Genomic DNA, 72,089 nt, shown 5'->3' with positions numbered 1-72,089 from the left:
TTATGATGAACGCAGCTTTTAAACCCAAACTGGTCCTGAAATGACCAAAATTTAGGTTTTAATCTGAATTTTGATATTAAAGGGTCTTTGGAATTATTTAACACGAAGTCGCGTGGTGATATGTAGGATGCATGAAATGGGGCATAGTTACAAAGAGCCGGTGCAAATCGCTGAATGTAAAGCGGGAGCATTCCACTGGTTTCCACGGTAACTGCTCCATTTTAAGAACTTAAAATGCTCTTTCAGCTTCGCATACATGAAAAATAAACGCATCTGCCCAAGGGAGGGCTGGCAAGAGGGGCAGGGGAGCAATTACCCCCTTTGGGTCACTGCCATAATACTGTATATCTTACTTGCAATTCCAAACACAACCACTAGGGTGTCTACAGCAACAGTGCCTTAAAGAAAGCATTTACTCATTAACTGTATCCTTTCTGTGTTTTTATTCCTCCCCTCTCTGTTAATGTGTTTTAGAGCAGACTGAATAGCGCACGTTGGGCATTGTTTTCTTCCAAATTAGCTTTGGAACACCTGAATGGCATCGCTCCTCCAGGGCCGATCCCCCGCAGCTGCCTACTATCCATGTATTGTTTAATATTAAATATTAATATAAAATAGCCCCATTCGGCCCCCATCTCGTTCCCTCAAACCAGTCGTTGGTCTCGTCTTAGATTCAGGAGCCGTATGTCTATCCCATGCATGTTTAATACCCTCACTGTATTACTCTCTACCACTTCTGCTGGGAGGCTGTTTCTCTCATCTACCACCCTCTCTGTAACCTAAAACTTCCTGACATTGCCTCTAAAATCTCCAACCCTCTAGTTTTAACATCTCACAATCATGTTGACCAGCTGAGGGTGTCAGGACCCTTTCTCAGGGCGTTAATTCCCTCCGCGTCACCGTCCATTTCTTCCGCTGTTAAACATTCACATTCGCCGTCCCCCCCTTCGATTTCCTGCGGAATGAACTCAATCAGTCTCACGAATGCCGTGAAAAATTACATTTCAGGGTTCAAAGACCCTCCATCCCTTGCCTGACAGATAAAGGAATGGGACGGCTAAGGAGGATAGGCCTGATAAGATAATACGCAGGCCATAGAGGAGACGGGGAGGAAAAACAGTACCCTTCTCTAAAGCCCAGCATGGGATGGGAATATTTTCTCTCTCCAGTAACCTTTTCCCAGTTAATTATTGCGGGTCCCGGCCTACAGTTCCAAGCCGGTGCTCCTCGAGAAATGGCAATTAATTTAAGACTAATAGGATTTTAAATTCAGAACAATCCCCGGAGATTGGGGGGGGGTGAATTCACTTAAATACAGCCAGCTGTGGGTGGGTAGACAGTTAAGGATTTGGCAGCGTAGATAAAGGATTTAAGAATGAAGGAAAGCTACTGATCTTAAATCCCTTTTAGTGGATTGGGATTGCTGTTAAAGACTCAATTTCCACTTCTTCGAAATCCACCGCCGTGATTCAAAAAAAAAAAAAAAATGGCTGATGGCGTTCTTAAAGACGCCCCCCCCGCTCCGATACTCGGCCCTCTTAACGATAAGTCATCGGGCTCATCTTTTTAAACGCCGGCTCTTTAAAAAAAACCAGCAGCGCCTTACAGAAATCAGATTCTTTGATCTAAAGAAAATTTAAAAAATTAAAAAATCGTTAAAATTGCGCCTTTGAAAACTTCTTCATTCACATTTTTTTTTTAAATGTAAAATATTTTTTGAAATATTAAATATATTTTTGAAAAGCCGACATTTGGCCCTCACAGTAATCTGCTTCAGTAGTAGTGTTCACACGGATCTAGTTTTGTTGATTTTGTTTTTTAGATATGTAGGAATATTTTTTAAAACTAAAAAAAAAAACAAACAAACAAAAAAAACCAACGTAGGGCCGGTGGAAGGTTCTAAATATGAAGTAGTTACCATAGCAACTAATGGAGAGCAGAGCTCACACAAAACTAATTCTGTTTTACGTATGTGGGAATATTGATTAAACTTAACAAATGTGGGGAAGGTTCTAAATGTGAAGTAGTTACCATGGCAACAAATAGAATGTTTCTGCTTATCACTCTGCAATTATTACTTTGCACCAGGATTTCTATAAATATGGCCGTTACAACAAATTGTAATATTCTATAAAATATGTTACTTAAATAAACCGTTTCCCTGCAACGGAAATGTAATATTATTAATATTATTGTTATTATTATTAATAATAATAATAGAAAGGGGTTGATATGGCATTATATATTCTACATATATATAGATATATTGTGGGTTTATTAATGCAATAAAGGAACTGTAAGTTGTATTAACATACGTGTGCTTTACATGTTCACATGTTCACCGTATGGAACTGATACAGTAAAAGGGTTAATAGTAACTGACTTTTGTCCCGTGGCAAACAGATAGAGATTAGGTCAAGTGGCTCCCATTAAGGATAACGATAGTACTCATCGTGGCTTTTCTATTAAAAATCATGTTTTTATTACCTATTAGAATACCTAACATAGAACCTGCCGGCAGATCGGCCCCTTTCGGCCCCCGTCTAGTCGCCCGTTTCTCCTGCTGTAAAGAATCAAACCTTAATCATTTGTTGGTCTCGTCTTAGATTCAGGAGCCGTATCCCTGTCCCATGCATGTTTAATCCCCTCGCTGTATTACCCTCTACCACTTCAGCTGGGAAGCTGTTCCACTTATCTACCACCCTCTCAGTAAAGTAAAACATTCCTCCATTCCACCTCAGCCTCTGATGCTCTGTTTTTTTGATTACGGCCTCTCGTTCTAACATTTCTCCTCCTTTGAAACTTGTTATTTATAAAACACTCATTTTCCTGCTTGTGATGTCTCTATAATGTTTGATGGTTTTTTTTTTGTTATGTTTATTTTTCTGAAAGCCCACAAATTATTTTGCTTGTTTTTTCTATATGATTGATAAAAATATTTGCCGTTATCTTTTTTTCTTCAAAGAAATCTATACCCTTCCACCATAAACACAGACCTCAGGGGACGGGATGACCCCGAAGCCAGTTCTCAGGAGTCTTCAAAGATGTTAAAAATTGTCTGTTTGGGATATAAGGAACTCACAGGGCGGCCGACACGAAACGACTAAACAAGGGACATCAAACTGTGTCCCACCTACATACCTCCCAACTGTCCCTATTTAGGAAGCACAGTCCAAATCTTGTTTTTCCTCCCCGATGCCCCTCTTTTCTAGGTGCTCAGAATGTTTGCTGGGTATGAGGGGATCGCAGGGTTCTACAGCCCTAAAAGCCCCGATAATGTGTAAAGAAACAGCAGGAAAAACTTTATAAATAAAACGGGGTAAATAATTTTTTTTCTTTCCTGTTACTCAATTCAGTCAATAGGTCCCAAAGCCTTTTTCTTAAATATTTAGGGGGTATTTTGGGGTAAAAAATGCTCTTTATGGCCTGACGGTATGTTCTGTATGATTGAAAGTCCCCAAAAGCATCAAGTACACCAAATGATGTTCCTGTGCGGTCCACACGTGGGAGTGTCGAGGAATTTTAATTGCCTCCAAACATGCATTTCTAATAGGATAATAATAATTAACCAACTGTAATTGCTGGAATTGACTGAAAACGACGCACTTGGAGTGTAAACTATCTGATTGATACACGATCCGCTTTACATGAGCAATTATAACCAGATTGGAGTCAACGTAATTATCCCTTCGCTTTCACCCAGAAGAAGTGTTACTATAAATATGACCACACACATATATACATACACATATACATATACACACACACACACACATACATACATACATACATACATACATACACATATACATATACACACACACATACATACATACATACATACATACATACACATATACATATACACACACACATACATACATACATACATACACATATATACATACACATATACATATACACACACACACACATACATACATACATACATACACATACATACATACATACACATATACATATACACACACACACACATACATACATACATACATACATACATACATATATACATATACACACACACACATACATACATACATACATACACATACATACATACATACACATATACATATACACACACATATACATAAACATAGGAGAGAGAACAAGAGGCCATAATCTAAATCTAGAAGATCGGAGGCTTAGATGTAACGGAAGGAAGTTTTACTTTACTGAGAGGGTGGTAGATAAGGGGAACAGCCCCCCAGCAGAGGTGGTAGAGGGTAATACAGTGAGGGTATTAACCAGGCATGGGATAGACATAGGGCTCCTGAATCTAAGACGAGACCAACGACCGATTAAGGTTTGAGTCTTTACAGCAGGAGAAACGGGCGACTAGACGGGGGCCGGATGGGCCGATCTGCAGCCAGATACTATGTTTCTATGTATGGCAGTATGAGCTGCCTCTGACATATGCGGAGCTAGCGGAGTAGCTGTCTGAGAGTCCTGGGAGTGGGAGTTCACACCAGCTGGGGTTTCGGATATTGTCCCTGCCTTTGCAGTAAGCACCGAACTCTATAAATAGTAAAGTATATAGAATCTCATAGTAAGGGAAACTGTTATCATGCGCCAGCTGTATCGCCGGTGACCCTCAGTGACAGTGTCAAGGAGCTGCGTCTCAGAAGGTTAATTTAAGGCATTTTGTTTCTGATAAGATTCTCTGCAGATCACGCAGGAAAACAAATTGCAGATGTCTTCTTAAGAGATCAGAAACAGCGCACACTGGATTTCTGACTATTTAAAGGTTTTCTGACGTCCTTAATGCGAACGCGCTAAGACCCCGATTTCCTGATTTATGAATAATAAGTAATATTTTTATAGCATGAATTATTGCATGTTAGTATTTTGTATTATATATTGTAAGCTCACAAGTGCAGGGCCCTCTCGTCCATCTATAACAATGTTACAATATGTTCATATGTGCTATATAAATCAATAAATAACAATAATAATAAAAATAATAATAATAATAAAAACAACAACAAGAATAATAAAAATAATAATAATATTTTAAATACCAATTAAAATAATAATAATAACAATAATAATTAAAATAATAATACGAATAATAATGTATTATTTAGCAGTAAAGTTGCCAATATATGGAATTGGCAATAACATTATTTTTATTATTATTATTTTAGTAATACTAATAATAAAAATAATGTTATTGCCAATTTCATATATTGGCAACCTTACTGCTAAAGTTCAATATTTTCACCGCCCCCTATTGTAACAGAAGCTGCTGGCGCTATTTTATATTTATATAAAAAAAAGATCACAATGCTTTAGTTACATAGTAATTTATGGTGAAAAAAGACACAAGTCCATCAGGTTCAACGCGGCTGCCGTACATAATATTATTGTGATGTTTTGTGTTAACATCCATTTGGAACGTTGAGAACTGGGAAATGATGAGAAGACAGATGGATCTGCTTAGAAGGAAAAACATTCGAGAACAAAAGCGCAAAGTACTTATAGAGTACGAGTTACATTGTACCTATAGGGAGAATTACTGGTGCAGATGCGGCTTGGAAAGTACTTGGTCTCCATGTTGTAAAAAAAAAATACCTGGCCCCTAAAGCAGCTTATCTTTTCAGCCCTCTTGGACAGCTGGACAATGACAAACAGCCACTTGCAGTAGTGAATACTGAATAATAGAAGAACAAAAGGAGGCAGGAGGGTATATTGGAGGTCAATGCGAAAGGCTCAAAAGATTTGAAAAGAGGGTAATGATGGATCAATTGGGAGAGTCATCAGGGAGCAATCAGGGAGGGCGTTAAATGAAGGAACAAAGTCAGGAGAGGTAATCAGAGGAAAATAACACATAAATAAACTGGGGACATTAAAAGGAATGGAAGTGAATGATACAAGGAAACAACATGGAAGTATCCAGAACTTATACAGGATCCAGAAATCCCAATCGAAAACAAAGGAGAGAGAACAACAACAAAAAAAACAACTCATCAAAGGTAAAATTGAGAAATTTGAAACTAAAGAGTAAAAAAAATAAAATTTAAAATGATCTAAAATGTCACTAGCAACAGAGGATATTGTGTATTATTTACACATTATAATTTCCTAATACGGATTCAAATATAAACCTTCAGTAAAGGATCCAGGAAAATGAAATGAAAATGAAAATTTAACATTAAACAATCCCAGTCTATTCAGTTGGCCAGAGAAAATATACATTTTAATTTGAAAACAAGTATAAAAAAATATAGTAATAATTGAGGTTCTCGTAGATCTGTAAATTTAAGCGGTTAAAGTTACAGCCCATATTCCGAACAGGTCAATTATGAATGGAATGCTCAAAATCCTGAGTTATTTTTCTTGGGTTTTGATTTACCAATTTCCCTCACGTACCAAATAAAAAAAACTGAAACCTTAAATTTTGAAGGATCTTTGTTGGATTGGGTTCTGTAGGAAAAAAGAAAAAAAAAAAAGAACTTGATACAAAGTCTCAACATGAGGTTCATCTTGAATGTGTGTTCCTGGCTTACAAGAATTTAAGTTTTCCCATTCACACATAAATGAGCAATGAGTCCTCCAGGGAATAATCAACTTTAATCCTGCAGAAAATACACAATTTGTTCACTAAGGGAGTAGCCAACTAGCATTTTCCAAGAAGCAGATGGTTTTGGCCAACCCTCGGGTTTAAAGGGCACTTTGCCATTAACATTTTAGGAAAACACATATATGTTTGTTTTTTTTGTTATAAATCCACGTTGGTTGGTTGCATTTATAAGTTTTAAGTCAATTTTTGACTATTTTGACCAGCTGCAGGTGCATCGATTTAATTTGATCCTTTTCAAATTACCGTAACTGGCAGGAAGGGTTCATAAATAAATGGTTTGAGCAAATACACTCTTTTTTTACATCATTATTTAGTTTAGAGTAATCTTCTTCAAGACCAGAATCTGCAGGTTTCAAACCAGGCCAACTATGATTAATAACGTCCAGTGACACACATCCATAGTCATGCCAGCTGCTGTGAACTACAATTCCCATCATGCTCTGCATTCAATGCAGCTACAATGAGTGTGGTTACTTACTAATACAGTTTTTAAAAACCCTAAAAGAGCAAAATGATTCATTCCAGTGAGCATCAGAGAGTGGAGTCCAGGCACTAGGCCCTTCAATCTAAGTGTCAATTTGTTATGTGTTTTATTTTTTGTAAAAATATAAATAAATCACATATAGAAAGTTGTATACATTGTGTCTCTTTTAGGCTTAATCTAGTGGGAATTTTAATTGGTGAAATGGGATTTATTTTGGCTATTTATTTATTGCCTCAGCTCAACTTAAAATACAGAATAAGACATATAAAATATATAAAATATGAATATTTTTCTAAATAATTAACTGTTTTTTTTCTCTACCAGTATTACAATATTTTTTTTATTATTTCTTTTATTTTGTAATATTTAACAAAAAAACAAAGACTCATTTATTTGTAAACAAAATAACAAAGTCACAAATGTGCAGACGTAAAAAAGTTGGCTAAATTTATTGGGGGGGGTGTTCTTTTTGGAGAGTTTTTCATGGATTTTATCTGCTGGGGTTTTCCCCGTGAACGGTTTTGATTTAGAAAGGGTTTGGGGATGCAGGTTAAGACTCGTTGACAAATGCAACACATTAAGAAAAGTGCGAGGATGCTCAAAGGCTTGATGGACTTGTCTGTTGCCGTCCCTTTCAGTTTTACTGTAGGATCTTCTGTTGTGGTTTTATGCTTTCAAACATATCCTGCGGTATTGAAAGGAGTTATTCACTAAGAGCTTTTCATATGCACATTTCGGGAATTCAAACACTTGCGCTTAACACTGAAACAACCGTGGTTCACTTTTATTACCCATTAAACAGCAGGACAAAAGAAAGAACAATTAAAACCCCGAAGAATTAGAGCATTGGAAGGTCAGGTGGGGAAATCTCTCTCTCCGCTTTTTTTCTGCCTTAGAAGTGCATTAAATCTACAAAACAGAGGAAAAGCCCATTATTTTTTTTTTTACGAAGTCAAATTAATTGCATAAAGAGTTAAAACAGCAGAACTTTACAAACATAAATTTTTTTAAAAAATATATTAAATTAGTAATACATTTGTGTATAAATTTACCAAGAAACCTTACATTTTTAGAGGCAAATATGCTGGTTGGAAATTATGTAAAAATGCCAAAATATGATACAAATATTGTCCACAGCAAATCAATCATTAGTTCTCCTTAATTTATTAATGATTTGTACATTTTAACAATTTTGCATTGGAAATAGAATCCGGAGGTTTTGTCAATTTTCTTTATTATTATTATTTTTTTGTTTTATGAAAAAAATGATATATTTTGTGTTTGTATTGTATTATGACATGAGCTACATCAATTTGGGGTACATTAGGTTTTATTTATAGAGCATCAGCAGGTTCCATAGAGTTATTACAACATAGGACAATAACAATAATAATAATAAAAAATAAAATTGACAATTTACAAAATGAACAATAGCATTAATACAGACAGTATTGGGACCGACGGAGAAATAAATGGGCTCTGCTGTTTTGCAGACATATACCTACCAAGCAATTTATGTCTTAACGTATACCACCCTATGGCTAATAAGCTTAAAAATACATTCCATGTGCTGGGCTGTACTGAAAAGGTAACATTAACCCGTTGTTAGTCTACACTCGAGGAATAATATCGAGAAATAACAAGCAAAATCTAAATGAATCACTCGAAATAACCACAGCCTTATTAATAATTAGAATACGGGAAAAATGTATATATTTTTATTTACTGTGGGTGGGAGCTTAGAATGGAGGAAATGTAAAATGGATGAGGATTGGAGGAGTAACAGCAAAAAATATGTTTTTTTGGTGGGTTTTACCATATCATACGCCAGTTTTACAATGTACGCGAAATACCTAATTTTCTGCTTTTAATAGTTCTTTTACTGGTAGAGGAATCAGAGGAAGGCAGACAATGTTAAACTACAGGAGTAAGTAAAGTCAAACGCCCCAAAATATAGCAAATTAATATATATTTGCCACAACAATATTAATAATTAGGGCAAGCCTTAAACAAGATAATTAAAGTATATTTTCTTAATAAAAACATTTTCATAATAAATATAAAGGTGGAGCTTTTGGGCCTAACTTGCTAAATATCAAATAGTTATGTTATATCATACTTTTAATGTCCTGTTTACCCACTGTACAGCGTTAAATTCCTATCTTACAATAAAATGTATTGATTTTAAAATGAGAGTATCCGCCATGCTGTTCCTTAAACACCAGGACGCAAGTACAACTAATACTGATAGATTTGGGCCTGCAATTTTTGGTTAAAAAGTAGACAGAATGGTAAAAATCGAAAAAAAACTGGATCCAGATGTTCTGACTCCACCTCCTTTTTTACCGCCATGGCCAATCAGCTTCGCAGAAAGAGGAGAAACAGCCCAATAAAGAAGAATGACAAGTAGCCAAGATGGCGGCCCTGGCTGATATCGGGATTTCCTTTGTGTATGGACTGGTTATTCAGGACTTCTAATGTCCGTCTACATTTATTAAGTATGAAAAACTTAAAAATATAAAATCCGGGAAAGCTACAAGGTCCCTTTAACCCTTCAAGTATCAAAAATTCATTTTTTTTACTCCGTTGGCATTTTAATGTACATTAATCCTCCTAGCGAAGAAAATTATTATTTTTTGCCTCTGATTAGCATCCACAATGCAAACAACTGACGTCTAATGGTTAAAAAAAAAAAAAAAGCCGCCATCCATCCAAGAAAAACGGAGGACTCAGCGATAGGGGGGGAACCTTTCGCAGCATGAAATTCATACCCCACTATTAACGTAAACCGTACTAAAACTGTTTCTTTATCTGGGTGTGTAAGGTAATTTCAAAACACTTAAATCCCTTTTCTTGTTGACTTTTCTTCCTCGGCTCAGCTCCTACCCAAATTTTTATGCTTTAGAAATTCCTAAAAGATTTGCTAAATCCTTTAATTTTTTGAGCAAAAACAAAGAACCAGCTGTAGAAAAAAATAAAAAAAAACCAAGATCTCTGGTACAATTCTTAGATTCAATAGATTGAGTTTTTCGTAGGTTTTTTTTCGAATGACGTCTACATATTTTTGCCAGAAAGGATATTTCAATGGCTCTATGCTAGAATGTAACGGTTCACTTACAAGCACACAAAAGAAAACCATGTTTACATTTTGCTTGTATTAGGTAATTGTGTATTACTAATTGGAATTTTATTTTAAACATTCCAATATACAGTTTCTACAGATTTTTTTCCCAAGACTCAAGGAGGTTCATCTATTAAAACCAAGGACGACTTAAGCGACTGATGTCTGTATGGACTAAAGTTAGGAGTCCACCTGAATGTCTTCTTTGGATGTTGGGTTACAAGTGGTCCTACCGTCCTGGTGAGTGACCCTCAACAAGAATGGCCATGATGGTCCTTCAAGCTTCTTATTAAATAGTTGAGATGAAAACTGGAATTCTGGGTTCTATCTTGGCTCTTAGGAAGTTGAATCCATAGTTCTATTACCACAATCGATGCCGCTAGTGATCCCTTATATGCCTTAAGCCTACCGAGACACAGAAAACACCAGATTATGATGAATGTCCCATGTGGACCATAGGACAAAGAAGGAAGAGATATCTGAGACAACATGGTCACTGATATCCCCAGTGAGCTCCACACCATTAGGCCAACGGGTCACGGGGAGCATGTTGTGGTAGACCCCTAGGTGACTCGGGGTTAATCTACAGCTGCACTTCCTGTGACCCCCGGTAATATCTCCGCTGCTTTTAGGAAAAGGAAATTTGTGTTCGGCTAATGGAGGCGAGCGGTCAGAGTCAGTTGTGGTATCCCTGTGGATGTGGTCGCTAAATCAAAGCAAGAGTGAAAATACATAAAAATAATATGGGATGAGTCAGTGAAGGAGAAAAAAAAATAGTATGACGGTGTTTATGGTTAGAGAAAGTTGTCCTTTGAGTCATTCACATGGCTCTAAACCTCTAAAAAGTAATTGACGCGACAGATGTGCCCTTCGTAACCTCAACAAATCCATGTGAGCTACTGTATGCCGTCCTAATAGATTGGATGAATTGATTGAATTGTGCAGGTGTATTGATCATAGTTTAAATAATGTCAAATTACTCATTTCTCATCATTACTTAGGATTCCTACGAGTCTTTAATCATATTTCCAAATTAAAGGGGACCTTTCGTGTTTTTAGTCTACATTTTTCCGCTCTTCGTCGATAATTATGAAGAATATATATGTATTAGACGGAGAAAAGTATCTTAACTGCCCGTTCTCGGGATCTGTATGATTACTGCTGCCTATTAAGTTATCTCTCTCTCGATTGTTAAGTTGCTGATCGTCATTGATTGGTTCAGACAACCTTCCCCCATTTGGAGAAGAAAGGAGAGAACTTCAGAACTGAAAATATTGATTAGGTAACGCCGGCTCTCGCACAAGGACTACTTTTCCATCGGCTCCAATGTCAATAAAGAGACAAGGCTAAACAATCATGCCCTTTGTGCCTTTTTGTTGGGTATTAATTAAAAAATGTATGATTTTGTGTTTTTGTTGTTGTCCACTTCTGTTCTGCTGCTCCACGCGATATAACCGTCTCATCCTTGTAGAAGGTGGATGACCAATCTGTATTTCTTCTAACCATCTCATGTTTAACCCCTTAAGGACAATGAGCGGTCCCTAAACCCATTGAAAACAAGGCATTTTGAGCCCGTACATGTATGGGCTTTGTCATTAAGGGGTTAATGAACGGACCTTGCTTTTGTCCAAAGCCACCCTGAAGATGTCCATCGATTTCCACCAACAGCCCGGAGATGTGGCTGATTTTTGGGGGTTCGTGGCACCTGTTTCTCCAGATCAAATAGTAAAATGGTACTTTAAGTGGTTAAACACTAATTGTAAGGAAATTTGCTATTTCTACTGTTTTAACAGGAAGAAATGAATTGTGCTATAAAAAAAAGCAAGTTCCGTATTGTCGTGCCACATGTCCGTAGCCGTGCCAAAACCAAAGTCATTTGCCACTTCCCAAATTAAAATGCAATTTGCTGGGGAAGAAAATGTTGTGATTTCAGAAAATCACTGACTCAGTTTGTACATTTTGTATAAATTCGGTCAAAGTTCTACTAACGTGAAACACGATTCAAACAATAGACCGGGAGAGGAAATAATAATAAAAAATTAAAAAATAGGCAACCGGGCTGGTTTTGCATTTATAGAAGGGACGCGGTCGGATAAATAAAATGAAGGAATAAAACAATGAATAAGGATGCACCTGTTTGATTGGTCTTCCCGCAAATGAATTTTCAGGAATCAAGGATAACGCAGGGTTCTCGGAACAACTGGAGGGAATTGAAATAAACCGGCAGCTGCCCGTTAATGGCATGTGTAAGCAGGAAGGATGGTGAGTAAGGTACCTTGTGAACTGGTACCGAAGACAACACGTGCGGGAAATATCACTCTAAAGGACCACAGCGCCTATAGAAACATATTACGATCGCATATATTATTTACTTAAAATATAACATAGAGGCATTCATTGCTGCTAGGGCAACAAAGCCTTTCCACGAATCCATGCTGTCTTCTTCTGTTGCATGTCTAAACACTATAATTTCAGCAGTCCACGTGAGGATATGAATGAAGAAGAAATATTAAAGAGTTAAAAAATTATTTGTAGGTTTTGGCATTGAAAAGCAAGAAGATTTATGTTTCTAATGGTATAATTAGTAGATAAAAAAAATAATTTTAATTAAAACACAATATGGGTTTAAATATATAAATATAAATTTTATATATACTATATATACACACACTATATATATGCACTATATATATATATATATATACTATACATATATATATATACACTATACATATATATTAAAAATATTATATATAAATACTGTATATATTAATATTTAATAAATTATAAAATTGAATAAAAATGTCTATTGCATTAAGAAGATAATATTATCATATTATAATAGCAAATTATAAAACAATTTGATTGTTTTATAAATAAAAAATAACACCCTTTTGCTGTTCCTTGCAGTTAGATAGACTTTCATGCCCCTAAAATAAATCTCTTATCGCGTTCATGTTACAATGATGCATTATATCACTTTTTCACCCCGTTGCATTTTTCACATACCTTTTATGCAATAAACAATAGGAATGTAAAACCTTTAGAATATCTAAATAATGTGATTTTATTACAACATATTTTTTGCATATTTTTTTTGGCATTGCAAGGAGCAAAATGCTGTAAACAAATTCTATAGTTATGATCTTATGTAAAGCTGCCAGCTGGGTAAAGGAGAAAACTCGGTGGATTATGATTTAATATTATTGTTAAATTATAAATTCTATAGAATTCTTCAGAATTCTACAATATGAAGAGGTCGTGGGCACTGGGAATGTTGCCCAACATAATAGCTGAAGAAGGCCCAGCGTGCAGGATAAAGGTCCCAGCTGTTTACTAATGAGAGCTTCTTATGATTAATGGGTAGAAAAATGGTAGTAATGGGCAAAATGGTAGAATGGATATGTATTCAAATTTCTATGTGTTTTTTATGCAATGGAATTGTTTTTATGAGGGTTGCTTTTATTGAAACAGATATCCAGGTGGCAGAGGAGGAGAGGGGTCATTGGGGTCTAGGGTTTAGGGTACATGTGATACCCAACGTTAATGGCGGATCGGTGCAACTTCATGAGACCCCCATCATGAACAATTTTAATGAATAAATACAAGAAGGCAGACAATTGCTCTCATATAACAGGACAACGCCAGATACAAAAGATACATTTAAATTAATAACATAAAAAGCACCTTCTTCAAGCCAAACGTAATATTTATAATTTATGTTTAATATTTTCTTTACTTCCTAGAGTCAAGGAAAATAATGCATATTAAGGCATTTTGTTAAGCATTTTTTTGTATAAAAATACAGAAAAAATTGCGACAATTGGTAAGAAACCTGCCATCTACAAGACATCAATAACTTTATTTTTCAAGAAAAACATGTTTGTTGTCAAAAATAAACGCAAACTAATAAACGTCTGAACTTGTTTCTTTCCCGCGTAGTAAAATCTTCAGCTGAATGTTTTTCATCTTCACACAAAGATTCTTACATTTTTTTTTCTCATGGAAAATCAGGATAAGCTACACAAATATAACAGTGTGGATGAAAAGTACAAAAAAAAATGCAAATACACGGTATTCATGGAAGTAATCAAATTTTCCACTGCAAAGCAGCCAAACTGTAAAAGAAAGACAATAAAAATGAAAAATGCCAGATAAAGAAAAATAATATTTTTTTATTAACAGAGAATAAAACCTGCATTCTGTTTAAAATTCTAGAGTGGATATTTACGGGTTTAGATACAGAAGCTGACAGCGGATAATGGTTTGCGGTGACTAATTCCCAGTACTTCCAGTTCCATTCTGGATATCTGATCTTTTATGTAAAATTAAACATACCATGGGTTTGTCGTTAAAACTATGGTAGCCAATGAATTGGTGGAGGCAAAGGGGTGTAGTTGAGTAGTAACTTCTCCCACTAGTAAACTTTTTGAATGACATATAGCCCACCCATTTTGCTCAGGTCCCACCCACTTTCTGTCCTAGCCCCACCCACATTTTTCGGGGTGTGTGTATTACCGTGCCATTTTATTTTTGGCCACTAGGAGGCTCCAGTTATCTTTGTGTGTATGGTTAGCTAGAAAATAAAAATGACAAGTTACTCCATGCATTATTTAAAATCTACCCTATTAAATTATGTATTTGAATATTTAATATGCAAGTATAATAAAAACTTAGAAAATAAAACAGCTTATAAAAAACACGCAATTCTAATGCAGTGTTTGCACTCTCTCTGGATAGATTGTAAGCTTGGGAGCCGAGCCCTCTTTACCTAATTTATCGGCTCGTCTTAGTCTTTCAGTTCAAGTTTGAATGTGTGGCCTGTAAAAGGCGCTCTGGAAATTGTTGGTGCCATATAAATAAAAGATAATAAAAAATAATAGTAACTAATAATAGAACACCTTGGAGCAGAAAGTACAGTAAAATTATGTTGAATCTGATAATCTGCTTTTAATTCAAATACATTATGTGGTCAAATATATACCTTTATCTGAAATATCACAAACTCTAAGAATGTCAGGGACACGGGCAAGAAACGCTTACACCTAAATGGACCTAGACCCACCAAATGAAAATATACAAAATCTGACACTTCATTATAGATCTGAAACATTGTAATTTTGTATCCTTTTAATGCTGTTAATCATTACAACTCTCAATTGTGTTAAAACTTCAATAATCACATAAAAGGGCGGGGTTAGCCAAAGACAGCCTTTAGTGGGTGGAGAATGGGTGGGAAGTGGGTATGGAATAAACACTTCCTCCCCTATCCTGGAGACCTAGGACTGCACGGCCTCACCCTGAGAGGCTAATGAAGCTAAATACTCACCCGAGTATGCTAATGAAGTCCTTTGCTCCATAGACTTTTATTAGTCAAAGAGTCCATCTGGGTGGTTAAGACGCAGTCCATCTGGGTGGTTAAGACGCAGTCACTATATTGTGTACCACCAGGTGGTTTAATAAGGACTTACAGAAAACACATAGAAACAGCTGTTAAAATTGTTATGTACAACAATATATTTAATTCTCACAGAAAAATATGGGTTTTTTTTTCTTCACAGGACTTCCCCTTTAATAGCGAGAGCTCTATAGCAGATCCATGAGATATATTGGGAAGAGACTTGATGAATTCTTAGCTATAATTATTAGAAGGGTTAAATAGTATCCACTGAAATGTTCATCAGGGTGTGTCGCGGTAATTAACAATTGCCCCCCAGGCCGCCCGAAATCTAATCTAAACGGCCGCCGGGTGCTGATGCCGCCGGCCGGCGCTACTTTAATACTTTTTTAAAAAATTTAATATGGCAAGCCGGATCGGCTATTAAATGAAAAAAAAAAATAGTATTAAAGCAGCGCCGGCCGGCGGCATCAGCACCCAGTGGCCGTATGCGATGGCCGCCCAGTGATGGGAGCAGCGTGAGGGGCGAAAGCTCCGCCCCCTCGCACTCACCTTTCACCCCTCACGCTGCTCCCATCACTATGCGGCCATCAGATTGTTGGAAATCGAATCTAAACGGCCGCTGGGTGCTGATGCTGCCGGCCGGCGCTACTTTAATACTTTATTTATTTATTTTTAATATGGCAAGCCGATCCGGCATATTAAATAAATTAAAAAAAAGGATTAAAGTAGTTCCAGCCGGTGGCATCAGCACCCAGCGGCCGTTTAGATCAGTTTTCCAGCAGTCTGATGGCCGCATAGTGATGGGAGCAGCGTGAGGGGTGAAAGGTGAGTGCGAGGGGGCGGAGCCACTTCACTTGACTTGCCCCCCAGGCCTTAGGCTGCCAGCCCTCCCCTGTGGGGGTCACAGCTGGTAGAAGTTGGAGGAACAAAGGGAAACATCTAGAAGATGGGTAAGTGGGGATGGGCAAGTGGTGATCACTTGGATATTGTAACCGATCAACCCCTTCTTCACATTCTGAACTTCATAAATTATCAGCTTTCGTCGACGAGGGGGAATCGGTTAACGTAGAATTTCTATGAGAAGATACACTTTAGATACTCGCGTTGAGTATATTGTGTCTGTGGTCCTGTGTCGGTCTATGAACATCCGTGAATTCACGGTTCCACCTTATTTGTCTTTGAAACAAATATTTATACTGCAGCAATCATGCATGTTATAAAAAAAACCTAAAGTGCCTCCTGTTTTGCTGACTGCGCTATTTCCTTTCCACCATGTTTTCCTTTACGACTTTTAAAAAAAAAAATTGGGGGGGGGGGTTTCTTCCCTTCTTATAACCACCAGGTTCCAAACTCTCATTACAAACACCCAGGCCAATAGATGCGTTCGTTGTCCTTGACCTCTCTGCCCAAAAATCAATCATCCTGTTGTGGTTTTCTTGTTATTTTGTTGCATTTGCAGTTTTCCTTTGGTAAGAAGGGGGGAAAAAAAATATCCATCTTTCTACAAAACATCAACCTAATTACATTTTTAAAGTAAACCGAGATATCTTGTTCCTTGTGAGTAGTCAGTGACTCATCTTTAATTAAATGACTCTGGCCCACATACTTGATGGCTGACTTACCAGCCAACGAGTCATAAAAAGTACAGCAAATGGAAGTATATAAAAAAAATATGAATTACATAATACTTCCAAAAGTCTCGAAGATTTCCTGTCCGCTCACGTCCCTCCAAATACACCACAAATGTTTGCCCTTCATTAGAATCCACATGGGCAGCTTTTCAGTCTTATTATATATTATATATATTATTATATATATATTATATTATGTATATATATTGTATTATATATATTTATACTTATATCAGTAAAATATTTTAGACATATTGCTTCAAGTAGATGAGATTCTATCAACTTTTTTTATACTGAAGGGTAACATTCCAAATGGAATTTTAAGTTGCCGGTAAGTTAATGATGAAGACCAGCAGATCCTTATGGCTTTTTAAGTTGGACGAGGCTGAGCAATGAGCAATGGATCCGGCCCCAGGGCCAACAATAAACACTAAAGTACCTTTGAAAGCAAGTAACCACATTACACAGGTATCTTAGATTAGAGGAAAGGGAAACATCAAATGATGACCAAAGAAGTCTACTGCCCCAGCCTACCATTGTTGAAGATTACTGATATAATGGACACAAGCCTTTTGGGTCTTAAAATAATATCTTATTGGCGCCTAAAATGTTTGGCCAGGCGCCTATGTTCTACTTCAAGTTGTCCATCCCTGGTGCCAGGACTCTTCTCTTATCTAGTGTCAAAGTCCTAAGATCATGGCAGCTGCAAAGGTGGACCTCATCTCCAGGCACTGTTACCCGTTGGGTCAGAATAGGTCAAAAATTGATAAGGTTTTTTCTACAAAAATATTGGTTTAAAAGCCAGCTTTGTTAGGAAAAAACAAATGCCTCCCAAATTTAAGAGCCACGGATCTGATCATATAGGGTTGCTTCGAAAAAGGACCTACACCTTGGGGGTAAAGAGACGGGAACCACCATAGGCATCTCATTCCCATCAAGCGAAATGTCTTGTGAAGCATAACTTGTTCAATCAACAATTCTCTTGTGTGAGCGCCAGCGTGTTTATCCCTCCCTATTAATATTTCATCTAATTATTCCCATTCTCCTCACTCCTTTCGTATCACATGGGGCATATCAAGAACTAATCCCTCTGTGGCCTCCAAGCCCTTTAAACCTCATTAAATGCCCTTACTGTAGCTTTAACTTGGAATGCAGCATGAATTCTCCTCATCACCTCTTAATGGAAGGTTAGAACGTTCTTGGTGATTGACAGTTTTCGCATACCTGTACCGTGCGTGCCGTACCTATTGACAATCCATACAAGCCGTCCGCATTCCACGGAGAAACACCCGTACGCCACATCCCGCCCCAAGGAATGGTTGAGGTTATAAAACATTTGCCCGAGCTGTTAACACGGGCTTCACGTCTATAAACCGAGCGTGTTGCTACAACCGTTCCGTCAGTTCAATTAATCGCGTTTCCAACTCAACGAGGATCAACCCATTATTTGTTTAGTAACTAAAAGCCAGAGGATAGTGTTGAATCTTCTGCGTCTCTCTAATCTATATGTGTCAGATCAGTTGATATATATACATATAACTCCGGTGCGTGCTGCAGCGACGGCCAGGTGTTAACATGTTGCTTCGAATTAAGGCATTAGACCAATGAAACATTTATGAAGGTTCTCGCTGCTACGCGGAATTGTTATTTTCTGTCGTTTTGGAAACTACGGAGCATCGGGTTACAAATCAAACCCATCCTGCGGATTTTTAATGACACCGGCGTGTTTGATGATCCCTTTTTTTTACGCATTCTTTCCTTGGAAGGGAAGCCGGCTTTCTTTTATCTGTAGGACGCTTTTGCCGACTCCCAACTGAAGTCCTACATCGGTCTTCAAACTTTCGAAAATTATGATTTCGTTTTCCTTCATGGACAATGGCCGGGAGGGTCCAATAAAAAGATCTGGACTGAAAAGTATTAGATTTAAAGTGTATGAGGTCACAGAAATATCCAATAAAATGTAAATATTACTCTACATTCTATATGTTAAAAGGAACCAACCATGTTGCAATTTATTAAGATCTCGGTTAAGCTCCATGGTGACACATTTCCATGAAAATAGTTTTTTTATATCATGCAATATATTTTAGCTATTATCAAATTAATGAATGGGTCTGTTGGGAAAACGATTTCTCCATGAATGGTTTCAAAGGGAACGCTCTGCGAGTACGACAGGAGAGTCGCGATTATGTTAAGTTTCTGAAAAGCTTCAGACTTTGCCATATCCTGTTTTTAAGCTGGAAATGGAACTTCAAGGATTTGTGTCTTAGTTTATGACATCATCATGTTCTATACCATTAAATATGTGGGAGGTGGAGTCGCGGGGGGGGGGTGGGGGTGTTTAAAAAAACATGCCCCCTCCAAAAGAGATCATTTAAATGAATTAAAATGAAAAAAGGCTGGGATATGGCTAAAGTAGTTATAAAACGGGCAGGTTGAGCGGGGCTACCATTACGATCAATCTGAAACTGAAGGGTAACTAAAAATTGGGTGTTCTAGACTACCTTATAGTAAACCAAAAAAAAAATACCATTAAAAACAAGGAAATTAGCAAAAACTGTGAATTCGGTGTATTCTATGCCTGATACATTGATCCACCGAAGCCTTCTCCTTTGACGATCAATAGCTGGCACTTCTGTAATGTCTACAGCCGGTCCAATAAAAGGTCACCCATTAAACGCGTATTTTAGAATGTGTTTTGGGTTTTGCTCTTTTCCACCTCTGGAGAAGCCTGGATTTGGACTTTAAATTCTAAAAGCTGATGTTACCATCTCAAAAGAAGTTAGGCACCTACAACCGGGCCTGCGCACCCCGCAGCGTTCTAGCAGAGGCTTTTACCAAAGATACAGAAGCCTAGCCCCCCTAAATGCTAAACGTTCCAGACGCAGAACCCGACGCATTCTGCTCGATGCTGAAAAGACTCCAAACTAAGTGTTTTCCTCTTTTTGATCACTTAGCTCCCTTTCTTTATTTTTAGTCCGCGCGGACAACGCCACTTGTAAAGTCTAACCGCGTCCCAACGCCGCAACAATGAGAGAACAAACAGCACATGCTCCATGGGGCGAGGATAATGCGCGTTAAGTGAACAAAAAATAAATAAACCATTATTGTACGTGGAACAAAAAAAAGGCAGAAGCGAGACCCGCGCTCACCAAACCCCGAGCGTTTACGCCGCTCATCATTCCTCGCAAAGAAATACAGCAGACTGTGAATTCGTAAGCTGGAGCGATTGTTTCTTTTTTTTCTAGAATTACGTCCATTGCGCTGTCTGATGTGTCAATCACCGGCGTTGGACAGGGTCCGCTGGGAATGGTGTTTTTCTAGAAGATCTCTGGTTGAGCGGATTTGACTAGACCAGCCGTACTCGCTGTTTACCGAGATCTGCGACTGATCTCGAGATATGTATATTCGCAGGAATTCGCTTCAGCGATTCTTTGAAACGTCCTTCACGCGCACGGACGCGGTGCCCTCCAGCGTACACAATCTATAGCCCAATATTTATATTGCGTGTTATGACAGCAGGCAGCTTCGAGAGGTCACACCGGCGTCCCTTAAAGAATGTTTTTGTGTTTATTTATATTTTTGATTTCGTTTCGTGCTCGTATGTTAATATGTAATTGTGACGCGGTTTCATACCCAGAGGTTACTGGCCCATAACACAAGCATGTCGCATGAAGCGGTTGACATCAGCCGGGGATAGCCATGTCATATGTTTGACATCATCCAACGCATCATCGAGTCTGTCTTGGGTTGGGTTACCCTAAGCCCTTTGGCTGTTGTTGCGCTACGGTGCTGGCTGGGGGTAAGAAGCGTTGAGGTATGGTTATGATCTAAAGGAAGGCTGCTTGTTATCCGATTTTCACATACAACGTGAAACATTCACTATCAATAATGTAACACAATGTAGCCTATGGGCTTCTACATTAAGGTGGTGACTGTGAAATTCCTAAAGAGCTGATTTTAGTATAAAACATATAATAAAAAATAATCAACCAAAATAATTCTAATAAATCTTATTTGATAAAAGGTATAATAAAGGCATTAGACTACTGAACCATTTTAAGCCATTAAGGGGAACGCGAGTCCAAAAGCAGCAGCATGTGTTATATATTCAATTTTAGGGCCTGCCAGCAGAAATTCAGGCTGCTTGGCATGTATGCTTTTCATGTAAGAAGATTTTGTATTTTATGGTTTGCTGAGAGGGTGGTAAGTAAATGGAACAGCCTCCCAGCAGAAGTGGTAGAGGGTAATACAGTGAGGGTATTAAACATGCATGGGATAGACATACGGCTCCTGAATCTAAGACGAGACCAACGACTGATTAAGGTTTCAGTATTTAACGGGCGACTAGACGGGGGTCAAATGGGGCCGATCTGCCGGCAGATTCTATGTATTATTTTAACTACTATATCTAATAGTTTAAGTTTTAGGGACTGCAGGGTAGGAGCTTCTTTCTTCTTTTAATTTTTAAAAATGGGGGCTTTCTCACTTGAGAGATTTGGTGGAAAGTATAAATTTCTGCCACGTAACTACTTGTGATGTCACATGCACGCAATCTGTTCCTCTATGATGTCAGCAGGTGGAAACCGCTCCCACTTCCACGTTCTCACTCCTCTTTCCATCCATGGAAGTTACTGCAGAAACTGGCGGTAACAATTTTCCAGACTTTCTCCCACCTCTAGACGTTTTTATCCACGTCAAGTTCAGACGAGTTCCTCCGGGATTCCCCTTTCACAGAAAACAAAGGATTACAGCCCACAAAAGAAAGACTGTCTCAGTACCACCTAGAACCTAGAAGGGGTACATCCCGGGCAAGGCCGGGCACAAGAACCCTAACACCCCTTTTTAGGAGACAAGAAATGAGTGAAGACTGGGTTATGAGTGGGAGTGGAGTGGGCGACCACTAAACGCCCTGTGTTACCGCTCCGAAAACATGGCGTCCGTGTCACATACCTAGCGCGTCCCGTGGTAAATCATTCACCATTTGCACAATTGGCCCCTTGTCACGGTTTTCTAGAAGGACTCCAGGGGGCCATTATCATTACAAAAACAACAACTACAATCACGTCCGGACTGGCCACCTGGCACATTGGGAAAATGCCCCGTATCACTTCACACGCCCGTGATCTTCCACTCGGCCTCTGCAGCCCAACCACGCTCTACGTGAGCCCCGCCATGCTTACGTCAGTCGCCTCGTTACCCCGGTCCAGCCCTGACTACAAATTAACCTCATCACGGAATTTATCAAAAATGTTGCATTCCAGACAAAATCCGCTTCACCTCGGACACCCCCTTTCCATTCGTCTCCCGGAGTAAAACCTGAGTAGCCGACCCAAACAAAAGAGAGAGAGAGAGAGAGAGAGAGAGAGAGAGAGAGAGAGAGCGTAGAAACGACTAGAATGAGTTTTATTAAAATCCTCTAAAAGCATTGAGTGGCTGGATACGCGCTTTATCCGCTAATGTCTTCAAAGCTGGTTGGTTAATCGTTCGATGGTTTCCTGTCATAACAAGCTTAGTATTAGATGCGAACCTGATAATTAAGTATAATTAACCATCGCTGACATCCCTACATAATACCTTAATATGTCGAAATGTGGACAGAATTAATTATACGTGTTAACGAATGTAATTGCTGTGGGGAGTCTCCTCTTCAATTAATTTTTTTATGATGTTTTATCGATGATCCCAAATAAAACCGTCAGGCATACTCGCCATCATTTATGATCCATTTTCCCGTTTTGTAACATTTTATTTTATTGCTCTCACCCCACAATCATAGTTCTGAGCTACACGGGGCAGTTTTTATATAAGAGGAAATGGTGGTGCCCAATTTATCGGAGGAGCCACTGGTTATAATAAATAAAAGGATTTGTTGGCTGCGGTTGGAGTTGGGAGCCCCTAACTGGTCGGCGACCAAAGAGGTTATTTCAATTGAACACAGGTTCGGATCAGTAAACGGGTTGGGAAGGAACCAGCGCGAGTTATTCTCAATATAATTGGCATCTCATGAGATGAGTCAATGGCTTTGCTTTCACTTTATCACAGTTCATCCCTCTTTTTTTAGAGGGGGTGGAGGGCAGCTGGGGCCACAATGTTCATTTTAACCCTTAGCGGAAAACAATCAGCGAGGTTTGCAGATATTGTCACAAGCACCAGAGCCGGCTCTGTAGGGTTGCCATCTCTCTCTTTGTTCGTCCTCCTATACCTCTCACGTTGCCACTATAACTACACATTCATTGGAGAGATTGACCCCTCGATTGTACAATGGATGCAAACCGTCTGACGCGTAGACTCCATGGAGGAAATTAGAAGCTTCTACCCTAAGTGGAGTAATTTCATGAGCAACAATAGCCCATTAAATGTCACTAGTGTTTGTCAAAAAGCTTTGTGAATTTTATGTGACCTTTGTCAAACCGTAAAACTGAAGTTGAAAACACCATTCGATGGACGCTTTTTTAATAGGCGTGCAGGGTTTTCATAATAATGTAATACATAGTAATGCATATATACACTATATGGAGTAAAGTATTGGGACACCTGAGCATTACACCAACAGGGACTTTGATGACATCACATTCTAAATCCATAGACATTAATTTGTAGTTGGTCCCCCCTTGCAGCTATAACAGCTTCCGCTCTTCTGGGAAGGCTTGAGATTTTGGGGAGTTTTTGTGGGATTTTTTGCCCGTTCATCCAGTAGAGCGTTTGTGAGCTCTGGCACTGATGGTGGACGAGACGCCCGGCTCGCAATCTCCGTTCCAGTTCAACCCTAGGCTGTTTGATGGGGTTGAGGTCAGGGCTCTGTGTGGCCGGCCAAGTTCTTCCACCCCAAACTCATCCCACCATGTCTTTATGGACCTTGCTTTGTGCGCTGGGACTCAGTCATGTTGGAATAGAAAAGGGTCTTCCCCAAACTGTCCCCAAAAAGTAGGAAGCAGAGAATCTCAGTCGGGCATTACTCTCCATCTCAGTCAGGCATTACTCTCCATCTCAGTCGGGCATTACTCTCCATCTCAGTCAGGCATTACTCTCCATCTCAGTCGGGCACTGCTCTCCATCTCAGTCAGGCATTACTCTCCATCTCAGTCGGGCATTACTCTCCATCTCAGTCAGGCATTACTCTCCATCTCAGTCGGGCACTGCTCTCCATCTCCTAAACATGTAGAACATGTAAGTGGCGCCGACCGGGTCCCCTCGAGCCTGCCTAGGATTTCAGCGCCAACGCACTGCTTTGAGCAGCATGACAACCTCACGTCTCTAAAAATACTTCACAGCTGAACCATAAACACTTTCATAACACACTTAGACATGAAATTACTCCCTAACCACATCAGAAAATCTAATGATAGTGTCCCATTCCTTCCTTTCTTCTATTGAACTAAGCAGACTTCTCGCAATGTGTCGTTTTTTTGCTGATGTCAGGCAAATCTCCGCTTGTCTACAAAAGCTACGAGAGTAAGTTTGTCCTGGGAACACAACAAATACGGAATACGGAACCTTCATGCCTGGAACCTTTCTGGGTTTGCCCTAAATCCCAAGGTTCTTACCCAAATTTCTGAATGAACGGGATAAATATCTGAGCATCCAAGCCTGAGATTTTCTTTCTCTGCTTTTTTGGATCCATCCAACAAAGACTCTGCCATAGAATATTTATGATAAGTTTATCAAACTTTCCTGTAGCTCTAATGGGAATTCTCCCCAACCCGTGAACCTCTAGCGCTCTTCTGCCCCTTCACATGCAACCTGGGAGCCTCCTGTAGCTCAGAACACTACAGCAATGATGTCACACGCAACATAATGTACAACATCATCGCCTAAGTACAGAGTTTGCGTATTGGTCACAAATCGCGCCCTTATTTTTCTGGTATGCTAACCACTGATGGTCCCATGTGGAAGCCCTGTATTGAAAGAATACTTAATGCAAGGGGTGTCATGGTTGACATCATCAGTGATGTCACCTCCACTTCGGTCCATGGTCCGTCTGGGAAAGGCAAAGCTGGATCATTGTGAAGAAACAGGCGTCAAGAGGGGTTACTTTTCTATCATGAAGGACTTCATTCTTTTAAAAAAAAAAAAAATTCGGAAAGAAAAATGGGGGAACCTGACATATTTTGGGATATTTTTTTTAAACAAACCCAATGTCTTAAAAAAAATGTTTGCGGATTGGTAACCACAGCATGTATCCTCGGCCACAATCGTATTTTTTGTTACTAAGTATCAGGGTTGAAGCGAAGGAACGCTGTCCGAACCGATGAGCGGAACACCCACAGGTGCTGACTCAGGCCTCCTGTGTGGGCAGTAAGCAGAGGGGTAAACGGTTAAAGCTCCCCACCAGCCGCGTGTAAAAAAAAAATACATACCCTAATTATAACCTAGAAGCAGACAACGCTCGGCAACCGGGGTAATTATACGTTCCGAGGAAATATTTCCCAAGGGTCTACCAGGTGCAATGCGTGTATCGTCCCTTAAACTGCAGGACTGAAAATGGCATTTTTTTATGGTTTTATTAAGTTTTACATCCAAAATGTGATTTTTTTCTTTTTAATCTGATGATGATGCCTCTAATTCGGGAATTCTTGCTTTTTTTTTTAACCAGACTGTAGATGCCAAAAGTGGGAACCTGAACCTGTCCATAGAGCCCTAGGGATGCTATTAAGTATTCTAACACAATTAGTGCAGGACGGGGGGGGGATAACTAAGCGGCCCCGGCACTTTAAGGCCAGCAGCCGCCTTATAACATGGCCACATATACAAGTTTTTATGTTCACGTAGTGTGCGGCACATTTTATTACTGTGGGGCCCTGGATAATCCTCTTTTTTTCCCCTTTATACCCTATTCCTGCCTCTACCCCTATATCAAATCGATGATCGTTTTTTGGGTGGTTGTAGACCAAAGTTTTAAAAATCTGCAAAAAAAATCACAAATATTTAGTTATTAAGGTGGGTTCCTATAATTGATTTAGTTTCAATAGGCATTGGAAATTAGATTTTCAGTTTCCATGGTAGCAGATCAATAACACTTGGGGAAAAATGGTTGATACTCTTCCATGGACCTGTCATGGGTGGTCAAGGGTGGCTAGACCAATGGGTCCTTATCTCCCGTCAAAATCCATGGGACTTTTCTTTAAAAATGATCTATGTCAGGGGTGTCCAACCTACGGCCCTCCAGCTGCTGCAGGACTATATCTCCCATACTCCTCAGCCAGGCGCCTTAGCTGAAAGAGCATTATGGGAGATGTAGTCCTGCAGCAGCTGGAGGGCCGCAGGTTGGACACCCCTGATCTATATGGAAGTTCGCGGGGAACCAGCGGAACGTGGAAAGGCTCTGGTTTTTTTTTTAACGTTAGGAATGTCTCGCAGTGAAAATAACCGTATGGGGTTTTCCAAGATAAACGTGGAAAGAGAGGGCAAGACAAAACTTGATGGGGAAAAAAAAAAATACCAAGGAGTGCGTCTCGCGTTCTACTCGATGGGCTGAGATCTTCTGAGGTCTCGGATGATCTGATCTGCTTCAAAATATGTAAATTAGATTAGCCGTATATGATAATTAGACGTTTAGTGGCCAATGAGAGATATCATATAAAACATGTATTATATTATTTAAAAAAAATCTAATTTCTGGCCCCAAAAAATGTTAGCACATGCAATTTTTTGAGTTTTTTTTATGAAAGCTGACATTAGTTTGGTCTTTTTTTTACAGTCCGATGTGGGCTATGCACAAAGTTAGGATAAAACAAGAAAGATTTGATAGCGTCCCTTTAAACAGCATTATTCTCCTTATCCTTAAGCCACGATTTTATGATATAATATAATATATATATATAATATAGTATAATATATGATATAATAAAATAATATAACATTATTCTCCTGAACCTTAAGCCGTGATTTTATGATATAATATAATATATATATATATAATACAATATATGATATAATATAATATAACATTATTCTCCTTATCCTTAAGCCATGATTTTATGATATAATATAATATATATATATATATATATATATATATAATATATGATATAATAAAATAATATAACATTATTTGCCTGAACCTTAAGCCGTGATTTTATGATATAATATAATATATATAATATAATATATGATATAATATAATATAACATTATTCTCCTTATCCTTAAGCCAGGATTTTATGATATATTATAATATATATATAATATAATATATGATATAATATAATATAACATTATTCTCCTTATCCTTAAGCCAGGATTTTATGATACCGTCCCTTTAAGGCATCGCTCTCCTTATCCTGATGCCATATGCTGCTTCTTTTATCTGTCTTACTTTCTTTGAAGAAACTCTTGTTTATACTTGAAGATTCTGTGATGTGATTAACGCCACCCATTTCCTCATTTTTTGGGGGAAAAAAAAGTAGTTTATCTAAACTTCTGGGACTTCTCTGTGATTTATTTCAGGGTTATACAGAAACCGCGGAAACAAACAAACAAAATAGGTAAATAAATAAGACAAGAAAAGACAAAATATAACAACCTATCAAACATATATATATATATATAAGGATACGGGTAAAAAAAAAAAATATATACCACAAGCCGGAAAGGTAAAATCACTGAGCAGTTCTTGTGCAAAAGAAGCCTTTGGTTTCCGTGGGAACTGCTCCATATTTCTGACTTTGCCCTGATTTTTTTTTTTTAACAAATAAAATAATTTAAATGTCTGCGCTCCATTAATTTTTAGGTGAATATGTTCCTTTAAGCAAAATAGGCACAGACCCTCTGCTGCCCCCTGCTTTTTATTTTTAACTCTTGTAGTGACAGAGCTGTCCATTGCAAGGCATTTAAAGAGAGGCTTGCGGATTGTAGCCAACGGACTTGTTATTATTTATGGATTTATATAGCGCCACCATATTCCGCAGTGTTGTACAATGGTTCATCATAGTTTTAGCACAGCTATAGATCTTAGGGACGTGTTCAACCGCTGCACTTAGTTAGAGGTCCCCTAACTCCTAGGTGCCCAGGGGTATAACACTATACAGTCTGGTAATAAACTATTATGTTCATAATAAGTTTTGGACCGCCCTTCAATGAGAAAGCATTATGAGAAAACATTAATAAAAATAAATAAATACATTTATCCTTAATATGGTTTCGACCTTTTTTAAAAAATGTCCTTATCTAAAAAAAACCCCCATAATTTATTTTTTAAAATAGAAAAAATTTAAAAATCAAAAACAAATTTTTTTGCAATAAAGTGTGCTCATGCGGAACCTGGTGAGAAGTCTCTGCACCTGCTGCAGAACCTCTTGGACTAAAGCTCTATTAACTTTTGCTGTTATGGCTCTCAGTTGATAATCCATAGGTGATCCACAGTGGATCCTGATATAATCTTCTTATAAAGTGACTTTTCACCCCCACCCTGCTGCTGCTGCTGCTTTCTGCCAGCTCTGGGGCAGACTGGAGGGGATCCTGTGCCCAGCGCAGACATGAGAGCAGCAGCTGCAGCGCCCAGCGCCTCCTCCCTGCCCCATCTCCGGCTAATGAATGAACCGAGTGTGGGACTCCCGGAGTACTAACTGGAGCCAGACCATGTCCCGCCCCAGGGATGGGGGTGTCTGTGTCTTGTAACACCATCCCTGACCTGCCCATTCCTCCTCCTCCCCTCCAGTAACCCCCCCTACCCACTCTCCTTGTTGCTCCATCCCGGGATTCCTCCAGCTGAGCTGACATTCGCAGTCTGACCCAGGCAGGAGGCGCACTGTTTGGGCACTCTGGGCACCGCTAGGACTGACACGCTGCCTGCACTGCGCTGCATCCCGGCTGCTGTCACCATCTAGAGGTCGCTGTGATGCCCTCTGCCACCTGCAGGTCGCCCTCCTAGAGATCTGTGACTTCTTCTCCCCTGCAGGTCCTTTGGGGACCACTGCAACCCAGCTGCCTGGCACCTCATCCCTTTAACTCTGACCTCATCTGCTCCCTTTTGCCTCGAAATCTGGATTATATATATCACCCAAAGGAGCAAGAGAGGCACCCCCTGCCATAGACACCTCTTTGCCCCCCAGGGGTGGTCAGTTCATCCTCACTGCAAGAACAATTTTTTTGGGATGTTTGATTTTAACAGGACAGTGAGGAAGAAGATAACCTAACCACTGAGGATCTACAAAAGCAACCTATTTTATTTCTCCTCTACTTTCTACTTTTTTGGGATTCCTCCCCAACACACCTTCCTCAGGATGACCCCAGAATACTTCTTGAGGTCTCTGTTGATGATGATATTAGCTGTGTTCTCTGCTAATGCCAGCAACTGGCTGTAAGTTGGAAACTTTTTTTTTTTTGTAAAATGTATATTTATTTGCTTTATTACTGAGTTATATTTAAAGGGAAATGCTTTCTGTATAAGTTGTTTCAGAAATCTTGTCCAGTATACACTGAATTAGTTGGACCACCATCACAGCTCTTTGGGTCACCCTAGAAGTTCTGGGCTGCAGCTTCTGCACAACCTGTTGCAGATCCGGGCTGTCAATCAGCTTTACGGTTTTTTGCAATAGTCTCAAAAAAGAGGGATTTACAATATATTTGTAATAAAGCTTTATAGGTATATATTTTTATATACTATATACCATATATAGTGAGAACACTTGATTCAAGGTAGACATCTCTGCTTTCCAATAAGGGGCCCAATTATATGTTAAATATAATGTAGGTATATATATATATATATATATATATATTATATTATGTATATTATATATATATATAATATTATGTATATTATATATATAATATTATGTATAATAATATATATATAATATTATGTATATTATATATAATATAATAATGTTGTATATGATTTATAAAAAAGATACATTGTTTCAAAGGGAGCAGGTCCCCCCAGATTTATAAAATGAGAATTTGGACAATTATTATGCCCTTCTCTAAAAAAAAATGATGCTTTATAATAATATCAGTAAGATGTTAAAGTTCTGATCTATGATAAAAGAGGATTATTGGCCCTAGCATGGATAATGGGCCTGCTAGTGCACACGTTACACAACCTGCTTGCATTTTCTATAAGTAATCCCATACACATCTCTACAATACAAGGCTTGGAGCAATTATTATACCCCCAACATTATATATAATACCCCCCGTGAATATAGGTATTGGGTGCTGGGATTTATAATCCTGGTGTGGATAATGGGCCTGCTAGTGCAGGGGACACACAACCTGCTTGCCTGTTCCTTGTGCAGTGTCCTGTAAGCAAAGGACACATCTCTACAATGCAAAGCATGGAGCAATTATTATACCCCCCAAAAATATATAATCCCCCCCATGAAAGGATGTTGGGTGCTGGGATTTGTAGTCCTGGTGTGGATAATGGGCCTCCTAGACCATGGGACACACAACCTGCTTGCCTGTTTCTTGTGCAGTGTCCTGTAAGCAAAGACACATCTCTACAATGCAAGGCATGGAGCTACCCCAGGCACTTAGGAAGTTGGAAGGCTGTTAGGATTATTTTTGTTGAAGTGTGGTATACTAAATCCGGCCACTCTGAAACTGATCCCATAAGGACAGCTAGAGGTCTGTTTGCAGATATAATCCCAGTTTCCTACACATATAATGCTGAAGTTACAATTTGCCTCCCTGCCCCGCACAACAGGTGACTCCTTACATACATGTAGTGCTAAACATGTCAATCCTTGCATTTTTATTTTATTTTTATTCTTCCTAAACCAAACCTTTTCATTTTTTATTTATTTATTTATTTATTTTTTTCACAAGCAAATAAATCTGTTTGCAAGTAACAAGTTAATTATTATGACTCATCGGAACATTGCTTTTAATTGTTATGACTAATTTAAACAGGGATTTTAATTCACATTTTAGTGACTAATTTAAGCGCTGATTTCGTCACCTGCTGAACATGAGATTATTGGTCTTTTTCTTTTTTGCTTCTGTAACCTGTGAAAAATGATTAAGGCCAATTAAAAAATGCACGTTTTTGTGATTAAAAAAAAAAATAATATTGAAATGTATTTCTAGATACTTAGCGATAGGTATGTTTTTTTTGTAGGGTGACATAAATAAATATTATATATATATATACATCAATATTTATTGTACAGCACTATATATTGCATTAGGTATGACAAATATATATATATATATATTGTGTAGGTATATAATTTAGGGGATCACAAAGGCTACATTTATCTATCTTTCTATCTATAAACACAAAATATTTTGACATTATACTACAGTTTATTGAGTTGCTACAGTTACAATATTAACACAAATCCATGTATATATATATATATATATATATATATATATATATATGGGTTAATATATATATATTATATATATTTATTGATATTTATATTTATTTAATAATATTATATGTAATTGATAATTTTGTCCATTGTAACTTTGTTTCAAAAGCAGATTGCTGATAAATAGTATGTGAGAGTAACACTAGCAGTTTGATCCAGAGGTGCGCAGGCATGGCAGGGTTAAATTATTAAATGATGGGGTAGCGTAGGGTTTTAGGCCAGCTATTTTCCATTTAGAGCCCTGTACATGTTACACGCCACATGTTGGCCCATGACAAGTGCAAACAGCAGTATGTGGGAATCTATTTTGTTTCGCCAGGTCATGGCTTTTACACGCAGCCCGGCCGAGCATGTCAAACATTGGCCTACAACATGTGGCGCCCATAGGCGCTCGTCGTCACTCTACAGGAAGGTTCAATGGTTTTATTGCATGGCGTGTTTTGCAACAAAATTACTTAAAAACCTGATTTTTTTTTTAGGGGGGGGGGGAGTTACCATGTCCTGGTAAAGGACCCCTAGTGGTAAAAACAGAGACCTCCCCCATGGAGATGAACCGGTGACAAAACAGACACTATCTATAGACTCTATATTTTTTTAATATTTTTTTTAATATTTTTTCTTTTCAAAACTTAACGTACGCCTCTGAAATCTCAATTGGAACTATTTGTAATATTTAGTAATTATTAAAAAAAACAATGTCATTACATCTCAAAAAAATGATAGATTATGAGATCAATAAATGGATTGAGAGATAATAGATAGCTGATAGATAAATAGATAGAAATGTACAAATATGTATGAATATGATGAATATTTTTGGGGGGTTATTTTTATTTATTTATAATATAGCAAAGAGTACTTTTTTAATATTTTTTTTTAAAAAAAAAAGATCAATTTATTTTTGAAAAAGTAAGAAAAAGAAAATTGTAGAGGAACGGGTTAAAGTAGTTGTTTTTTGAAGAAATCCCTGCATTCTATTAGTTACTGTTTATAGATTCAGGGGCTGGAACTGATTCACTTGATTCAGTCCCAAAAAGAATCCAGGATTACCTTCTATCCGCATTCTTCCTTTTTTTTTTATTCCAGAAAATGTCTTTCCAGGTAAACAGATTTACTATTTTTTGCGTGGGGATTTTTTTTTGCAGTGAGAAATATTTAGTCCATACAATCAAAGGGTCTGACAAACCTAGAACTAGACTAAGACGACCCAAAACGTTGGGTAAAGAGGACTCGGCTCACAAGAGCTTACAATCTAGAGGGAATGCTTCAAAAGCAACAAATAAATATACTGTAGCGGCATTGATCTCCATGCCTTCGAGTGTTTGCAGAAGGAGCTTGTTTCAGCTCCACTTATGGAGGGTGCAGCACTCCCGTTATTTGCATAAGTTGTATTAAACAAAGAGTAATTTTTATCAGACTTGGCCATAGAAACTCGGCCCCATTCGGCCCCCGTCTAGTCTGCCTGTTTCTCCTGCTGTAAAGACTCAAACCTTAATCAGTCGTTGGTCTCGTCTTAGATTCAGGAGCCGTATGTCTATCCCATGCATGTTTAAATCTCCTCACTGTATTAACCTTTACCACCTCTGCTGGACGACAGGAACAGGCCACCTTTTTATAGAGATTGCTGTATCACAGAAGCACCTTGATAAATATTACTATGCTGGTGAGATAACACGGAGGTATGGAGGCTTGCAGCAGCTCACAGTATCAGTCCAGCTCTGGTGTTGGAATTCCGGGTATCAGGAAGTGAGGTTCGGAGGTCCGACCAGCAGCTCCGACCCGGACTTGACGTGATTAACAATGAAGGAAGACCACGTTTTCACCCGATACCCGGTGAGGTTCAAAATCCACGCTGACAAGGTGATTAACACGCATCTCAACGGGTTCAATCATTAATTGCGTTAGAGATGTCCCCCTGAGGGCCGGGCCCCTGCCACTCGGGGTCACAGGGCCATTTCTCCGTATTTCTCTGATTAATGTGTAATCGGTTACTCTAGAGACTGAACGACGTGCGACGCTCCGTAAAAATATCCAATGGGTGTGCGGCCCCCACAGACTCGTTCGTTACAAAAAAACTGCACTCCCCCGGGACTCGAGGGGTTAAAAATGTTTGCTATTCCAGCTGCAGGATTAAAAACGGTAACTGATGCCGCTCTCACAGGCATACCTGCCAAACGCCCAAGAAGGGGGTCTTTGTAAGGGGGGTCAGAGCCAAGACCGGAGGGCTGTAGAACTCTGCGATTCCCTCATACAAAAAAACAGGGGCATCAGGGGAGGAAAAAGGGGTGCAGGGACTGGTCAAACTCAACTTTTCTGTAGCGCAACAGCACATTACAGGTTAAGAAGTGTTAACCCTTTTGGTGGCAGGGGGTGTTTTGGGGAATGGGGGCTGTCTGTTTGTTACTCGCACCTGTACTAATGAACAATGCATTAAAGTCTCCTCTGGCACGGGGGGGGTTAATGGCATAAGATGGAAAGTAAAGTTTAGTAAATAGATCTGGGTGTAACTGTGGCTGCAGGCTCACCGGCCTGTCCGTAGGGGAATATCCCCGCTCTCCCTTTTCGGGACATGGGTGGGCGGTCTTATTGATGACGGTGGGCGGTCCCACTGATGTCAAGGGGTGTTCCCAAAGCATTTTCGAAGGGGAAGTGGGCGGGGAGTGCAGCAACGCTGTTTCCATGACCCGGAGTTTCTCCATCGTTGCCCGGAGACCCAGAGAAGCGGCGCTTCACCAGGAGACTCCGGGTGACACCACTGTATGATCAATTCATATTCCAGTGTCATAATTTCACAGCCAGTGTTTATATATTTGTGGAAGCTTAATACTAACTGGTGGTATATATAAGCTGGCGCTGAGAGGGTGTTAGATAACAGAGGAACAGCCTCCCAGCTGAAGTGGTAGAGGGTGATACAGTGAGGGTATTAAACATGCATGGGACAGGCATACGGCTCCTGAATCTAAGACGAGACCAACAACTGATTAAGGTTTGAGTCTTTACAGCAGGAGAAACGGGCGACTAGACGGGGGCCGGATGGGGCCGATCTGCCAACGGATTCTGTGTACTTTATTCCTCCAATAACATCATTTTCTTTCATGTTTTCGGAGGATTGTTTGACCTGCCTGTATATCCTCTCTGATGTTCCGGTATTATTAAGTTTTATTATGTTTACTTATTACTGGTTTTCATCTTTTTATATATTTATTTTTATATTTTTTGGGATATTTTTAGCTGAGAGACTCGTTGGGTCACCATCACTACCGACCGCAGTCAGAATTTCATAACTTTAACAAGTTCTTGTAAATGAAGCGACATAATTACCAATCCCGCGGTGGTCCCGGACATTTAAACCTCTTGCAATCACATGTAATTAGGCTTTTAACGAGCGCTGATTAATTTTTTCCATTTTGCTGTCATCTACAGACAGCTTTATTAAGCCCTGAACGCGCAGTTTAAAGGATTTTTTTGAATTATTTTTTAAGGTAAAATAAGAAGTTTTCTGATCTCCGTTTGTGATAGGAGTGAAAAAGGGCCATTGGAACACAGGAGTGATGGGAGTCATAAAGGGCCATTGGAACACAGGAGTGATGGGAGTGATAAAGGGCCATTGGAACACAGCAGTGATGGGAGTGATAAAGGACCATTGGAACACAGGAGTGATGGGAGTGATAAAGGGCCATTGGAACACAGGAGTGATGGGAGTGATAAAGGGCCATTGGAACACAGGAGTGATGGGCGTGATAAAGGGCCATTGGAACACAGGAGTGATGGAAGTGATAAAGGGCCATTGGGACACAGGAGTGATGGGAGGGATAAAGAGCCATTGGAACACAGGAGTGATGGGAGTGATAAAGGGCCATTGGGACACAGGAGTGATGGGAGTGATAAAGGGCCATTGGAACACAGGAGTGATGGGAGTGATAAAGGGTCATTGGAACACAGGAGTGATGGGAGTGATAAAGGGCCATTGGAACACAGGAGTGATGGGAGGGATAAAGAGCCATTGGAAATGTGCGTCTCTTTCAAAAACACGGACAATTTTAAGTGACGCCAAACTTTTGGACGGGGTGTGTGTGTTTATATATATTTTTTTTAATATAAAAATTCACCGTTTTTAGACGTTCGCTATGTCTCTCTTTCCCCTCCCCCGCTCTCTTGTGCCTCTCATGTTAATACCTAACTAAGTATTTTCGGAACAAAATCATACGTGCTGAATAGCACTTTATTGCGCATTTAGTAGGATTAAGTAAAATTACTCCAGAAACTTTAATTTAGTAATCTAACCTTAAAAGTAATTTATTTGAATACCGATAGCTGTTAGTAACAAATAGTAATGAAACAGTAAATCTTAAATTCTTTGCCTTCGTGTAAAAAATAATCAACCAAAATAATTCTAATAAATCTTATTTGATAAAAGGTATAATAAAGGCATTAGACTACTGAACCATTTTAAGCCATTAAGGGGAACGCGAGTCCAAAAGCAGCAGCATGTGTTATATATTCAATTTTAGGGCCTGCCAGCAGAAATTCAGGCTGCTTGGCATGTATGCTTTTCATGTAAGAAGATTTTGTATTTTATGGTTTGCTGAGAGGGTGGTAGACAAATGGAACAGCCTCCCAGCAGAAGTGGTAGAGGGTAATACAGTGAGGGTATTAAACATGCATGGGATAGGCATACGGCTCCTGAATCTCAGACGAGACCAACGACTGATTAAGGTTTGAGTTTTTACAGCAGGAGAAATGGGCAGACTAAATGGGCCGTCGGGGGCCGACCTGCCTGCAGGTTCTATGTTTCTATGTAGTACTTTTGGTGCTTTTAACGCGTTCCCGTTTGATGCCGTGAAGGATTTCTCTCGTTCTGTAATGTATATCCGTGGCAGTTAAATCCGTAGCTGTTAATCTGCGATACCTGCCAGCCTGACACGGCCATACCGCTCAGCAATAAGATGCTGCATGATGGACGTCATGACAGATACTGTCGCCAGAATCTAAACAGGACAGACGGAGGTATTGACCGTGAGCTGAGCCGCATAGCTGGCAATCCTTTGGAGGTCACGGCAGCGATTGGGAGTTGAATGTCCCGATACTTACAAAGAGCCTCGTACTGTCGGTGTGTTGTTAGCACTGGAGCTCTAGCGCCCCCTGTACACCACATTCTGAATATACCCCCAGTATAAAAAATATATATCTGCATTCTACCATACTGCCCTAATCAGTCTCCTACTAACCCAAACCCACCCCGCTTTCTCTGTCTCCTGGGCATCAACCACCCACGACCCACCTCTCTCACATATCCCCAGTCTTCATGACCCCACCACAACCTACCACGACCCTACCATGACCTACCATGACCCTACCACAAGCTACCATAACCCTACCACGACCCTACCATGACCTACCACGACCCTACCATGACCTACCATGACCTACCACAACCTACCATGACCCTACCATGACCCTAGTTACCACGACCCTACCATGACCTACCACAACCTACCATGACCCTACCATGACCCTAGTTACCACAACCCTACCACGACCTACTACAACCCTACCATGACCTATCACGACCTACGTCACCTTGTGTTGTATGTATGTGTTTTGTACAAATTTGCGGCAGCTAAAATCTAAAAGGCTGCATCAGTTACTCAATACAGACGAGACATTTCATTTCCAGTGTTTTCAATTTGGGTTTTGGCTGAAGCCAATTCGATTCTCAACGCAGCTGTCCCGAACAGGAAATAAAATCAAGAATTATGGCTGTGGTTTTTAAGTAGGTAATAGAGAGAGTAAATGAAGTAATTGCCTCTTATTTGCTGTCAAAATCAGTTTAAACCAAAATATTACTTAAAAATGAGTATTTCTCCACTTCTAAATAGTTGTTCGTACCTATAACTTTCTTCCCAACTGAGAAGGTCTCGTGTACACGCTCATATACTGCTTGATTTATTGAGTATGTTATTATTATTATTACTCCTATTATTATTTTATTATTATTATGATTAGACATTCCGCAATTCATACCAGTGTCCAAAAATGAAGAGAGACCCCAACAAAATAAACGAAAACGAAGCAGAGAGCTCTGAATTTTTGTTTGCATTTCGTTGTTTTTTTTCCCAGTCTCACTCACACTTACTCAAGCTCTCTCTCACACACTCTCTCACACTCTCCCTCTCATTATCTCCCTACCTTCCCCGCTGACCACTTTCATGGCCAGCAGCTCCGTTTCTTCTATTGCATCTTCTTTTTCTCCTCTCTTCTTTCTTCATCCGCTTATCTGTGAGCCTGGCCTCCCTGGGCACTTTCGCAAAAGCCACCGGGGCGCACCCTCTCTCCCAATTGGAGGAACGGGGGAAGAGGCTTTCTCAGTAGCTCCGCCCTTTTGCAGAAGTACTCCAAGAGGCCAGAATAGTGAAGAAAAAGAAGCATTTCTCCACCCCTCTTTCTCCACGACTCTATCTCCATTACTCCATAGCACTGCACAGTGGGTAAGCAGGACATCACATTTCATTTGAGGTCATATTAAAAAAAAGGAAACTGTACATTTTCTTCATTTCCTTATTCAGGTTTGTTTTTACTTGCAGAACGATTAGAATGTGGGAGAGGATCTTTATATTACAAAGTACACTCCGTCTCTTCATTTATGGCTCTTCTGACTTTAATAATCACTTAACCTTTAGTCTTGTGGTTTATACGTAACCGAAGCGCTCAGCTGCAGAGCCCTTTTTGAATAGTTGGGGGGTAACTGCCGTGCGTGGAAACCATTGTGGTTTAGACGGCTATTATGCTTCTATAACATAAATTTTACAGTTACAATTAAAGAAGTCAATATCAGGTACAGATGTCAAATTTATGTCCGACGTTGCCTAATTTACTCATTGTAATGAAAAGACTATATAAACACTTTGGGTGTGTTTGGCTTCCGATACGTGGAGGGGGGGGGGGGTGTATGAATCGAACAATGGTGGTTTAATAATCTCAGATTCTACACAATTATATATTTTATTTCCTTGGGAAAAGTGATTTTCAAAAGGTAAATGGAGAGTTTACCATTTTTTTTCTTTATTTAGAGATTTATAGAAACATTTCTGTATTCGCATTAGAAATATCTGCCCCTCTTGAAATAATACAGCAATGACATCACAGGTGGCAGGATGTATGATGTCATACTCTTTCCACTATTTCTATAAGTTGTTTGTTGCCACATTCCGTCCACATAACACGCTAACCCCAAATGCCATGTTGTGCTCATTCAGTGGTCAAAACTCTTACCTGTATAGTCACCAAACGAGACCGGTGGTCGGTGCAACTGACCATTAAAAAAAAAAAAAATTGGGATGAAATATTAGCTTTATAACTTTTTAAACAACATTAAAGAACACAAAAAAATATAAGAATAAATTATCAGTTGGTATACCCGGTGAAACCTTAAATTACTTTAAGGTTTATATCCCTATATTCTTTTTTATGCTGGTTTTAACCCTGAAAGCGCCAGCCGCATTCCCTTGCAGTGTTACGCAATCCCAATTCCCTCGGAGCCTTAATTAACCTTGTAATGCCCCCGACCGGTCTCCCAAACAATATTTGGAAAGATCCTGGCTTTCAACAGCATTACAGTGGATACGATGTAGCGTTTCACAATGTGTCACCTGCCCCTGAGTGCGTAGTTGTTTGAATACCATAGCTTGACACAGCGCTGCGTCGAGTCTCGCTGTTCCAGTAGGGGGCTGGATTAGTGATTCATTTTCACATTTAATAAGGCATCAAATTTTCCATAGCTTACTGTAAACAAGTTGAAACCCGTAGAATATGTAGCTATACTGATAATTAACAGCATTTTTTTCTATACAGAAAGAAAATTAATGCCCTAAGGGGGACATACCCTGGAAAAGCAATAACATTTATGCGGAAAAATGTAAATTTTTTTTTGTAAACTGCTTGTATATCAATTAATATCAAATTTAAATTGCAACATGTATTTTTACAAATATTTCTTAATGTAAGATGGTGTAATATGCATATGAATAAATATGCATAAATATTCTCATTCTCAGTACCCAATCTGAGCTGGAAAATTGTTGTATGATGATGCAGCGTTTGGCTTTTGTCTGTCATTATAAACTACTTTTAAGTCAATATACACTGACACCCACATACTATTCCCGCCCCTGAGGAGCAAGTCTGCCACTAGGGGCGATAGAGAGTCCACCAAATATCTAAACCTATTGGGTTTGAGAACTATGGCTACTCACGGACCTACAAGCGTATGTGGTTTTGGATACTTTAACAAGTACACAATTAATAACAGAATTAGCAAGGCCGGGTTTGGGAACTAGAAACCGATGAGCTATCGCCATACCTGGGAACAGTCCAAATTTCTCGAAGAAGCTAATTACCAGGCTTCCGAATCATAGAAACATAGAATTCAAAAGCATATAAGAACCATTTGGCCCATTTAGTCTCCCAATTAGATCAATGTTTAATATACTGGTAGGGGAACGGTATTTAGCTCCACTCCCCACCTCGATTCCACTGATTACCTGCCCCTTTCAAAGTGATTCGGGGCAAACCCCAGTAATAGCTGCAGGTAGCCCAACTCCTTGATTTTGGCCATGCCACCTACTGCCTTCAATAAGGAGCACAAGAGGAACGATTCCTAGAGCCAGCCTTGGGTAGAAGTCCTTTTATTTATTATTATCATTGGAAGCCCTATAATTATTGGCAACACTATATTGTTTAATTTACAAGAGCTTATCTCACCCCCCCCCCACACACACACACACTCAACAATAGGTGGTCAGTAACCATGACATCAGCAACAACTTATTTAAGAAAAGAAAATTGAGGCGTTGTGTTAGAAATGGGTCTTAACCCAAACCAGAACCCCTTCTCGCTGTAGTCTGTCCTGGTCCCGATGACCTGGTGTTTACATGAAGACCATTTGCTTGTATGGACCCCAACTTCTCGCATTGTAGAACCTTTTGTGATGATGAACTGAACGGTTTGTATCGTGATGGGACTTGACTTGTTTTGGAAGTTCTGATTATATACTGGCCATTTCAGAAAAGCTAGCCCACTTTCCAGAAGAAGGATCACGTTATAATCCTATGGTTACCAAGGTTGTACAGACCAGATTACATTTTCAGCAATCAGAAGTCTCCTTCTTTCAACACAGTTTCACCATTCATTATAAGCCGGGCAGTAAACAAGCCGGTGGTGCTGAATGATACAATCAGGAACACATCAGCTGCTGCTACCAGGTTTATATTCGTGGAGTAGGTCAGCTGTCCGTATAGATAAATATCCCCTGACATTTATATACGGAGCCGTGGTCTTAGAGACAGAGGAGTCGGGAGAGGAATTACGCTACAGCTTACAAAATGTATAATATCAAATCATTCTGTCGTCCTTCTCATTCATGGAAGAACCTTTTTTAGAGATACATTCATTCTACTTTCAAAAAGACTCGGTGGTAGAACAAGACGCAAACTTTCAGCCAATCGGAACCTTCGGCTACCAAGCTGTTGGTGGGTTCCTAGCGGGTGCAAAAGATCATGGGTATTAAGCAAATGTGGTATTTGTCCCCTCTGTACCTAAAATGTTTCATTGTTGCAGACCCCTATGTTGCCCATCATGAACCCGCCATTTGCAAAAATTATTCTTAGACAAACAGAATTTTGGCAGGCAAATGTCAACCAGTCAGCGACCGTCGATATTTTCCTAATGTTCTGCTATTGTATCCAATTATCTTATATAACTTAACATTTTCTTTCATTACATTTTTAAATATCTTTAAAAAATGGTTTAAAAATAAATAAAAATATATTTAATTGGCGTTAAAAAGAAATGATTATTAAAAAAAATGGATTTATTCCCAGCCTAATAACCGATGCCTTCAACATGATTTATAAGTCCTTTTTCCCTCTAATGATATCAAGTTAGGTAAAAACGTAGAAGACTCCAAGGCAGTTAAAGATGGTTGAGCAATTTTTATTTATGATATCGTCTTCGTGTCACAAGCTGGACTGCTTTTTTTCCGTCGGTGTAACAGGAAGTTTGTGTTATGTAAAATGAATAATTAACATGGAAGTTGGGACGTGTTATCATTCTAAGAAGAGGCCTGTTTGGGGTAGCCCAAATAATCGCAAAATAACCAAGAATAGAAACACTTGCCGAGTCCAATAGTTAAATCCAATCATGTATTATGCTTTCTGGTTAGAAATTAGGATTTTGGAACTCCCCATTTCTTGTAGGATGAACTGTATGATTAGAACGTAATTAAGACTTGACCTGGGGTGGTCAGGGGCTGTTTCTATTGATGGATCAGCGGGGGGGGGGGGGGGGTTGGTAGTTATACTTTGAATTGCCCTGGGAGTTGATCAATCTAGATGCGGACTTAATGTAGCCTTTCAGCCCTGGAAAGAGAATTCCATTTGGAGATCCAGCAGAGGTCTCCTAGACATGATGGTCACTAAGCCTCCTCAGATAATGTTACTGCTTCACCTACTTCATCTCTATTGTATGCTGAGATAATAAAGTAGACCTCTATGGAATCTTTCTGACGTCGGCTTTATACATTTTTATGTGGATACTAAATAAATTCCCCCATTGATTCCATGAAAGGTTTCTCTAATGCAGAAAAATTCAAAGCATGGTCTTATATAATTGATGTATCAAAGAAGATGTGAGATCATGAGATACTATGTATTTTGGATGCAAGCTGTGTAGCCAACCTAGAGGTTGACTATCAGGTAGACTAGGTGGGTCGAAAGGTTCTTTTCTGCCATCAAATTCCATGTTTCTATGGTTACGGTTGTCACATTAAGATAACAGTATCATTGAGGGATCTGTAAAGTGTGAGATGGGAATCGTTTTTCACACATCAGTAGAAAGTCAAAGCAAAGTTGACCTATATGGACAAGTGCGAAGAAAGAGCCATTACCCCAAATCACTTAAGTTACATTTCACATTTTGTGAAAAAGCTTGTTGCTGACATAGATCGGTTCTAGTGGAAGAAGGTCACGACACATAAAGTGGTTGTTTCTACAAAGGAGCCACATGTTGAATATTAACTCAAGAAGCTTGATACATATAAAAGTGTCAAACTGTATCCTCCGTCTTACTTAAAGATGACAGGTCCCATTATAATAAATGAATAATCAAAAATAAAAGCTGTCTTAATATCGTGTTAACATGTTTAAAGTTATTTTATGGGGGAAAAAATATATATATATATTTTTTTTTTCTTTTCAAATGTTTGGTGGGTCATATGAGTGAATTCCAAAAATGTTACCCCTTGCTTATAACTTCTAAGCAAAACTTTAACCTGACATGCTTTGTGTCATGTTAGATCATACGTGTTGGAAGCAAAAATATATAGGTTTCAGAGGGTGATACAAAGAGGGGATTTAAGCCTGTGCGGGATAGACACGAAGCTCTGGCCAAACACCAAGGAAGGTCGGAGGTCTTAAAGCAGGTACAAAATGATCGGACCATATGGCTCAAAGGTCTCTTATAAGCATTCACATCCTATGTACGTAGAATACGCGGGGATACGGGCCTGATATATCCCCAAATTAAACATTTTCTTTAAACCCATTTGGAGTAACATTATCTCTTAAAACCTGCGCCTAACGCAGACCCCCAAATTAATTATAACGGTGTCCATCGCTCAAACTAGGAGAATCCTTTTATCAAAATCCTATAGAAAACCAGAGAATAGACAAAAAAAAATAGAACAACGCGTGAAAAATGCACGGAACTCTATCCTCTTTCCCACGGAATGCCAACGAAGACCAAATTGTATTGGATATTTTTTAATAAACATCAAACTGTCTAATAGTCTCTGGAAAAGAGAAGACACTGAGGCTGTCGAATAAACGTATTCACAAAAATATAGAATTTAAATGTGAGCGCAAGTCTTTTGGCTGCAATGTAACTTTTTTTCCGGAATCTTAAGCGGTATTAAGTTCTGTTCGGGGAGTCCGTATTCGGTCTGCACGTAGCAGCTGGTAACTTTATCAATAATCTCGTGGCATAGAATCTCCTGACCCACGGCTAGAGTCTAGAAGGAGGTAACTTGATCAATAAGATGAGTTGGTTGGAACGTCCATTTCTGGATTGTGTAGCAGGTGGTAAATCAATAATCTGGTGTCAGAATCAGGAAACGCCTGTAATCTAAAGTGTTATACTGGAAGACAAATACGGTTTCGCGTTGGTAGGAAAGGACGTTGGAATAGTTGAGACCTTTAAATCTTCTTGTGGGCATTTCTGAAATGTATAAAACACTTTCCGTGAACCCGATACCATGGAGTCGGAAACATTCGTCGGTGGAGGTTGTGTTCTGTGCGAGCAGCGCTGGCTACGTGGGTTTGTTACTAATGAGACTATAAGTATTCCAGAAGCTTAGCACATATTTTATAGTTCAGCTTTTCCAGCAAAAAAAAAAAATGAGTTATGGGAATATATAGAATGTTAAGTTTTTACTGGTGGGCAGGGCTGCTCCAGGTACTGCTTGGGTTCGATCCACGAAGCATAATAACGTTAATCGTTCCTCCCTTCAGTCCTTTATATTCCTAGCTAGAGCGAGATTTCATTTTTAGCCCCGTTGCTGTATTAAACATAACTAAATGTCGCATTAGAAACATTGTTCTTGGTTCTAATGAAGGTCCAAGCCCTTTAAAGAACTTTTTTTTTATTCGTATTTTTTTTTCAGGGAACACTTAATTGGCATGTGGCACAAAAGTAGGCGCTGATAGACTTCCTAAAGGTTTCTATGATTAAACCTTCAAAAGAAAGACCTTCGAGTGGACTTTGTAGGTGTGATCGGTGACTGGTGAACCCTTGTTAGTCTGTAGCCACAGATGCTGGTTTAACGCAGAATGCCGGGGCTTCCTTACAAGCCGTGATACGGGTCCTCCTGGCCATGAATGTGTTATGTTTTGGACCTTAACATGTCACATTGTAACATGTCATTGTGCACGTTTATTTAGGAATTATTATTAATTATTATATTATATTAGGATTTTATTACTTAATTTATTCGAATTAGGCACTCACTAATCAGCGTACCTGGAGCCCCCCTTGTGGCACACTAATGTCAATTGGCGGTCCCTCCAATATTTCGGAGGGTCCTGCTGATGTCCCCGCAGTGACCCCGAGACCCGGAGAAGCGGCGACATGGCGATCTCCTGCACTCTTGGGCTGTATCTCTTAAAGCGCCCTTGGCAGAGAAGTATTACTGTAGGATGCTGTCCTGGGCCTGACCCCGGGAGGTGACCCCAGCTGCCCCAGAACCTTGGCAGCTGCCAATCCGTCTACTGATCTCTAGGATATAGTGTCATATCCAGGGGCTTCATCCGTCTTCTACAGGGTAAATGGGGCGGTTGGGGTGATCAGGGATCTCCCTTGGAAGTGACCCATTGAGCAGGGGTCCACTAGAAAGCCTGACCACCGCGTAGGGCTGCCTGTCTCCGGTTTTGTGGCAAAGTGACTGAAGCCCCCCCAGACCTGCCCCCAGTATATGCTGGTGGTCCTCAGTTAAAGAGGACATATAACTACCATACCCGCTCTCACACCCAGCTCCGCAAACCAGCCCTTTTGAATACTGACTCTGAAATGCTGTTTGCTCACAAAGCCAGAACACGGAAAAACAAAAACTTGTTCAGGTTGAAAAGGTTTTCCCAGCGCTGCCTCTCCTGCTCTGTTCATTTCAATTTGTCACAATTAAAACATTTTAAACAATAAGGATAATTTACCAGAGTCCAGAAAATGTCACACGGAGACAGTGAATACACCTCCATTAATCAACGCTGTATGTGCCAATAGATACTGACGTTCGGCAATTAAAATAATCGTACGGAAAAGATCCAACGTTATTACAGATTTGGTAAAAGGCCAGAAAATTGTCCCTCTCCTCCTACTATAAATAATGTGCTTATTGCTATAAATGTGAAGTTAGGGTGTGTTTCCTTCTCAAATCATTGAGCCTAAGGTTTGATAAGTCAATAAAACCATGTGTTCATATATATATGTGTGTGTGTATATATATATATATATATATATATATATATATTTATATATATATATTGGGGAATATCCTGTATATCAATAAAGTAAATCCATACGGTGACCATGGAATCCCACCACACATGGCCCTGTTGACATACTATAAATTATCTACGCATGGTGATACAGGTTTAACCCCGCCAACCCAGAAGAAGAAGAATGAACGTTAAGGTAGAAGAATGAACGTTAAAGTAGAAGAATGAACGTGCTCTTGATTGAATCTGTAAAAGGTTCCGGTATCAAAAACCCCTAAATCTAGATACCCCACGGTACAAGGCCAGGAGGTGGAAAAGGTTCTGTAGGTGGAGAGCGCTGCTACAGTTCTTCGAATCGGGAATCTTGGGTGGAAGTTGTCGGAAAGGAGATGTTTGTCAGAGGTTAGAACATAGAAAAAAAAAACAAGTGAGCAGTGTGGCAGCTGGAAGTTGGCACTCGCAGCTATTCTCTGCTTACTTTGGCTGACTCCGGAGACCTCTGGCTTTTCCTAGTAGTACTTGGATACCGCGGTAATCGGGATTTCTGACAAGATAGATTCCGAGCATGGAATGCGCATCTCTTCTCTATCGGCCAAAATAAAAAAAAAAAAAAAGTTTCAGGGTTGTAAGCATGAGGGTGTATCGTGGCCTTAGCTTCCTGCATGATATGTCAGAATGAAGACGATGGATCGCTGGGAGAGAGACAGATGGATTAGGAGGCTGCCAAGATTACATTTACGGGAGGGGGAAAGTTTCCAGCTTGGAAGAAAAGTTGGATTGTCAGCTTCATTGACTGTGTGTGCAGGTTCCTGAAACCAGAGCGCCCTCTGATTCAAAAACCCTCGGTCGTTTTGGGTTACGTGTGTCCGATTTCTTTGCGCGTCGACGTAGAAACAAGGAGGCCATTTTCGTGGTCAACCCCATGTAGATGCATCAAGTGATATCGCCAAAACATTCTGCAAATCAAACGGAACGTTCTAAAATTGTTTTAAATAACCTAGCAGAGCCTACGGCATGAACAAAACCAAATTCACATTTCACTGAACCAAATTACCCCCCCATTTTTTCACAGCGCCCCCCCAAAACATCTTCTGGGAGAACAGAGGCCATAGTCTAGGTATCCTTCTGAAAAGTCTCTGGTTGCCAACAATGTTGTGTCGATAATAGTCTCTACCGCTGTATTGCGTTACGGTTGATGGTATTTCATTGACACCCACTGTACAGCGCTACGGAATTTGATGGCGCTATATAAACAATAACTAATCATTATCTACATTCCCCCGTACAGGTACTTGGCAAAGCTGTCTTCTGTTGGAAGCATTTCAGAAGAAGAGACGTGCGAGAAGCTAAAAGGGTTAATCCAGCGCCAGGTGCAAATGTGCAAAAGGAACCTGGAGGTGATGGACTCGGTGCGCCGGGGGGCCCAGCTGGCGATAGAAGAATGCCAGTATCAGTTTAGGAACCGCCGCTGGAACTGCTCCACCCTGGACACGCTTCCAGTGTTTGGAAAAGTGGTGACACAAGGTAAGAAACAAAGTGTCAATTCTAACAAGTATTTAAAAAAGAAAACTGTATTTTTTATGCCATTATAAGAGATTGTTTTGAGGGGGTTTTATTGGTTTTGGGTAAAAACATTATTATCTGTTTGGGTTCTAGAGCGGCGCCTCTAGAAGGTTTGTATGTTTCATGATGACAAAAAAACAGAACGATCTACTTAATTTTCATCCGTCTGCAAAGTTACCTATTTTATATAAAAACATTCCTTTACATTTTGAGAAATCTGGGTTTTTGGCATTTACTATATATACAGTATATACAGTAAATATATATATATATATATATATATATATACATACATATACATATCATGATTATAATATATATCAGTTTAAGCAAATATCTAGAATGGAAATTAAACTTTATAATGCTGGAAAGTATTATTTTTTATGTGCATGTTAGCATTTTGAATGAAATGTACAATTTCATGGCAGATCGGCCCCATCCGGCCCCCGTCTGGTCTCCCGTTTCTCCTGCTGTAAAGACTCAAACCTTAATCAGTCGTTGGTCTCGTCTTAGACTCAGGAGCCGTATGTCTATCCCGCGCATGTTTAAATTATATATATATATATATATATATACTGTATATTCTTTAAATGACAGCCTTTTAAAGCAAAGGCAATCATTTGTCTTTGGTTATAAAAATGTCCATTTTTAATATTTGGTGTTATTATAACACTCCTTCTCTAATGCAATAAATATGATTTTCAGTAAAGGAACTTTCTTCCAATTTTCCCGATGCGCCCCGTAAATTATTAATAGAAACCAGGCACCCAACCTGATAATAAAACCTAAAAATGTAAGCTATTTAGACTTATGAGCTTAATGGCCCAGGGTCAATAATGTAAATATTCCAATTTCGTGATAGGCAAAGCTTCGGGAATCCAGGCAAAATCCCAATTTCTTTCACATTGAAACGATCAAGTATTTTATTTGTAGGCATGCGAGGTGTGTGGAAAATCACCGGTGCGCCCATTACGGATAAAATGCAGCAATTATAGGAAAACTGTGAATATGAATATTTCTATGGATAGCAGAATGTTGCAATATTGTCTGAGCTAAGTGTATGAATAAAGGGAACTTCATTCATATACCTTTCAAAAGTTTGGGGTCACTTAGAAATGGCCTTGTTTTTGAAAGAAAAGCACATTTTGTCCATTAAAATAGCATGAAATGGATCAGAAATCCAGCACAGACGGGGTTAATGTTGTAAATGACTATTGTAGCTGGAAACTGATTTTTTATGGAATCTCTTCCTATGCGTACAGAGGCCCTTTATCACTCCCATCACTCCTGTGTTCCAATGGCCCTTTATCACTCCCATCACTCCTGGGTTCCAATGGCCCTTTATCACTCCCATCACTCCTGGGTTCCAATGGCCCTTTATCACTCCCATCACTCCTGGGTTCCAATGGCCCTTTATCACTCCCATCACTCCTGGGTTCCAATGGCCCTTTATCACTCCCATCACTCCTGTGTCCCAATGGCCCTTTATCACTCCCATCACTCCTGTGTTCCAACGGCCCTTTATCACTCCCATCACTCCTGTGTCCCAATGGCCCTTTATCACTCCCATCACTCCTGTGTTCCAATGGCCCTTTATCACTCCCATCACTCCTGTGTCCCAATGGCCCTTTATCACTCCCATCACTCCTGTGTTCCAACGGCTCTTTATCACTCCCATCACTCCTGTGTTCCAATGGCCCTTTATCACTCCCATCACTCCTGGGTTCCAATGGCCCTTTATCACTCCCATCACTCCTGGGTTCCAATGGCCCTTTATCACTCCCATCACTCCTGGGTTCCAATGGCCCTTTATCACTCCCATCACTCCTGGGTTCCAATGGCCCTTTATCACTCCCATCACTCCTGTGTCCCAATGGCCCTTTATCACTCCCATCACTCCTGTGTTCCAACGGCCCTTTATCACTCCCATCACTCCTGTGTCCCAATGGCCCTTTATCACTCCCATCACTCCTGTGTTCCAATGGCCCTTTATCACTCCCATCACTCCTGTGTCCCAATGGCCCTTTATCACTCCCATCACTCCTGTGTTCCAACGGCTCTTTATCACTCCCATCACTCCTGTGTTCCAATGGCCCTTTATCACTCCCATCACTCCTGTGTTCCAATTGACTTTTGTCACTGCATAACTTTCTAATGTTAAACACCTGTCCTTCACAGTAGTCTTAATGTAACTACGGCCAATCAGCTGCCATTAAAGGGGAGAGGTCAGTTAGAGGGGTGGAGCAATCAAATATCTTTTTTGATATAATTTTAATGAAAATATCTGCCCTAACTGCCGTAACCGGCTACCCTACCTAGAGCAGCTGTCGCCTTGACTGCTAGCATGATGTATGGCGGTGCACACGTGTGTGTTACTGCGCGCCATCGCACATTCCACTCTCAAGATACGTGTTACGGCGCAGACTTTATTCCTGTAAATATTTGGTTTCATTAATGCAGTTGTTAACTTTTTCAGTTTAGTTAATTGCGTTTTACATGGAAACTGTTTACTTAGGAATCTTATTTGGATACAGAAAGACGCATTTTCTACAGGAAATAAAATATATTTCCACGCTACCGTAACTGCATTCTTTTAGAGTTTAGGGCTTAGATTTGGGGTGTTTACAGACAATATTGTTTTAATTATTGAACGTACCTGGGAACTTCGGGATGACCCGGAGTCTCTGGGTGAAAAGCTTCTTTATCGGGGAGCCGGGATAAGCATTTTAAGTCCCTGGGCTCGACAACGTCACTTAAGCCACGCCCACTCTTATTGGGGCTAGCCAAGCCCCTCCCAATCATAGCGACACCCACAGAAGAGGGGGGGAATCGGGCAGCAAACCCAGTATTTAGTCTACATGCCCCGGTATGCTAATCCCACAGCGCACTTCGTATAGCATATCATTATCCTTTATATATAGTGCCAACTATTCCCGTAGCGCTTCTTACAGTCCCTACATTCAAAAGGGTCTGACAGAGTTAGAACTGACAGACTAAGACGAGCCAATTAGGTAAATCGGGCCCAGCTCGCAAGAGCTTACAATCTAGAACTTTTTCTCATTTACATACGAGGACAGATACATTTGCTTGCAGTAGTGCTTGCATTGGACCTGAGAACAGTATCTGCTCCGGTGATGTTGGGAGCATAACAACCTGCAAACACAAAAAACTAACTCCGGACATAACGTTTTATTATAAATCAGTGCAGAAAATATTTTTCTATAAATTCCTTCTAAACAGAACACTGGACGGAGCCTTGTTTTGAGAACTACCGATATTTCACATTTTCCGTGGCTGATAAGATATTTATTAAATAAATACAAGCGAGAGGCCTGTTTATTGAAATCTCCCTCCATCACGTGACTCGGGAAACCATAATATTTTCAGTTCATCTTCTGAATATTTTTTCTGTTTCGGAGGAATTTATTTGTATTTTGATTTCTATTCGAGAAATAGAGATATTTCCTGCATATCACACATTTTTAGTACAAAGATACAGGAGAATGGGGCTTTTTCTTTCTTAATTTTTTTTTGTGCAGAAACAGATAACACGGACTTTTATTTATAAACTAGAACCGGAACAGCCAGGGACGGCGGATTTAGCGATCGTTACGGTGTAACAGCGCATGCGCGGAGCTGGTGTATTAAAGGGACGCTCTGGCCATCCTGTGCACGTTAATGTATATAATAGCTGCGTGGTCCCTTTAAATTTAGTCGAGGATTAATGACCCCCCCCATGCTTATGAGAACCCTCTCCTGCCACATTCCCTGTTTCAAGCAGCCAATCAGTGGCGTGAATTTTCAGACCACAGAGAATGAGGGCAGCTGCAGCTCAAGAGTTGCAGCTTCTATTTAAATAAGTATTTTTAATTGATTTATTTTTTTAAGTCTAGTTAATGATAGCTGTGTGGTCCCTTTAAATTTAGTAGGGGTTATGTGAATTTGATTCCCTGTTTCAAGCAGCCAATCAGTGAATTTTCAGACCACAGAGAATGGTCAGCTGCAGCTCAAGAGTTGCAGCTTCTATTTAGGATGAGTGGTTTTTTTTAAGACTAATTAATGCATATTATAAAAACGACATAATTTTTAGGGGACTGTCTGGGACACTGGAGGGTCCCTTTAACAGCAGATATATCCCTCTAACAGCGCTATTTCACAGATGGGACGTGAAACCTCAGCTCAGCATGCTTGTCGGGCATTAAAGTAAAAGTGTCCTCGGCTCCGTTTCCGTTGCGTTTTTGCTGACTCACACCACTCTTTTACTGCGGTTGTCTAAAGGATTCGGTGGGAGGAAAAAAAAAAAAAAGGCAATTTATGGTAAAATGGTTATTTCCTATTAAATTCAGGACAGAACATGATTGTTTAAAGCATCTGAAGAAGCAGCTGAAAAAAAAGGAGAATTTATTACGGACGGCGTTTTTATTTTCCTTTCCTAATTATGGTGTGTAGTTTTGATATTTAAGTAAAAAAATTCCAAAATAAATGAACTCTTAATTAAAGGGACATAATAGGGAGTAGCCTTGAAATTACAAAATAAATAAATAAATAAAAATACAAATATATATTATAAATTAAATTGTCAAAAAGACCCTTTTCTTCTCTTATTTTAGGCATCAGTCTTATTATATTAATCATAGTTAAAGCGTAAAGAGATATAAGAGTCCATGACGTTGCGTGAAAGTCTTTAAAGGAACCCTGAGTATATTTTCCGGGTCACAGCGTACTTGGTGCCGGTGGAGAGGACGCTTTGGTTCTTTTGACACGCGGTATTCATGCTTTCGGTTTGCACAGGTGTTAGAAAAGAGATCTATCACAGTTCTCCTGTGGTTGGGTTATTTTTAAAAGCTCAGCTAAAATTAAATAACCCCCGGCATCGCAGGCGGCTCTGGCTCGCAAGCATTTGGTCATGGAGTTCATTACTACAGGTCTAATAGAGATCTCTCGTCATGTGGTCGCCTCGAACACCTCGAACCCGTTGGGTTCCCGTCAGCGTTGGGTCTTCACTCTTCACCGTTCTCTCAGGGGGTAGACTTTGAGTGTACGCGCAGAATTAGCTTCCTTGGTGGAAATGGATTTAGCCGTATTGCTCCAAGAGAAAACGGAGTCTGCGGTCCATGGTGATACCCTTTATCGGCTCAACACAGAAGAAGAAGATGTCTTCTTCAGTTGGAGAGACCTCTGAGGTCCTGAAAGCTCAAGCGACTCCACATCTTTTTGTTCCCCGAAGAAGAACGCGCAATGACGTCCTTCCAACAGGAACTACTTTTCATATGGCCATCGTTCCAGACCTCTGGGTAAGTTGTCAGGTTGTCTGACCTCAGATGTTCTTCTTTCCACCCCTTCTCTCTCTCTCCAAGCTGGTCTACACCCTGTGCGAAAGTGGCAAAGTCCTAATGGCTACAAGGACCCATTGGCTTAATCGTTTGGGTACATTGGCTGTTGTAGATGAAAACTTGGGTTTAATGGACAGATAAAGCAATGTTTTCATTGGTCCACTCTATAAGTGTCATTTGAGGTCACTTCATCCTTGAACGGACATTTCTCCTTTTTTCCTTTTTCCGCTATAAAGGAAAACATCGATTTTCCAGAAAATATCTTTATAGCATTTATAATACAATAATACTGATTTATTATTTATTATTAAGTGCCACGTAAGTCATATACATTACAGAAACCCCCCCAAAAACCCATTGCACCATCAATCAGCCGTCTCTCAACATGATTTCTGCTGTTTAAAGGAATCCCAAACCTCTGTCGTGGATACGGAGGGGATACGTTGTTATAAATAGCCCCTTTTACACAGTACTCGTCATTGTGGGTCAGAATTATCACATCCTCATTTTCCACGCTGGCAGAACTCGCCGCGTTTGCGGTAATAAAATACAAGGCGAATCTCTGCCACCGAGGAGCACCACCTTCAGGCTTCGCCTTCCTTTACTCCTTTTTTCTAAGGGGTTTACGTGAAATAGAAGCGGAAGGCTTGTGGCTATTGAAATTCTGGAATGGAAATACCAGCGGCGCTACAAAATCAGTCTTTTTCTCTTTTTTTAGGGCAACCACAATGCGAGACGTAGCACACGAGGCTGGAGTTAACCTCCGTTGACTTGGACGGGATTCAGCCACCGTTGTAGCTCGGAAGATCCTTCCTCCTCTGCCGCATTATCTGCCCTGTGGGGTGGCCACCAGCCAAATGTGACCACCAAGGTTGCCCCACTCACGATCACAAGCTGCCTTCACGTTAGGCTTTAAAAAAGGGTCGACTACACGCGGAATCCTTAGGAAACTCCTTAAATCGACGCATTATTTCATCTGCCCCAATTACACTAAATCAGGGGTTCCGTTTGCCAGCACGGTTAAGTTATGAATGCCTGATACACATCTGAATGTCCTAGGCATGTCCTCAAATCATTAAAATTATTCCCCCCCAAAAAAAATACTCGATTTCATTTTTTTATTTATTTTTTTTACGACCAGAAAAAAACAAAACCATCCCGTGGTAAATTTATCATCCGTGCTTCACTCGTTACTTTTGGACGACGGAACGCTGGAGAAGACGTTCTAATGAGGGACATAAATGTTAGATAAAGGGGATATTCTGCAACAAGGCAAACCATACTGCCCTGTAGTTACAGAAACGACAGAAAAAACATTTATACGACCCACGCGGCCGACCGACTTATTCATAGGGAGGGGCAGCGCTTTTTGGCAGGGATCTTGAAAAATAATACAGGGACTCGATATATATATGTATATATATATATATATATATATATGTATATACATTATACAATATATACATATATACATTATATATATAATTCAAATTATCGTAAGCAGAGCCCCAGGGTTTGCACTATTCCTATAATAGGAAGCTCTATAGCAGTATGCAAGAAATATTCCATTGTACAGCGCTGCGGAATATGATGGCGCTACATAAAACAATAAATAATAATCTATTTGGGTGCAAAGGCTCAACAAGTCCCAGGAGCTAACTACGATTAGTAACATTTTACTGCGGGTCTTATTTTTAACGCTTCTTTCTATTGCCCCCATGCCTTGGGATTTAAATCCTTTTAATTTGGGCAACCCGTCTTATTGACGACTGAAATAACGCAGGATATATAGCAACAGATTGTAAGCTCACAGGAACAGTGTTCTATTCTCCTTCTGTACCAATATGCCTTAACATGTCTTACTGTTACGTTTAAATTGCCTTTATGGAATATTTTCACCATCCCTTATTGTAGCAGCGCTACGGAATCTGCTGGCGCTATATGTAATGTAAATGATTTTGAAAAAAATATAGATACAATGTATAAGTATTTTGACAAAATGATAATGGCTGTTAGATGCGAGACAATGCGGTTCATCTTCAACTTGTGACTATAATGTTTCGTTTTGGGTTTTAAGACTGAGCGAAAATGCTTCATGCTTTTTTGGGCGAAACAATGTATTATCACTTTTTTTTTTTTTTTCGTTAAAAATGTGAAACATTGTAGAAGAAATAGCTATTTCTCTGACAGTCCCCACCAACGGTGATTGTTCTCTCGCTGCAGGGACCCGCGAGGCGGCTTTTGTCTACGCCATATCATCGGCCGGAGTCGCGTTCGCCGTGACCAGAGCTTGCAGCAGCGGAGACTTGGAAAAATGCGGCTGCGACCGGACGGTGCATGGGGTCAGTCCACAGGGTAAGTACGGGACAGTTTGCAGGGATGAGACGGATGAGATGATCTCCTGCACGCCAGCTTCTATAGACCATGTCCCGTAAGGGTCAGCCAATCGGCACCGGCCTGTACATCACGGAACGTTGGGCGCCAGCGATGGCCCGTCTTCCATTATGGCTCCCTTCTCTGGAAGGGCAATCATTTTTTGGTAATTTCACACCTGGTTGCAGCTTCACGAGTAAATGTTCTGAGGAAGCCCATTAAAACCTGGTTAATAAATTATAGACGAGCAAAATACGGCGAAGGAACCGAATTATTATCAAGTAGATGGGGTAATGATTTATAAGAGAAGAAGTCACGCCGATTCGGCTCCTTAATTAAAAATGAACCTTTATGAGGATGGGTAACGGAAGATCTCTGGTTCGTGTTCCTCACGTCTCTTCTTCCTTTATTTTTAGGGTTCCAGTGGTCCGGCTGCTCGGATAATATCGCCTACGGGGTCGCGTTTTCTCAGTCGTTCGTCGATGTCCGAGAAAGAAGCAAAGGCGCGTCCTCCAGCCGGGCTCTGATGAATCTCCATAATAACGAGGCGGGGAGGAAGGTAACTGTTTCAAAGAACACATCAAAGCATGGTTCACTTACTGCAGATTACAGATAACGAGCTGCCTTTCGGTTAGCGGGGGATAAAGAGCCGGTTTGTCTTTCACGCCTGGCCGGCTCGCTTTGGCTCCAGAAGTCAACATTTGTAGACGCCATATTCTGTAAATTCTGTTATTAACTTGTTTTAATCATAATAGTCATTATTATTAACTTTTCCAGTTCAGCTGTTCAAATTGGTATGGCGTTAAAGGTGCTGTTCCACTTCAATCCTAAACATTAAGTGAACTCTCCATGCTAAGCCAATAAGAGAGATATGGCATTTTATTTTTCCCTCTACGGGTTTATTCACATAAAAAAGACCTTTAAGGACCATTCACAGTTACTATGGCAACAGGCTTGCATTGGTGTCATGTGACAAATAAATGAGGCCAAATCTTATACTATTAAAGCTTATTTCTGCTAAGGGCTTGGGCATTCAGCAGGGATAGTAATAATATTCATATTGATACATTTTATTATAAAGAAGCGTTCATGAAATAGCTACTATAATCATTTTACCTATTTACAGAAATACATTTTGTTGCAAAGGAGACAAATACTTTTGTTGCAAATTTTATATCTGCAGATATATATATATATCTTGTTACTTTGAACCCTGTGGAATCTTCTTAAAGAAACTATCTTTTATTGTCAGGCCATCTTGAACAACATGCGAGTCGAATGCAAATGCCATGGCGTGTCCGGATCCTGCGAGGTGAAGACCTGCTGGAAAGCTATGCCCCCGTTCCGTAAAGTCGGTAACGTTCTAAAAGAAAAGTTTGACGGGGCCACGGAAGTGGAGCAGAAAAAGATCGGCTCCACCAAAGTTTTGGTTCGTAAGAATTCTCAGTTCAAGCCGCATACAGACGAAGACCTGGTCTACCTAGACTCGAGTCCCGACTTCTGCGACAATGACTTAAAGAATGGCGTCCTCGGAACCACAGGCCGACAGTGTAACAAGACTTCCAAGGCCATCGACGGCTGTGATCTCTTGTGCTGCGGACGGGGGTTTCATACAGAAGAGGTGGAAATCATTGAGAGGTGCAGTTGCAAATTCCACTGGTGCTGTTATGTTAAATGTAAACAGTGCCACAAAGTAGTAGAGATGCATACGTGTCGGTGATCAACATTTAAAGAATAAAAGTTTTCATCGCAATGGACAACACAGATCACTCCTGACCACCAATGTCATTCCTCCCACCATGACAGGTGACACTACAGAGACTTCAAATAAAATGATAAAGAGGGGGCAATAGATTTTTTTTTTAAAGGATATTTAATGTCCCGCAATGTCATTGTTGTATATTTGTGTTCTTATTTATTGCTGGCAAATAATGATGCCGTGGGTCAGTACTTACCATCGACACATGGTGGATCTTCTTCTTTTTTTGTTGCTGCTTCTACGTGGATGGAGACTGAGAACCGACCTACAAAAACTGCTGAAGGAACTAAGTTTTGGAGAACAAAACAAAAGAGAGAGAGAAACTCATATAGGATGACCACTATCCACCCTCTTATTCCAGTGACACCTAACTTTCACGAAATGACCAAAATGACTAATAGAAACCTGCATTATATTTTTAAATGAAAACAAAAAACGGTAGCATAGTTATTTTGTATCTATATCATTGTATATACAAATATATATTCATGTTTTGTACTACAAATATTTCCGAATGAGATTTCGACAACTAAAGTGCCTACCGGTCTTGGGATTTTATAATTATTCCTTGATGGGGCAAAGAACCAACGGACAAATGTGCACATTTGTCTTGTCCTTCAGTGATATAAACCAGCCAATAACATTTGGTGTATTTCCTGCTGAATTCTATTGGATTCATTCTATTGGACTTAGCGTATCATCTGGTGTTGGTTATGAGTTTGTATTTTTGGCTTTATTCTATAGGAGTCAATCCCCATGATCCAGATCATTCTTGAGAACAAACAAAAAAATCCATAAAAGGTCGATGTTTTGGTAACGTGCTAAAATGCGTAATTTGGTGAATAGCCAAAGTTAGAGGAAAAATCACATCAGCAATATTAAGTTACAGAGAAAGGCCAAGTTTTAGAATGAAACATACATTAGGTATGTAAATCCTTATAAAATAAGGGAGTTATTCGCTAGTTTACAATCAGTGGTAGGTTTAGAGAAAATACGTTTGAGGACATTACACGTACTTTTGCTCATTGGTTGTCCAGCTTAGTCCTCTTTGGACATCATCCTAGTAGAGCGCTGACAGGTGTCTGATAATCATATAACATTACATGGAAAACCCATAGTGCAGGGCTGGAAGGGCAGACAATGAATATGGCGGATAGTTAATTGGGCTCGTACAACAACAATGTTGCAATTACTCACATGGTCATGACCATGGAAGGTTTTCAGCTGAACGTTGAGCAGTTAACATCCATGCTTTCCGAAATAGGCTATCATGAGGTTTTCCTAAACCAGCTCTATGACTTGACCTTGGATCAAGTTCTAGTACTAAAGACTCCATCGCAGAAAGCTAATGATATGGCTGTAACCATAAGAATTCAAGGTTTTCATACCACCTTCTCCATTTAGTCCATGAATCATTAAAGTGGGGTTTTTAGAACAATTGTGATCTAGGAAAAGAACATTGTATCTGTTTTGATGTCATGAACCCCTGACAAAGGTACAGGAGTGAGGCCTACAGTTTGTAGCGTTAGCGTGAAATAGATCCTTACAGGAATGTAGTCTTTGATGAATGTCCTTTTAGGGACGTGAAACGCTAATTTCCAACAATTTTATACAGAATTTACTCTAATGTTACAGGATTCAGAATTAACCAAAATTACAATATTTGTGCATTTTTAATTTCCTTCATTTTTATCCTGTTCAAGAGTCAACCTTGAGAGTTGGATACGAAAAACCAGGACCCAGTATGAAAATTCCCTATTGTGAAAACCCTTTTTATTTTCAAGCTGATGAACAGGCTCTGATAAGTAGCAGTTTTACCAAATAAAATAGTAAATCTCGTTCACATTCAGAAGAAATGGAGGAACAAAATGCCAGATGATTTAATTATTGTGTTTTAAGACTGGAAAAAAAGTATAAATTATAGTAAAAATATACATAGATCTCACTCTAGAATTTATATAAAACCTCGACCACAACAAGGTCTGGGAAAAAAAAATAACGTTCGTTCAGATGTTCCCTTTTTGACCACTTAATGTTTTTTTTTTAAATTAAGTAAATGTGTCATTTTTGAAATAAATAAAATACTAGTTTATTTTTAATACAATAAAATATAATTTGTGTTGTGGATTTCTTGTTAATGAATCAAATGTTCTTAAAAGAGCTGATTTCCCTGTAAAGTCTTTCTCTTTTAGACAATCTACACAAAAAAAAACCCCACTAAAAGTATTTTTATTTCAAAAGTATTTAACCTATACCTGTATTCCCTGGGATTCCTGCTAACGTATTTAGAGGAAATGTGATTAAACTCATATTTAGTAGACATAAACTTTCTAGAATATCAGTGGGTTCTCTGTAAAAAGGCTTATCACCATAGCAACCAATAAAACAAACCAACCAGTTGAGTCATGTAAACGTTCCATTGGTGGCTATGGTGATAGAGACCTCTTTGTAAACTTCACACCTGAATCGCTTTTCACAGTTCTTCCATGTTAGGAGAACCATCGTTAGAACCCATGTTGTGTTTCTTAGGTTATCACTTTAATTTTTCAGGTTTATGTTTTTGGGGGATAGTTTTTGGTGTCCAGTTAAAAGCCAAGGGGTAAATGTAAACAAGGGATTACTTACTGAATCTGGTCATTAAAAATGGTCAAAAGAGGACAAAAATGGGAAAACACACTCTTGCTCAAAGCCTTCCTTTGTTCAATCAAGTTCCGCAACTATTGACTCTCAACTCGTGTCTTCAGATGAAACCGCATAAGACTCGGAAGTGTTCCGAGACAAAGTATCCTCCAGATGTTACCTGGTGAGTCCCGATGAGTTGAAGTGGTGTCTACACAATCTGGATCACAAGGAACTAATTTGTTTGGGCCAAATCATGCAGAAGACAAGCTCTATGATTAATTCAGAACACCCCAAGTAACAATCCTGCTACATTTTAACAAACCGTGTTCTGCCGGTAAGAGGACAAGCCTGAGCATCTTCCAAAGGCTGAATGGAAACGGTTACAACCAGAAGCTCTAAAAGCCGGAGCCTTGATGGATTGTAAGACACTTTGTAGCATTGACCTCCTACTTGTCATTCACACCGTATTAACCAAATAAGTAATACTGAGATTCTCGCCTATGAATCCTCGGCGGAATAACAAATTCAAGCCTTTCATCCAAACCTCCAGGTTATATTCTGTACATACCTTACCTGTACAAACAGCTCACATCAGATTCATCATACTGACAGAGTATTAGAATTTCACCCAGACTTTTTTCATCACTTGAACTCACCCTGTCTTCCAGAATTTGTTTATCTTGCCTTCTGACAAGCGGGAAAAAAAATAAATCTATTTTATTGTGCATTCCGTACGGAACATATTAACGCTGTTTTTCTTAGCACGCCGGTACACAATCACACAACAAAATAAAATTACATATACTTGTGCTTCTTTTATGTGAAGATGGCGGCCGGCAGCCCATTGGGTATTTGCCCGGTGTGCCGGATGGCCAGTCCAGGCCTGGTAAAAGATAACGAAACCCTTGCCAGGCTGTTGGTAAAAGAACCCAGAATTAGTCCTCTCAACATTCAGATTCCCATCAAATGGTTCGCAGCCCATGGGTGCATGCAGAAACACTTAAAATTCCGTGCGTCTTAAGAAAAGTGCGAACGGAAAATGTTGCTAACACCACATAAAGCACATTTAATATAGTAATTGATATTGTGGTTGATTAAACACATCTAAATATTGCTAAATTATCTGGAACTGAAAGAAATATCATTGAAGTGTAAGAAGAATTCTCCTGGGCCTCTCTTAAAACAAGACATCATGCTTTTAAAAATTGGCTGATTATATACAATTTTAATGCACCGAAAATTGGTCTGTGGAGATCAGGACATGGTGGCCGTGATCTCGTCGAAATGTTGGAATCTGGACAACAAGAAAGTGTTATATTAAGTTGGAGCAACGGTTCTCAATCCCATCTTCGAGGACCCCCTGCATTTTATCTATATATTTATTGCTATGTATTTAGGTTTACCCCTAATTTCAGGTGGTCCTACGTGGGAGCTCTCCAGGCTTGACCCGGAGTCTCCAGGTAAAGCTCTGCTTCCCCGGGTCTCCAGGTCCCTTTTCCCCTGTTCTCTGGGCAGGGGAGTGGTGTTTAGCCGTGCCCATTCCCCGCCCACTTTCCCTTCTACCCAAGGCTGCCTGAGCTAGCCCCACCCACACAATTAACAAGCCCCACCCTTCATGAAGCCACTCCCCCCAGGAGAGTGAGAGCTCTGGGTAGCCTGCCCTGAGAAGTACCCAGGTACGCAGGTGGTCCTCCAGAACTAGTCGGAGAACCATTGAGTTTGTCTATCTGCTTTAGAAGCAACATTTTACCTCTCCTTTATCTTTGTAATTTGATTGGCCTCAAGATTTTGCTTCGAAAAAACGTGATCATCAGTTCATTCAGTCAATACGAGATCAGTAAAAGAGAAGCACAATGTCAACGGCCAGGCAAACAACACATTTTTCTCTAAATTCCATATTATTTTCAATTATTTTCTAATCAACAATGGAGGACAACAGAGGTTCATTCCATTTACTGGATACAAAGATACAATTACTCTCAAACCATCAATACTAGAACTTCCGGAATCAGTCGAGAAGGAAGGTTTCCCCATTTTAAAGCACAATTGGAAATCCATTAGAAGAAATGCCTTCTTCTGGGTCAACAGTTGGCTTAAACTTGATGGACTTTTTCTTTTTTCAACCTAAACGACTGCTATATGTTACTATATGTTTTGGAAAAAGGCTTATATAATATATTTTTTATTAACTGGGATCTCCAGGAGAGAGAGATGTTTTTTTTTTTAACAAATAATAATGTCTTTAAATGGTGAAACTCAGGTAATATAACGTTGAGTATTAATGCGTTCCGTCAGCAGGTAAAATTCTTATATTAAGAAATTAATGACAGCTTTTAAAAAAAAAATGCAAGCCCGTGCATTATGTACGACTCCATGGTCTTACCTTGGAACGCAAGGAATTTAGTCGAGAAAGTTGAAGACAAGTCCGGGCTAAGGCAGTGAAAAAATAAACAAGAAATTAGGAATCCCAGCTATCATCTCTCCGAAAAGAATACATTCTCATTAAAACCAACACCTGACTTACCTGAACCATAAGGACTGACAGTGGGGGAGATTCCTCAAATGGACGTTTCTTGCAATCATTTTCTTTATTATATATTTTTTGTATTTTATTTTTGTATTATTCCAACCTAATTTGTGTTCTAAAGCTGATTAACGAAGGGCTTTTGCTTTAATTTTCCTCGTGTTGCGGATACGCGGTGATCGCTGTACAATGGGCCATAATCATCAAAGCTAAACCAGAAGAAATTTACCGTAAAGATAATTCGGCAGCAATCAGGGTTTCGTGTTGATTGATCCTCCTTCCATATTACAGACAAAAGCTTTAAATTATTACAGGAAAAAATCTACCAAAAATGCACCAAGATGGGGAATTTTAAAGAATGTGTTTTTCCTTATTTTATAGTTTAAATATGTGGCGGTATTTTGAGACAATATAATTCTGTGGTGTCAGGTTTTGCTGTTTTGTGAAAGAACCTAAAATTCAGAAAATGTAATGTTTGAAAATCATACCAAGCTCTGAGTACAGTAATAACCCCCAACACTGTATACAGTAATATAACCCCCCAGCGCTGTATACAGTAATATAACCCCCAGCGCTGTATACAGTAATATAACCCCCAGCACTGTATACAGTAATATAACCCCAGCGCTGTATACAGTAATATAACCCCCAGCGCTGTATACAGTAATATAACCCCCAGCACTGTATACAGTAATATAACCCCCAGCACTGTATACAGTAATATAACCCCCAGCACTGTATACAGTAATATAACCCCAGCGCTGTATACAGTAATATAACCCCAGCGCTGTATACAGTAATATAACCCCCAGCGCTGTATACAGTAATATAACCCCCAGCACTGTATACAGTAATATAACCCCCAGCACTGTATACAGTAATATAACCCCCAGCGCTGTATACAGTAATAACCCCCCAGCGCTGTATACAGTAATATAACCCCCAGCGCTGTATACAGTAATATAACCCCCAGCGCTGTATACAGTAATATAACCCCAACACTGTATACAGTAATATAACCCCCAGCACTGTATACAGTAATATCCCCCCAGCGCTGTATACAGTAATATAACCCCCAGCGCGGTATACAGTAATAATAACCCCCAACACTGTATACAGTAATATAACCCCCAGCACTGTATACAGTAATAACCCCAGCGATGTATACAGTAATATAACCCCCAGCACTGTATACAGTAATAACCCCAGCGCTGTATACAGTAATATAACCCCAGCGCTGTATACAGTAATATAACCCCCAGCGCTGTATACAGTAATATAACCCCCCACGCTGTATACAGTAATAACCCCCAACACTGTATACAGTAATATAACCCCCAGCACTGTATACAGTAATAACCCCCAGCGCTGTATACAGTAATATAACCCCCCAGCGCTGTATACAGTAATATAACCCCCAACACTGTATACAGTAATATAACCCCCAGCACTGTATACAGTAATATCCCCCCAGCGCTGTATACAGTAATATAACCCCCAGCGCGGTATACAGTAATTATAACCCCCAACACTGTATACAGTAATATAACCCCCAGCACTGTATACAGTAATAACCCCAACGCTGTATACAGTAATGTCTGTTGGTGACAAAAACCTGGTTTTATCTCATTTTCTCCAAATAAACTCCCTTTATCTGCAGACCTGGAGCCGCCGTTGCTGTCAGTCATGTGATATTTTGGGTGACTTTCCCGGCTCAAACACCGCACTGAGCTGATGCTTTATGGCGATGCTAATGAAGTGCATTCCGCCATAGATTTCCATTCTTCAGACAGTCTGGTTGAGTGATTAAGACTGAGCCATTCTTTTGTTCCCCACAAGCAGTATGATAAGGAGTCGGGGCGTTGGTCTAGTAGATTGGGGTTCAGATAACAGAACCGGAACGTATAGAAATGACTATTCCACAGCTTATATTATGGGGGCAAAAACTACAACTGTTTTAAAAAAGAAAAAAGCGCAATATCTTTGAAAACACAGAGTCATAAATTTACATCGTCAACCAATGACGCCAAAAACAAAATCTCGTTTTATTTCCTTAAACCATAAATCGAACGTCAGCGTTCCTCTCCTTACAGGCGGACGCCAGGCTTCAAATCTTCTTCCAACAGACAGGTCGGCATTCAAAACATCTACAAGTATCTGAAACCAGTAGTTCTCAGACATGTGGGGGGGTCTTCTGCGCTTCTTCCCAAATAATTCAATGAAAGGCCGCTGACCTGAGGACTGCAGCCAGATCTTCTGCTCATTGTCCGACTGGGATGGAGGCCGAGCGACGCGGATGAAAGCGTAAAAAAATATATGTTCCCAATACTTAGAAAAATTAAATCTGATTTGTGTTACTGTCAGATCAAAAGACAAACGGAATCGTCTGCTTGTTCTCATAATTACATTCCCAGGGACCCTAAATCCTCCGAATACGATTGTGGGGGGCACCGAACACTTCCTTATTCCTTTTAACCCTTTAATTCATGGCTCTTAGATAAACAAGACCTTTTTTTTCCCCAAATACGTGCAATCCGACACTGTTACTTCACTCTTAGGCAAACAGATTTCAGCACAACCCTCGGCGTGGTATATCGGCGGGGGGGGGGGGTTCTATGGTGTATAAAAACATTGTAAGAGATAACTACGGCGATACAAATCTTATCAGGTTTCGTTAGTCGAGAAGCTTTACACGAGAGTCCATTACGTGCTCACTGATGGATTTGTCAAAAGAAAATACGGAGAGAAGGAAAGCGAAAGGATATAAAAATATAGGGGAAATGAGAAAATCGTTAGGATTTCTCTCCCTGCTCACCGATCGAAAAGTATAATAAGTGTTTCTGTGATGCAACTGAAATTAACGTTATGAGGTTTACTGAGAGGGTGGTAGATAAGTGTAGCAGCCTCCCAGCAGAAGTGGTAGAGGGTAATACAGTGAGGGTATTAAACATGCATGGGATAGACATACGGCTCCTGAATCTAAGACGAGACAAATGACTGATTAAGGTTTGAGTCTTTACAGCGGGAGAAACGGGCGACTAGACGGGGGCTGAATGGGGCCGATCTGCCGGCAGATACTTTGTTTCTATGAATGTTTGTGAATAATTTTACCATCTTCTGTGTACCTGTGCCAAGCATAGGCCGACCAGGTACGGGCGAGCGTTCGAGTGGGCAGAATACTGAAGTTGGCGCGTATGACTCCAGTAAATGTCTAATCCCATAAATGACTGTTTTACTGTCCATTGACGATTCATTTGGCAACCATTGATATAAGGAGGTGGGGAGGCGTTACCATGGTATCAAGAACTGTACATGATAATTCAAAATGGCCGACATCCTGTTTTTAATAACTTCTTAAAGATCAAAGCTTGTAAGCTCATAGGAACAAGGCCCTCTTCTCTTTCTGTACCAGTATGCCTTACCGTTTGTTACCGGTATTGTCAGATTGGAACGTGCTAAATGTTAATATTACTGTTAATCTTTATTCTTCCCTATTATAATACAATATAATAATACTATAATAGCGCTACGGAATCTGCTGGCGCTTTGTAAATAAAATGTAATAAAAATGTAACAGTTATTCCTTACAATAACTAAATGGGTTTAAACGATTCTAGACCCAGACTTTGCAGAATGAGCCCTCTATATGGGTGGCAGGTGTGGAAGCGGAATTGGCATGAACCCCCTGAACTATCTGTCACCGAGCGATCATCAAGAGGAAAGACAGATGTCTCCTGGCAGAACATCACAGCCATAGAACGTATACGGCCAGCAATGCGTTTTACCACCGGCAGCTGTAGATCAGCTGCAGGACAAAAGACGAATGCTCTGCAGGACACGCAGGGAAAGGGGACGCCGGGTCCAGGAGCCCGTTGAGGGGTGTTGTGTTTTTCGGGACGTAAACACAAGCTTGGCGCGTCACAGCTGCTTTATGGATTTTCTGCTAACGATGGAAAAGAACGTCCGTCCTGAGAACCCGCAGAGTTCCAAAAGAGAAGACGGCGGATGCGTATCTTCCGATTAGAAGGCAAATGCTGGGGGCTCAAGTATAACCGGCTTGTAAATTGTGATTTTGTGAAACTAAAATCAATGGTTTTTTTTAAATAACCGGCCGCGTGATGATCATGATGTTGCCGAAGACCACTTGGTCTTCAGAAAAGAAAGAAGGGAAAGTCCATTCTGAAACCAACAGAAACCTGGCAAATGTATTTGCCCCCGTATGCATACTAGAGGTCTTTTTTATGTTGGGGATGAGGCGAACTCAAGGTTGTGGCGTGGCTGAGTTCTAGATCGGTTCTGGCCACTTCTATTCCCTTGACGTACCTAGAACCCAAGTAAAACAAGGAGAAAACTCAGAAGGTGCTGTGAGGGTAGTGCCTGGACAACCAGGACTCAGCGCCTCCCAACCCGAGGTACTAAACCTTGCTACATTTGTTTCCAGCATCCCTGATTCCGATCGCCAAGTCTTTACATTGTCTGTGGATCTCTGCATCCCAAGAGAACGTTTTGAACAAACAAAATATTCAATTTACTTTGTCCCCCCCCGTTTATTCTTGAACTCTTCTAACGCAATAAATTAAATACAGGAGCGAACGCTGCCCTGCCCGAGCACGTACGTCTCATAAACATGCCCCTGAGCAGAGGTAACCAGAACGATAGGGAAATTCACGCCGGATTACACAGAGTAAATCTAAGAACTACTTTTTTTTTTTTCCGTAGGAAAATGATCCGCTAAAAAAGTATTACACGCACTAAACTCCAACACTAAACGTCTGACAGTTATTGGTCTACTGAGATGCATCAGCCTTTTTATGCACTGAAACACTTACAAGAAATAAACAACTTGTCATTCCGTTTGAGAATCCTTAACTCCCCTTCGAGAGGGCCGCTGTCTGCAAATAAAGCTCTGTTATTCTTGTTTTAACTCTTTCGGCACCAAGGGTTACTGAAGCCCCTCGATCGATCTATTCTGCCATGGCAGCAGGGTTCACAGAGCTCTGCAGAGTATTTCACACAGAAATGCTCTGCAGAGCCGGGGGAGACTGGGAGGACTGGTATATTTTATTAAATGGAAGAATCGTGCAATAAACATTTGCTCGTCGAATGTCGTCGTGGCGCGAGCGCAGGGTTTTATTTTAACCCCACAGGATGCCTTATCTGTAAACACAGCTCCGGGTGATTGACGTGTTTGGGGTCTGACTCACGCACCTGGCTCATACATGACTAATGTTACACAGAAAGCCCATTGCGTGATGAACATATGACCAAGATCGCCAAGCAGGGCTGTTTGTAACGGTTGATGGGGCATAATGGCACCTTCTCCTCGGGCAGCCTTCCATTTTTTTTCCAGCGGTCTGGTCCAGTGAAATTAAAACATATGTAAGTGCGCTCATATGCGTGCCTACAAAGTGTCCCGTTCTTAGCGGGACAGTCCTGATGTTTATGCACCGTCCTGCGTGGCTGCCCCACGGTGACACTTTTGCAGGCAGTGAGGATCATAGGCTGGTTGAGGATATCTTCTTCTCTCCTGACGGGCCCAGGGATCATATAAATCGATGGACGTCTGTGTCGTTGCAGCCTAGACCTCCGTTGCAGCTCCCATGAGACCACCTTGTGATGCTCTGAAGGTGAGCACAGTGAGGTAGGCAGGTAGCCCCGGCCCAACTCCGCCCATCCTATCTCAGGGCCCACCCCTTAATGCATCTGGCATCGCCCCTTCTTGCCTCCAGTGACACCTTACAATTTACAATTTGGGGGAGGGGGGCTGTCTATGAATAATTCCGTTTTTGGGATTTTTTTCCTTTATTTAAAATCTTTATTTTATTTTTGTGATGAGGTCACCATCTACTGGCCAATCCTATCTTTCCGATATCATGAAGTATCGCAGTTAAAGCTCCAACATAAGAAGCCTCCCAGGATCCCCGCTTATTAAAGTGGCCCCTATACACCAAATATTAACATTTTACCAAAACAGTGATTTTTTGGGGGTTACATGAAGCCGACATTTATAGAACTTTCTAAATGAGCTGATCTTGGGACTGCAGATATTAACCCTTTAATTGCCCGGCACAAAAGATTCTAGAGAGACTCTCTGATGGCATCAACCAAACGGTTCTAGTAACGCTCCTTAAGAAAACACTTTGCCAGGAGGTAAAGATATTCTAAATAAGGTCACCTGTATTCAAGCAGGGATTTCAGCTGTGATGTAGCAGGGAGAAAAGCTTCAGGAGACTTCTCGATTTAAAACATCATTTTGGGCCACCTGCTGTATTTTTTAAGGAGACTTTTCTTTGACATTCCAGGTCACATCGTTCCAAACTCATGTTACAAAGTCCAGTAACCCGGCCTGCGGAGAAACTATTAATTTCACAGCGAGAGTCATTTGAGATTTCGCCTTTACCTTCGGTGAGAGGGAACGAAACAGACCGGCCTCAGACGTTCCGTCCAAAACCCACAGAAAACCAGCTTCATTTCCTGTCAGAGAACAACCACCAACTTGGAAAGCAGGAGGCCCGACGGCTTCGCGCTTCCGTCCGAGCGTTTCATTCGGTGATTTCACCAACCGGTGTCAAGGATTTACAGCAGGGGAACAGAGATACATTGTTTATTGTAACAACATGAAAACATACATCACTAGGGGGAGAGAGAGGGAGAGAGAGAAAGGTGAGAGGGAGAGAGAGAAGGGTGAGAGAGAGAGAAGGGTGAGAGGGAGAAAGAGAGAGAAAGGTGAGAGAGAGAGAGAGAGATAGAGAGAGAGAGAGAGAAGGGTGAGAGGGAGAGAGAGAGAAGGGTGAGAGAGAGAGAAGGGTGAGAGGGAGAAAGAGAGAAAGGTGAGAGAGAGAGAAGGGTGAGAGGGAGAGAGAGAAGGGTGTGAGAGAGAGAAGGGTGAGAGGGAGAGAGAGAAGGGTGAGAGAGAGAGAAGGGTGAGAGGGAGAAAGAGAGAGAAAGGTGAGAGAGAAGAGGGAGAGAGAAGAGGGAGATAGATAGAAACAGAGAGAAGAGGGAGAAAGAGAGAGAGAGATAGATAGAAAGATGATAGATGATAGAGAATAGCGAGCGATAAATAGATAGATACAAAGAAAGAGAGAAGTGCAAGAGAGAGAGAGAGAGATAAACATAAATAGATAAATTAAGGTTTGAGTCTTTACAGCAGGAGAAACGGGCGATTAGACGGGGGCCGGATGGGGCCGATCTGCCGGCAGATTCTGTGTTTCTCTGCACTTTTACCTGAGTCTACTTACCCTATTTAGTAGTTCTGAAGCCATGGTATGCGAAGGTGGGTAATGCCAAGTCCCGGTACCTTCCTTTTCGGATGGCGCAGACTGGTGAGGGAGGAGAGTGAGAGACGTCCGTGCCAACCAGAGAGACAGCTTCTACTCGGGGCTCACAATGAACCAGTAGGGAGAGGAACGCAGAGAGTTCCATGACAGCAACCAGCTGGAAACTCCATTCCTACAACGCTGATACCCTGTATGCCCCACATCTGGCCTTAGATGCCCGTGCCCTCTTTGCAGTAGGGGAGTGAGGGTAGGAGGAAGAGGCCTGGTGGGATTACACTTTTATTTTCATGTTTTTCACATTCCGGTACTTTTAATGTTAATTATGTGAAAATTATGTTATTCTACCTCTAAAAATATCTGGCCTAAAGAGCTGTAAAGCGTCTCGGTGTAAGTGTTGCAAAGCACATTCTATTAACCCTATAAGCGACAGAGAGATGTGCAGCACAGTGACCTCCATCATGACCTTACTGCTGCTCCTTGTTACGTATGAAGAGACCCCTATGGCTCCTATACACTGTTTGTTACCCATGGCTTCTGGTTTAAAGGAAACTGTACATGACAGCATCTAGAACACTGACGTGGAACAGCCTCCCAGCAGAAGTGGTAGAGGGTAATACAGCGAGGGGATTTAAACATGCATGGGATAGACATACGGCTACTGAAAGGTTTGAGTCTTTGCAGCAGGAAAAACAGGGGACTAGAGGGGGCCTAATGGGTCCGATCTGCTGTCACTGCCACCCCACATGCAGTTAGCTGTGTATGTGAAGCCGGTAAGTGTTTCTGCCGGGCAGTTTGCATTTTGCTTTATTTTTCTTGGGGCCCGGAGTATATTTAAAGCCCTAGAGAAATGTTTCAAGGACTCGGGAGGCAACCTGGCAGAATCCCAGATAGGAATATAGTTGTCCATTCATTTTACGAGGTTTGTGAAGCAAGGAGCGAGCCGCTCTTAAAATGCTTGCCGTGCACCGACCGTGAACTGTGTCCTCCCAACGTAAAGGCGCATGAGGCAGGAGTTTCCATTTTCTTATTTGTTAAGTGAAAAGAACCCAATCAGGTCTTGGAAATCAGAATTTAGATTTTTTTCTATATTTGAAAAGTCGTTCTTCCGGCACCCTGTCTGTCTGTCTGTCTGTCTGTCTGTCTTATCGTATATGGATCCAAGACCGCTGTTTATTCCTTAAGGGTGAACTTTTATTAAAAAAAAAGCTACATTCATTTATTACTCTGCCTTAAGTCCTTCCCATAGGGCTGTTACTACTAAATAAGTGACCTGGTAAGTGTAGGGTTGCCAAGTGGACAGTATTTGTCATTTTGTGACTGGTAAAGCCAGTTGCTGGTATCGAGAGGTAGTCTTTGCATGGATCAAGCTGTGAGTCGGCATCGCTGGCTCCTCGCTGAACGTTGCAATGTAACACTCTGCACAAAGCGTTGTAACAATGAAAGGGGATACAGGGAGCTGGCAGCCTCCCCTCTGACAGTACAATGTACAAGATAACCAACTAAATGCAAACGGCTCCAGGACCAGCCTGGAGATGATGAGGTGGCCCTGGGACTTTAAGGCCAGCAGCCGCCTGATGACTTATGTGTGGCCAACGTATGAATATACACAACCACATGCTTTGTTTTTATGCTCATGTAGCGTACAGCCGGGCAAGTCCATCCAGCGGCCGAACACTACCGCACCTGATCTGTGGCTGGAGCGTGAGTGCATGGCTGTCGGCCAGCGGCCCATTGGGTATTTGCCAGATGACCCTAAAACCGACGATAGGAAATCGCATTGTTGCCGCCGTTATGCTGTTGATGGGGCTGATATGTGGCTTGCTCCTCGTTGCTTTATACCATCATGTGTCGGGTGAGTTACTCTGCCGTTTTATTGCACAGCACGAGGTTCTCTCGCAGTTACAATGTGATTCTCATCCTTGGCTCAGACTTCCAGCTTGAGCTCCGACCATGTTTCAGTGGAATAAAATGGGGAAATGTTCAGTTCTGCTGCCAGAAAGATTCCACAGACACTTTTCCCACAGAGATTCACTTTGTACCCACTGTGACGGCGTCTCCGGCAGATCTAACGTCACTCGTTCTCACCTTCCCTGTAATGGCTTGGATCCCCTACATTTTTAAAAGGTCGTTTGACTTTTGCAATACTTTTCCATATCATCCCAAAGGTGTTGGATGGGGTTGAGATCAGGGATCTGTGCGGCCGGCCAAGTTCTTCCCACCAAACTCACCAAACATGTCTTTATGGAGTCACGCTGGAATAGAAAAGGTTCTTCCCCAAACTGTTCCCACCAACTTGGAAGCAGAGAAATGTCCAAAGGGTCTTGGTGCTGAAGGGGACAATGCAATGCTGGGAGTGTACATTCACTATGGGTCTGGAATACTCAAACATAGTTCTTTGCTAACTAAAAAATAACTCTAATTTTATAAAGAAAACCAAATTAATAATAATAGTTATCCATATTAATTAATATTAGTATATATTAATAAATTCCTGGACAGAAATTGTTTTCCATAGCCCCTTTCTATCCCACCTATCAATGAATATCCAATTCTTTCCTTGCTGCTCCCGGAAATGATTATTCAACTTTATTATTGATATTTGATAAACTCGCCCAAGGACTTTTTCTATAAATCCGTATAAAAGCATAAAAAAAAAAAATAATGGAGGCAAAAGCCCTTAAATGTGTATTTTAAACAACTGTGTTTATATTTTGTGTATTGCCAAAATGTCTTGTCTGGAAGCTTCAGTTCTCAAACCCCGTTGGCATGAGACGTGCCGGCCAGCTGGTATGATTTGCACAATAAATTCCAGCATTGAACGCCGACAAAATTGTCTTTCATACACTTTTGCCGTTCCAAAGCGTGGCTGATACTGTTTCACATCTGGGTTCGGCCATTGTTTCTCAGTAAAAATGCCTTTTTTCCCCTCGATCCAGATGTTTCTCTTCTTTTCACTGTGATTATACCCACACATTTGTCCTTCCTGATATAAATGCGGCTAGCAAGAAAAAAACAAAACAAAAAAA

The 72,089-nt window shown here is 40.2% G+C and overlaps 1 protein-coding gene across 1 annotated transcript; it reads left to right on the top strand.

Moving 5' to 3' along the window:
* Positions 1 to 29,467: 29,467 nt before the first annotated feature.
* LOC149286849 (protein Wnt-4) lies at positions 29,468 to 56,598 on the top strand. The gene is made up of 5 exons (XM_089493801.1): positions 29,468 to 29,544; positions 46,898 to 47,133; positions 54,729 to 54,860; positions 55,295 to 55,437; positions 56,131 to 56,598. Exons 1-5 carry the CDS (start codon positions 29,468 to 29,470, stop codon positions 56,596 to 56,598), a joined length of 1,056 nt encoding a protein of 351 aa, XP_089349927.1.
* The last annotated feature ends 15,491 nt before the right edge of the window (positions 56,599 to 72,089 follow it).

This window comes from Sceloporus occidentalis, unplaced genomic scaffold, assembly GCF_023333645.1.
Source record: "Sceloporus occidentalis isolate IW3139 unplaced genomic scaffold, rSceOcc1.0.p SCAF_66, whole genome shotgun sequence".
Lineage (NCBI taxonomy): Eukaryota > Metazoa > Chordata > Lepidosauria > Squamata > Phrynosomatidae > Sceloporus > Sceloporus occidentalis.
This window is presented reverse-complemented; position numbering and strand designations above follow the sequence as displayed.

Excerpts from the sequence above, each read along its gene's own strand:
- LOC149286849 (XM_089493801.1), top strand. The coding sequence starts at position 29,468 with ATGACCCCAGAATACTTCTTGAGGTCTCTGTTGATGATGATATTAGCT. Across the intron at positions 47,134-54,728 it reads TGGAAAAGTGGTGACACAAG|GGACCCGCGAGGCGGCTTTT; the intron begins GTAAGAAACAAA and ends CTCTCGCTGCAG. Across the intron at positions 54,861-55,294 it reads GCATGGGGTCAGTCCACAGG|GGTTCCAGTGGTCCGGCTGC; the intron begins GTAAGTACGGGA and ends CTTTATTTTTAG.